Source organism: Corylus avellana, chromosome 5 (genome assembly GCF_965113065.1).
Source record: "Corylus avellana chromosome 5, dhCorAvel1.hap1.2, whole genome shotgun sequence".
Classification (NCBI taxonomy): domain Eukaryota; kingdom Viridiplantae; phylum Streptophyta; class Magnoliopsida; order Fagales; family Betulaceae; genus Corylus; species Corylus avellana.
The window spans coordinates 19,450,968-19,511,915 of record NC_142494.1 but is presented as its reverse complement, the minus strand read 5'-3'; the positions used below and the strand labels follow the sequence as shown (position 1 = coordinate 19,511,915).

Sequence of the window (60,948 nt, the reverse complement as noted above, 5' to 3'; positions counted from 1 at the left end):
CTATTTTATTGACGAAACTAACTTTTGGACTCCTTGCATTAAAATCTACTTTAATTGAGAGAAAAGAAGAAGAAATATGAACAGAAAGACTATTAAAAAATAAATAACTTTCACTTTTGGACTCTTTACATTTAAAAAAGCATTATTGACAAGAGTTAAATTTAACATTGAATATAGAGAGTTTGTTAAATTGTGTAGTTTGTGAGGGCTTTTTTTTTTTAAATTAGAGAAAAGCGAAAAGTAAAGAGTTCAATGTGAGAGCTAATCAACCGTGGTAGAGTTTGCAACCTCAAGTTGACGAAGGTGTGGAGAGCTTAAGCGAGAATTTGAAGCCCCACATGTGACATAGGTGTCTATCTATATTTAATCTAATTGTACCCAAGATAAAAGTTTTACATTGATTTACAAACAGATATAGGTCCAAGAGTATACTTTTAGGTTTGTTGAAAGGTTCATGTCTAGTAGCTGACCTTTTTGATTTTGTAGGCACCAATACCCTAAGAGCATCTCCAGCAATGTCTTTTATTTTAGCTATTCAAAATACCATTTTTTCTTTTATTTTATTTTTTATTTTTATTTTAGCTACAAGTTTTTCACAACACATTCCAATAGAATAGCTATTTTAACTCTCAACTCTAATTAAATATCATTTTTTTTTTTGGTATTATTTTTATCATTTTCTTTTCTTCTCTCTCTCTCTCTCTCACAGTAAAACCATATTCCCCATCTCTGGTCTCCCTCTTGCACCCAGAGCTGGCTTAACGCCTCTTGTGGGTTCTCAAGTACCGTAAAAGAGTTGTTTTGGCCATTTAAGGAACCAAAAGCTATGTTTGGCATGAGAAAGCCCCGCACTGTAGCTGGAACGGTACTGTTCCAGCTACAGTGCAGGGCTGACACATGGCCGACTTTTTCTGTTTTTCAGCTTTAATTTTTTTTTTTTTTAAGCAAAATATTAATAAAAAATAAAAAATAAAAAAAGGCAGGAAAACGCTGGGGTGGTTCCAGCCACCCCTTGGCCAAAATGGGGTGGCCAAGCCCAAATCGGCCAGGGGGTGGCTGGAACCACCCCATCTTTCCCCTCTGTTTTCTTCTTCTTTTTTTTTTTCTTTTTTTTATTTTTAAATATTTTGCTTAAAAAAAAAAAAAAAAAATGAAAAAGTTGGCCAAATGTCAGCTCCGCACTGTAGCTGAAACAGTGCCGTTCCAGCTACAGTGCAGGGCTTTCCTTTGCCAAACGTAGCTAAAATTCCCACTCCTAGCAAACCCAGGAAGCCCATCAAATTTGCCACTAAAATTTTCTAACTGGCCAACATATCCACAGATCACGAAATGGGGTTGGTGGGTATGAGCTCTTTGGTAACGGTGGAGGAAAGAAGACGAGGAAGACAAGCTCACCGTAAAGTGGAGGAAGAGTTTTTACCTTTTTTTAAAACATAATAAAAAAAATCGTTTTTTTTCATAAAAATTTCCGTTTCAACAAATAAAAAATAAAATTTCCGTTTTTTTTATTTTTTATTTTTTATTTAAAAAAAAAAAAGAGAATTAATGAAATTAGATATCATTCCTCAACCCTAATATCCACCCAAACAATTCATCTAAACAACTCAAATTTTATATAATGAGGCAATTGATTTGATCACAGAACACTTGTTCGAAATAAAATATGTACCGCATACTATTAATGGGTGACAACCTACTTCACATTTTATCCTTTCATCTACAGATGGAGGCTATAGTTACAAGAGGTAGAGAACCGCACATCACATGGTTAGAATTCATGTTCAAGACCATATGTTGCAATGCCATGAGATTTCTCCTGGAATCAGTTCCTGTGCTTGGGAGGTAGAGCATTAGGTTCCAAATGCCATGAGCTTTCTGAAATGCCATATTAATGGGTGACACCCTACTTCACATTTCATCCTTTCATCTATGGAGGGAGGCTATAGTTGCAAGAGATAGAGAGCCGCACGTCACATGGTTAGAATTCATGTTCAAGACCATATGTTGCAATGCCATGAGATTTCTCCTGGAATCAGTTCCTGCGCTTGGGAGGTAGAGCATTTGGTTCCAAATACCATGAGCTTTCTCGAATGCCATATTTCCTAATTCTAGGCACTTGGAAAGCAGGGATTTGATGAGAGAAACTAAGCATCTCTTTTGTGGAAACTTCCTGACTTAGATAAAACTGATCAACTCGTTGCCTATGGAAGAAAGCCAGACAACCCTTCACCTCTTTCAGCCTAGCTACTCTTATCACATCCCCCTCACACAAGTCTGACAGAATTTGGACAACATGGCATTGATAATTTTCATAATCAGAGCGCTTCCATTTACTATTCCAATTCTTGTAAAAAGCCCAAACCTCACCTTTTAGCGGGTAAATTTTGTAGAGTGGCTGACCATTGCTTTTTTGGCTGTTGACTAAATGGGAGAACTGTGACATTTCAAGGTTAACACTAATTCCACTGACCTCAAACATCCCGGATACAGTGGGTAGCTTTTCTTTCTTCCAAGCAATCTCATGGTCAAAAGTAGGTAGAGCTTCTCAGAAAGTCCCACATACTTGGCTCTCAGAAATTAAATTATCTATTCTGATGTATTGCCTAGGCAAAAAATGTTTTCCACTGTACAGAGCCCATACCTGACCAATGGCAAAATCACTTGAAGACCAACTGGGCTTCAGGAGTTGTTCCTCTGGATATGACTTCAAGGAAAGATGCCCTCCCAATGGATTATGGCTAAAAAAATTGCTAGCATTGCAATTCTTTGGTGCTGCAGCTGTCCAAGTATAAAGAGTTAAAAAAACAAAAGACTCAAGCTCCGCCAATGACCTCTCACCATTATTAATAGAATAGTCAAAACATATGAAACATGGTAATTTGTCATAAGGAACTTACCCTGGTACTGAGAATGACTGCTACTGCCGGGACTTCCATTGGATTTTTTGCTGTCTAGATCGATCTTTCCATTTGAAAAGTGCACACAACCAAAACAGAGCAGATTTCAAAAGTTGGAAGCATATAAAATTTGAAAGACCATACAGAAAATAAACAAAATGGTCTGAAGTTGCAGGTGGAAGAAATACATACAATTGAATCACAATTTGAAGATATGAATGGGCTGCGATCTCCACCACAAAATGGATTTTTGCCTGCGGCAATTATTTCTGGATTGCTTGAACTCTCTGCATCCGCCTCATATCTCACCGGTATACCACTTGCACGCCTAAATACAAAATTTCCACCAACCCTCAAATTTTCAAAGAAGATCTTATAATCACAATCCATAACATCATCATCCAAGCACATGTTAGGCTGCGGATCTCCAACTTGTTCATTGTTTTTCTCGGTTTTGCCATCGTCATGAAAATCATTCAAACGCCTAGCATTATCATCTGCACCCTCATCATGCTCATCCAAGTCTATATGCACATCTTCCATTTTAAAACTATTTTTCCCACTTTTCTTTCTAAAGTTAGAATTGGCAATGGACCTTCTCTTCAACCGCCTTGCCAACCTCGCCTTGCATTTATCATCAGAACTCATTCTAGACCAAAACCACAAACACTCACTATAGTTGATGTTTTTTTACCTGAAACTAGCCAAAAGACAAATACTTTCAGAGAATATTACCCAAATAAGAACAACAAAGAAAACTAAGATTCTTGCATGCAAAACCCATTGGTGCCAGTGGAGTTGGTAAAACACAAATGCTTTAAGAAAACCTAGATAACAAAAACAAAATATGAACCAATCCCTAGTGTTGGTGAAAAGCTAAGCTCTGTTTAGTTGCCAGGAAAGTGCGGGAAAACAACCAAGTTCTACAAAATATAAAAAATTTCACCATTTGAGAGTAAGGTCCACTCAAATGAGCCCAACATGACTCCTTGGCTCACTTGAGCCAAACAAATTTACCCTTATTTTTTTCTTTTATGGAGTATATAAGGAAGCAAAAGGCACAATACTTACAGGTTTTCACGGGAAATAAACAGAGGAATCATGCAGGGGGGTCTCAATTCCCAAATGCCAAATGCAAGCATAAGCCCGTAAAACCCTCAAATTCAGAAAGGAAAACATAGAGTTGAGAAGAGCGGAGACAAGACGGGGGCTTTTTTGGCCCAAAGGTTCCCATTGGATCCAGAGGGTTAGGCGACAACATTTTGTTTAAAAAATGTTTGATCAAATATGAACCATTGATTTTTCAACGGCATATGGATCCGTTCCAATTCTATGTCTTGGTCTTTATCTTTAACATCGTTATTTTTTTTATTTTGTTTTCTCTGAAGAGTATTGTTAAGGTACTAGGTATTACAATTCCACTCAATTTTGCTGTTGACATTGTTGTCCACATACCTATGTTTGGACATGTAAGCCCCATAAGAATTATGTCACATTTTTTATTTAAATTGCTAACAATTTAGGTAGTAAATTGTTCAAAATCCAAATCCTACATACAACACTTTTTACTCTATTGGGCAGATGTTGCAGCGTTCATCCATCCTCATTAAAAAAAAAAAAAAAAAAAAAAAAAATCAAGAGTTAATAGATGTTGCCACACTAACCCAGTGAAATTTAAACAAAATAGGAGTTTAGTATTTAGTATTACTCCTCTCGAGAACTAGGCAACTTGCAGTATTTTCTAAATTTGTAAATTTTGCAATGTACCATATTAATCTATTACTTAATTGCAATGCCTTCTACAACTAGTAATGTTTGGTAAATACTAATGAAAGCGGGGTTATGTGCGTTTTATCTGACCAAAAATAGTAAAAATATTTTGCATAGGAAAAATAAAATTAAAAAAAAAAAAAAAACGAAAGCAAAAAAAGCCACACGGTTGTGGGTCACCTCTAAACCCACGGCTAGGGGTGTGTAATTTGCTCACCCACCGCTTGTCGATCGAACCACCCCACCGCCACCGATGATTAGATACCATGGCAGAAAATTAAAAAAAAAAAAAAAAAAAAAAAAAAAAAAAAAAAATAGAGCTTTCCAACTTTGTCGGGTAAGAAGGCAAAAAGGATTATAAAATGTCAGTATCTTCTTTTTCAAAACCGTACTGAATATACATCTTCAACAAACTACAAACAATTCAACAATATAACATTTATTCCAATCTTCCGGAATTTTACTCTCTTTCTCCAGAATTACCCTAATAAAATGCTCAAAGAGAGAGAGAGGTTTTAAATGAAAAGCAAAACATTTTATTTGCAAAGCAAAATTGGATAAAAAGAAAACCACAAATGCTTGAATAAATTCGTGTCGTATGAGTCTGCAAACTATTCTTACTTTCAGACAATCATTGCTTGACTTATTTCAGGCTTAGTGCTGTATTTTACACATATATCTTTTTGATGCATGATGACTCACATAAATCTTCTCCATTAATCCTCTCAATTCTATTGTATATGTCATCTCCTTGACTTAATTCAGGTGGAGATCACTACCCACAATTTAGTTATGTTAGATGGAGGATCGGGTGTACTTAATTACCAAATATGGTTGGACCAAACCCTGGGGCTGACAACCTAGTCCAATTGAAAAATCTGCAATTTGCAGTGTTTGAAAGATCATATTCTTTACTTAAACCTAACATTCTTGATGCATTTTCTTGTCATTGACTATCTGGTAAATGCTCATTATTTTTCAACGTTACCATGGCCTCATGACTAGAAAGAACCCTATTTTTATGCCCTAATCACTATTTTTGGCCCCAAAAGGAGTGTGAATTTGGAGGGTGGGGGGTTCAGGGAAAGAATGGGAAAACTGGGTTTCTTCAGTTCGTTAAGAGCTGAGTTTGGAGTGTAAAAATGGAAACAGCACAGCAAGCACACATAATCGAGAGGCTGGAAACAAGGCAACTACACTACAAAGAACAAAACTCAAACTATATGTGAACAAATTAACCAGGCTCAACAACAACAAACTCAGCAAAGAAGGACAACCCAGTAACAAATTAGACTGACGTGCAGGATGTAGCCAATGCTTCAGTCTTTTTCCATTCATCTCACATCTCAAATGATTCGGACCAAAAAAATACCTAAATCTTTCAACATTGTTCAAAGAACCTCAATAGTGTTCATAAATTAAAATATATATATATAAAGCAAAAACAAAGAAATACCCAAACCCTTCAAAAAGCCCTAGATTTTGCAGGTGTTTTTATATTACTTACCGCCGGTAGAGGAAAGAGAGAGCCTTCTTCAACGCCGGTGGAAGAGAGAGACCTTCTTCGCCGGTGGCCGGTGGAGGAGAGAGAGAGACTACTCGCCGGTGGAGCAAAACCCGTTCTTAGGGAGGGAGGTAGGTCGCCGGTGGCCGGAACTCTTGCGCCGGAGTGAGACAGAGGGTAAGCGACCTCCGTCGCCGGTAGCCGGAGTGAGAGAGAGGATTAGCAAGGGAGGGAGAGAAGGAGGAGAGAGCCGGATTTCGTGGTTTTTGATTTTTTACAATTTTCGGAAACGAAGCATCGTTTGTATATGAGTTTATTAGGTTTCAATTTTTTTTTTTTTTAAAAAAAAAAAAGTGCCACGTAGGAGAGAAGTGGGTGTTTGATGGTCACTGTTGAGACTCTTGTCATTTTTCCTAGAGAAATGCTTCAGCTCACATTTGACTCATTTTTACGGGTACGATAGATAGACAATCATATGAAATGAAAGATTCAAATTTAAAATTTGAATTTCAATCTTCTCTTTCCATTAAACTATTCACTAAATATGGCCATGCAAGCATAATAGAGTTGGTTACTAAATATGGCAATCGAATGGAGGATTCAAATTTGAAATTTAAATTTAAATCATTTAGCGTACTCATTTTCCTTATTTTTTTGGCATTGTCTAGAGTCTAGACTAGCTTCTTTTCACTGTATTCAATACACACAAACATCCAAGTAATTTTTTAAAGCATTCTCAACATACTCCTTATAAGAGAGTCTGTTATAGGGAGTCTGTTTCCTAAGTTTAAGAAATATGTTCAAAAAATCATAAAAAACATCTTACAGTAACTCCTTAAATAAACCTTAAACATTAAAATTGCTACAGTAGAACCCAGTGGTTTGGGTTCCACTATTGAAATCCTTATGATTATTAAAATAAAATAAAATAAAATGATTCTCTCTCTTGTTTCCTCTCTCCTCTCATGTCTCACAATTCTCTCTCATATATATAATATAATTAACAAAACAAATATTTTAATAATATAGAAAATAATTAAGGGAAGGTATTGTGGTGTATTTTGATAAGGAAGCCGCTGAAAATGCTAACCACATGCTAGTTGGCCCTAAACTATTATTCGTTGACATTAATTAATGATGCTATCTTCAATCTTAAATTAAATGACTTCCAGCATTTTTTTTTTTTTTGGAGATCAATTTGTGGGAAGGTACTTTTTTATAAAGCTATCATGACACATGTTGCTGTGGTATATTTTGATTGATCTTTCCATTGACTGTTCCATATATATGTGATTAAGCAAACCATGTCACTTGTTATGTTAATTGAATTGGACTGCAGAGAAAATGTAAACAAAACAACATCTCAGACTCTCAGTCCCTAAATGGGTTAATTTTTTTGGTAAAAATTAAGAGCTAAATTTCTCATTTTAGGGTTTAATTTTTAATGGAACAAGCTGTTGGTGTCAATTTGTTATTGTTATTGTGGGGTTTTCTTGATAAGGGCAATGTCGGCTTATTTTTCTAAACGATAGTGAAGACGAGAAGTCCTGAAGGAGAAGTTTGAAGGCTCTCCAAGGTGATTGAGAATGTGTTTAATGATAAAGGTCGTAGTTTCTGACCGTGTTGTTAGTCTTCCCTATTATGTGGTGACTGGTGAGTATTATGGTTGAGCAGCCAACACGAAGAGAATCATGAAGGCAAGCCCTTGAGGGACAACCCTTGGTGATTATTTGTGTTTTGGAAGTTATAATTGTAAATTTGGTTGGAATTGTGTTTAGATAACTACTTTTGTTGTAAAGAATTTTCTATGGGATGATTATTATTCCATTTGGTTGGAACACGTGTTGATAATGAATTATGCAATGATGCCCTACTCTATGTCATCTGCTGTACACATTAAAGTAATTGGCAACAAATAACATTTTTATTTTCTGAAAAAAAACAAAAGTAGATTATCCGCGCTCACTAGAAGTAGTCGACTAGTTGTTGCTGATACACGAGTAGCCCAAGTCGTTGCAAGAACAAGGTGTTTTTTTTTTTTTTAAATTGAATAAGGAAGGGGTTACTGGGAAAGATCATTTTCATTCCTAATCCGAAAGGAAGAAGGAAGGGACGATCCTAAAAACGAAAAAGAGGTGGGCTCCCAACAACAGACCCAAAACAAACTAAAGCAGTTTGAAAATAATTACAAAAAGTAGGAAATTGGACAAACAAGTGACCCGGTCTTCTCAAGGAGCCGCACAAGGCGATTTCATAAGCAAAAGGGGTACATATTAAGGTGAATCTATCTGAACCCCCACTTGTAACCAGCAACAACCACCAGAAGAAGGCTAAAGCGATAAAAGCACTGCTAGAGTCCGTAACTAGGACTGTTATAAAGAGAGGAATTAACACAAATTCAGTTACAAAAGTCTCTACTAAATAAACAAAACAATGAAAAGCTAGGAAACAGTAACCTACAAAATACAAAAACAACAAAAAAGACAAAGACAGCCCATAAGAACAATAAGAAAACAATAAAAAGACCAGAAAACAGTTGCAACGGCCATGAAGTGGCATTTGGTGAACACTGACAGGTGCGTGGCGCAGACGCGCCAGAAGGTGAGATCCACGCGCCGGCACATGGTGGTCGGATCTGGCCGGAGTAGGTGGCGTTGGGAAGCTAAGAGGCCGAGAAACGAGGTGAGATGACGCATGATGGTGGGAAACTGACCGATGAGGCTAGATCTAGTTTTTTCCAAAACTAGATCTAAAAACCCAACCAGTTTTGATGAGGCGAGCAACGCTACACAGTGGTGAACAGATGGCGACAGCGTGAAGGCTGATTGGAGAGGATGAAGGAGGCTTGAGCTCCTGGTCTGGTCGACTGCACAATAACAAAACTAGTAGATATAAACAGAGAAGAGGGAGAAGAATGGAGAAAAACTCCATATCTCCTCCCCGGAAAAACCTCACTAAGGAGGCGGCTGCTCTCGCTAGGGAGATGGAAGAAGATAAAAACCTAGGTTTTTAAAATTTTTCTTAACCTCTCTCTCTAACTTTCTTTACGGCAAGAAGTTGGATCACACGTACGTACGATCACTACAAAAAAAAAAATAATAATAATAATAATGATTTTGTGACGTTTCAATAGTAAGGATTTTTTAAAACGTCATCTTAGGGGTGACGTGCAAAAAAAAAAACACGTCACCCCTTATAAGAGTGATGTTCAACAAATGACATGTCGTCCTGGGGTGACGTGTGTCATTATTTAAACATCACCTCTAAGGGGTGACATGCGAAAAGTGGGTCGCACGTCACCCCCAGGGCAATGTGCAATAATATTTCCACATCACCCCTTAGGGGTGACGTTTGAAATGGATCACACGTCACCCCAATTAATGACGTGTTATCCATTTTCAACGTGTCACAATGAGGGTGACATGGAGTCTACTTTCCGCACGTCACCTTGCGTTCATGGGAAGACACGTGCATTGAATGCGCGCCGAAGACCTGCAGCTTCTCCCCTTAATTCGAATTCTTTCTGCTTCAATTCTTCTGGTTTTCGCGGCTTTCTTCTTCTCTCCCCTAGGGTGCCGACTTGCGGCTTTCTTCTTCTGTTCTCCTTCGAATTCTTTCAAAGAAGAAAAATACAATTCGAATTCCTTCAAATTTTTTCTTCTTCATAAAAATGGTCATTATTATGGAGAAAAATACAAATTTTTTTTTTTAAAAAAAAATACCAAATAAAATAAGGATCAAAATAAAAATTATTGCTTTAGAAACTTTTATTATTTTTTAAATTAAAAAAATAAGGGAAAAGTTTCTAAAGCAAAATACAGTTTTTATTTTTTAAAAAATACCAAAAAAAAAAAAAGAATAACCAAAAAAAAAAATTATTGCTTCAAAAATTTTATTTTTATTTTTTAAATTAAAAAATAAGGCAAAAGTTGACCCCAAATTGGACAAAATAGTTGGACCTTTAACATTTTCCTTCCACAGTAGCATATGTATCTGATTTTACTACACATTTGTATAATGTTATCTTTTTAGACCATAAGGGAACCAAATTCTGAAATAGTATTTTTCCTTGCAGCTTGCATATCTCCACTAGGGTGAAAATAGGACACCTTTCCTTGATTATAAGTGGAAGGAGTTGAACTAATCTTTTGCTTCACCCCATCAAAAAGGTATGCATTACATGAATGATATTTTTTTTCTCTATATTTATTAATGTTATGCAGATGACACTTATTCATCTGTTCTTGTATTTTCTTGTATCTATTTGATAACTGCTTAATAAATGCTTTTCTCTTCATATGATGTACTTAAGTGATTCTGTTATATGCTTGAGTTTGTTACAGCAATTATTAATTGTTGCACAACACATGTTAGATTCCTTTACCTCATACATTAGGTAGCTACCTATATAGTAATTATATAACTTAGAAGGTGCATATATGTGGGGTGGAAGTAAACTTATAGCTTTCACAATTTATTACACCTATATTGTTTTATCATTTGCAGTTGATGGTTGAGTGAAATTGCGGAGATCGAAGTCAGGCGGATTGCACATATTGCAGGACTACATTTGCCGGCCGGTCTTGTATCGTCATTTTTTGTGTTTTGATGGCATCATGTAGGATTACTGCTTTTATATATGTAGATTACTGTTGAATTCTTTGGTATTGTACTTGTATTTTTTTTGTTTAAGACATTAGATGGCCGGTGAAACACAATGCGATTATGGGATCCATTTCCAAATGTTTTTTTTTTTTTTTTTTTTTTCAAGTATGTCATTTGATTTAATGGATATATTTATATATTTGAAGTTGTAGTTGATATAAGTTGTGATTGGATATATTTATATTTGAAGTTGTAATGTATATGATAATGGATAGTCGGGGTAAAAAGTCCCTCAATAAAACAAAAATATAGAGGGAGTAGGGGGGAAATTTTTTTTTAAAAAAAATACCTTATTTAATGACGTGTAAAAGTATGTCGCAGTGTGACGTTCAAAAAAATGCATGTCACCAATTGGGAGTGACGTGCAAAAATATGCACGTCTCCTTTATTAGGGTGACATGCATATCTTCGCATGTCACCCCTAGGGTAACGTGTGAAAAATTTGATGTCACTATTTTTTTATTCTAGTCATTCAGATTGTTGTCATTTCACCACACGTCACAACTGAGATGTCACTACCCCTGTAATGACATTTTTTTGGCTTTTGCACGTCACCTTGGCTCAATCACTAAATGGGATTATTTTTGTAGCATGCTAATATTAGCGACAATTTTATCATACAATCATAACTTATTAGCGAATAGTAGGTATCCGTGACAACTTTTTTTGGCTATCGTGTTGTTGATGCTTATAAGCAACATGGCATTAACGACGACTATAGCTCATATTTCTTGAAGCAAAATTTATTAAAACTCTTAAAAGATTATAGGGGAAATTTAGGGTGAACGGTCAAGGCCACTCAACGAGAAAGTAATTCTTAAAGAAAGATGTCAAGATTAAGATTGTCAAGGTTTTCTTTTTCTGGTTGGGGAGGGGGCCGGGAAGGGATAAGGTAAATACCTTGCTGACTGGATCAAAAGGTTGCTCTAGAGAAAGGATTTTGCATCACTCATTTGCCCTCAAATAGTGGTCCTTGAAAGGCTCACATAGAGCATGGAACAGCAGCCATATATGGCACCTAACTAACGCTCCTCACCCATACTGTATGGGCCATACATGCTTTGCTTCCAATAGTTGGAAATTGGAATGATGGGAACCGGTCGGGTGGTCCACTATTGTACCGACGATGAGAAAAGGAAAGATAATTTAATATTCCCTTTAATATTTACATTACGACGACGTAGTGATTTTACGAGAAGGCTCTACTATATTCTCAAAGCTCATCAACTTCTTTTATTTGGCTGAAGAAAAGAATAAACTTCTCTTTTGGCTACTTCAATAGGAAGTTAAGAACCGAGTGATTTTAGCAGATCCGACCCCAGAGATATGCTTTCTGCTAGTTTAATAAAGTCTTTTTAAAAATAGAAGAAAGGTTTGTCAGAAAAATTATACAATATGTAGTCGCATTGAAGACCTATCTAATGACTAAAAAATCCCTTGAGCTCAGAATTTTTTTTTTTTAAAAAAAGTAATAAAATCCTTGAATTTGAAACTACAAAATTTTTTTATCTATTTATTGCTTCATCCTTAATAGACAATTTGTGCTGAGATTCGTAACAATAATTTAGATTCTAATGAACTAACAAATTGATGGTAATTATTTGTTCTGAACTGAAAAATAGAAATAATATAATTAAGTCAGCATCGACTTTTAGTCTTTTACCCTAACCTATAATTGCTTTCAATTGAAAATGTGGATATACCAGCTACACTCCTATTCATCCAAATGGGGGGAGACAGAGAGCACATGTTCCCACGTGTTTAGAAAGCAATTTAAGTGGGGTTTGACCCCAAATAAGGCACCAAATAATAATTGCAGCACCTTTAGGTATCTTGGCAGTTGGAGAGGATATATATATATATATATATATATATATATATATATATATATATATGATATAATTGCCGAACCACTTTTCCTTTTTTTCTTTGTTTTTTAAAAAGAAATTCTATATTATTAAAATTTAGACAGTTCATTTGAAATAAATAACTTAAGTAAAATGTATTATATCTGGGTCAATCTCCTATGAAGGAAGAGTCAATTAACGTGGATATCGTTACCAAATTACATTTTCTATTTTCTTAAAATGTTTGATTTTTTTTATGCGAAACTATTCCGTTTTAATTCTAATTTTTTGTTTTCTTTTGAAATATCCTAAAATAAAAATCCATTTTTTCAAAAGTGAAAACACGCGCTTTGATATTTTCTAAGTTACTTTCATTTCTTTTTTTAAGTCAAGATTTCATGAGAGAGAGAGAGAGAGAGAGGAAAATGTGAATTATTTAATTTTTATGTGAAAATTAATGATACAAACCTACCAAAAGGTAAAAGGTGATTATTAAATAATATACTGTGGTAAGACAGTCCACTGATAAATAGCGCAACGCCATTTCTCATTAAGCTTTCTTTGAGTTGTTTAAAAGAGAGAGAAAAACACTTCCTGTTGTTTACTACTGAATTGTTTTGTCTGCTCTAAAAAATCGGGTCATAACTAATTACACTATTAAATTATTCAAGCGAAATGAAAATAAATTATTTTAATAATCAATTTTTTTTTTTTTTTTTGAAATGTAATAATCAAAATTTTATTTTGTTTCATCTGTTACACTATTAAAAATTTTTAAATGATATAACATTCTTGTCCTATTTAGTGGATCTTCTAAACCATGTTGAGTAAATAATTACCTAAGCGCAAAAAAAAAAAAAAGTAATAATAAAATATTTAATTACCTAGAGTGAGCAACACAAAGGCACACCAACTGGGAATAAGGATCCTTGTCCATTTATGGAGAGGATCCTTGCCCCACCAACCGGCGGTGCCTTCCGTGTATCTATTTATTATTCCTTTATGACATTGATTTATCATTTCAATCAAATTCATTTTTAGACTCCATTTTTTTTAAACCTTATTTCCACAAAAATTCCATTTTCATATTCATTCAATTCCTATACCTTGAATTCGGAAAGAATTCCCAATTCTATATGATATCAAGGGGATTAAATATTATATGCAATAATGCAATGAAGCTAATCATAAAAGCAGCACTGAAACCATACCTAAAAAGATGACTTTCACGTCGAAGTACTGGGTCAGTTATGTCATTTCATATCTCCCAGCCTCCTCTCCTTTTTGCAAGCAAAAAGTAAACCAGAATGTGATTGGGTCATGTTCCAGAGGATGATACGTATGGTTTGATTAAACTAGAGAAGAGAAGATTCCTATTTTCTACTGTAATGCCATTTCTTTATCGAGGCCATCTTCAACTTCGTACTTCAGACCTCTACAGTTAGTCTTTTATGCTGGAAACAAGGTTTAACAGGACCACAGCCTTTGTTTGATTTCAGAACATTCTCCTATAGCACACTAGCTGAAGACATTGTTTCCCCAAATCTCAGTGAGCTGAGTGAGACTTGTATGAAGGTTTTCCAAGATCTGAAATAGACCAAAAGACCAGAAACATGTTCAAGTCATGGAGCAAGAAGAAAAAGGTCAAGACTTTATTCAAATTGGAGTTTCAGGCAACTCAGGTATCAATTTGACCAAGTATAAGAAACAATATTTCTTCTTATTTATCATATCAGATTCTACCGAGACAAAGATATTACCTAGTTTTCCATCTCCATTTTCAGGTGCCAAAAATGAAAAAATCTGCATTGATGATATCCTTGGTGCCAGAGGATGTTGGAAAGCCGACAGTGAGACTACAGAAAGCTGCAGTTCAAGATGGAACCTGTTCATGGGAGAATCCTATCTATGAGACAGTGAAACTCATTAGGGAACAAAAAACAGGAAAACTCCATGAGAAGATCTACCATTTCATTGTTTCAACTGTAAGGAATGGTCGCAGCAGCTTCTCAGCTTTTCTCCTCTTTTTTATTGGGTTTTCTTACCAATTCCTATATGTTTGTTCTGGCAGGGATCATCAAAATCTGGTTATCTCGGAGAAGCTTCAATTGATCTCGCAGATTTTGTGGCAGAAACCAAACCGTTGACTGTTTCTCTGCCCCTGAAGTTTGCAAACTCTGGGGTAGTTCTACATGTAAGTCTCTCTCTCTCTCTCCCTTTTGTTTGAGCTCTGACTATCAATATGACAATTAATAAAACCTTAGTGTCATTGGATTGTAAAACACTTGAGTGATTTCTCAATCCTCATATTTAAAGTAATTATTGAAACAGGTGACAATTCAGAAGATGGACGAAGCCACTGATCAAAAGTAAGTAGGAAGCACATATCATTAACAGTCAATCCATCATAACTTGTTCTTCTTGGATCTGTTTTTTCATTTGTTTACTGTTTAAATAAACTCAGAGATGGTGAAGAGCATGGAGCTCCATTTCTTTCCCATGACAAAAGCTTGAAGAGCCAACTAGGCAATTGCAGTCCAGATGAAAACTTGTACAATTTTGCTGAAGTAAGGTCTCATGTCATATATCTCTAACTGTCTTCCTTTAACAAAGTTCAGGAGTAGGACAACAATTTTAGTAAGCTTAAACATCAAAACATAAAAAATACTAGGAACAAATGACATCATCTGGATGGTCGGTACTAAGTTATTTCTGGCTTGTTTGCACAGGATGGGTATCTGAATGAAAGCACATCCCAGATTTCTGAACAAAATGGCATCTTCAGAGCATCTACTGGCTCTAGTGCTACATTAGCATCATGCTGGGATATTAATTCTATACAAAGTTCACAACAAGATCTTGGATTGAGAAGTAGTAGCATCCATCAGGAACCTGCTAGCTTCCATTCACATATCAGACAAAAGGGAATTGATGATGCCATCACCACAAAAAAACACGTTCATCAGAGATCAAACACATATTGCTCGGTGGATTCAGCTTCAGATGGAAGTTTAGTAGACTCGACAAACAGCCTTGAGGACAACCTTCCAAGAGAAAAATTGCAAGACACATCAGATGATTCCATTGAAATACTCAAAACTGAAATTGCTACTCTAATGAGGCAAGCAGAAGTATCAGAATTGGAATTACTGTCCCTTCGGAAACAACTTGTGAAGGAGAGGAAGCAAGGAGAGAATCAATCAAGAAAAATTATTAGCCTTAAAGAGGAGAAAGATACACTCGAAATAGAATGTGAACAACTCAAGTCACTGCAGAAAAGCATTGATGAGGTAGAAGCTCCAAACAGATTTCATTCTGAGATTATAGATACAAGGGTTCAATTAGAAGAGATGAGGCAAGAGCTTAATTATGAAAAGAAAATAAGTAACGATCTTCAATTACAACTGCAAAAGACACAAGACTTAAACTCTGAGTTAATTTATGCAGTGAGAGACCTCGAAGAAATGGTGGAGATTAAAAATAGGGAAATATCTGATATTTCCACTTCCAAACTGAATGGGGATAAGAACCCAGACACACTGGAAGAACTGGGTAAAGAACATAATGATTCAGAAGAAGTAGACTTGTTGAAGGACAATATCAGAGACCTGAATGGTGAAATAGACTTCTACAAGAAACACAAGGAAGAGTTGGATATGCATATGAAACAGCTCACCTTTGACTATGAGCTTTTGAAGCAGGAAAACCATGATATCTCAGTGAAATTAGAGCAAAGCCAAGTACAACAACAGATGACACAAAATGAATGTTTAGTGTCTTTGGCTACAATAAAAGAACTTGAATCCCAGATACAGAGATTAGAAGAAAAGATCAAGAAGCAGGCAGAGGATTTGTCAGAATCTTTGTTCTCCATCAATGAGCTTGAAGCTCAGGTTGAGGATTTAGAGAAAGAACTGGAGAAGCAGACACAATCGTTTGAAGAAGATCTAAATGCTATGACATTTGCCAAAACTGAGCAGGAACAGAAAGCCATCCGAGCAGAGGAGGCCTTGAGAAAGACAAGGTGGAATAATGCTGTTACGGCTGAGCGTCTCCAGGAGGATTTTAGAAGGCTTTCAGTCGAAATGGCATCTAAACTTGATGAGCATGAGAAGCAGGCTATGAAAGCACTGACAGAAGCTAATGAATTGCGCCTGCAGAAGAGAACTCTTGAAGAACTGCTCCAGAAATCCAATGAAGAGCTCAGACTAATTAAAGATCAGAATGAAGTACAACAGAAAGAGCTTTTGAACCAAATACATTTGAATGAAAAGCAAATAGAGAAGATGTCATTGGAACTAGCCCAAAAGTCCAAGCAACTTGAATATGAACAACTGCATGAGAGAGAAAATCATGAGGCTTTCTCGATGGAGATACAAATGCTTAGAGCAGAGGTGGAAAGGCTCACAAAAGAAAAGTATAACTTCTACGAGCAGGCAGAAACGGAACAAATCAAGACATCGATCGGCAAAAGAGAGATGCTCACGCAATCATGGAACAAAGAAAGGGGTGATTTGGAGAAAAAATTAGCTTCAGCAAAGAAGGAAGCAGAAAAAATACATGAGGAATTTATGGGTATGAGGTCCATGAAAGATGAGAAGGAAACAGTGAATAATAATCTGCTGTCAGAAGTGGAAAAACTTAGAGCCCACCACGATGAGTTAAAACATAACTTGTACAAAGAAGAATTGGAGAAAGAAAACTTGAGGAAACAGATATTTCAACTGAAGCATCAGCTAGAGAAAAAGGAAAAAGAAATCAACAGTATTGAGAAGAAGCTCATGAATTGCAATGGACAGTCTAAAGAAAGAGGAAATGGCAGGAAAAACCTGCTGCTTTCTAAAATGAGTGCTACAGAAGGCATGTCAATCCAGAAAGAAGTCAGTGTAGTGCCACATGAAAGGTACAAGCATTGAATTAAGTGAACTTCAAGTCCATATCTTTTTAACTCAATCCATTGCTCCTTTAGAATTACTATCTGTTACCAACATATTAGAATTTAAGCTGAGTCACACATTTGAGTTGCACTAGGCAACTTTTATCATAGGTGGCAAAGTTGAGTTTATATTCACTGATTATTTTCTTTCACTTTTTTTATTTACCTATTTATTTTTTATTCTGTTTTAACAGGAGAGTAGAAACTTACTCGGAGAAAGAGCTGAAAGTCTCCACTTTCTGTACAAAGGATGAGTGTAATTGTACCAATTTTTCATCTGAAGTGGCATTACTGAAGGAAAGGAATAAATGTATGGAAAAAGAGTTGAAAGAAATGCAAGAGAGATATTCAGAGATAAGTCTCAAATTTGCAGAGGTAGAAGGTGAGAGGCAACAACTAGTGATGACTGTACGGAACCTCAAGAATGGTAAGAAGAATTAGCATTCCAATGTGCTAGATATCAGAGACTGGGAGCTAAGCATTGGTGGAGCAGCCAGATATGCTAAGCAATTGAACGCCAAAGCCAGGTGTGACCATTATTTCATTAAAGTGTGGTCAAGAAAACGATATCAAGTTCATAAAAGTAACATCATGCATTTATTGCTCATTCCTCCATTTAGGGATGGTATAAGCTACCAGAAAATCAACTGATTCTGCTAATATGCTCAGATGCGGATCCAAAAAAATCCAAGCCAGAAGATCTAGTCAAGAAAAATGTATTATTTTTATTATTACCAACTCAATTATTGCATCATGCAGCCTCTATTCATTCATTTATGACATTCATTAGAGGATGTAGATCTAGGAGACACTTGAATATCTGGAAATTGACACTTTAAAAAGGTTTGTATTGCTCAAAATGACAGTGAAACAAAATTTGAAATGGTATAATTTCTTTTCCTGAAAAGTAAAAACTAGGCAAAAAGTTTATGGTTGGAAGATGCAATTTACCTAAAAAAGCGAGTGTGCTTCCCTTTTATGTCACTAATGAGAATACTAGGACAAATTCTTGAAGAAAATCAACATATAGAATTGTCAACTTTTCTCCCTTATTTTAGAAAGTTGAAGTATTTGGAGATCTGAAGACCAAAGTTAGTTGTCAGTTTGATTTTATTTTTTATTTTTATTTCCCACAAACCTCCTCACATTAAGTTCACTTTCCCCGGCGTTTATACCTCCCCGTTCGGAGTGGTTTTTCCTTTTTCCACTTTCTGCTAAATTATTTACTCATAGTTTAATAAAGAGTATGAGGAATGGAGTAGACTCCAACAGATAAACTACAGTACGAGGAATGGAGTAGACTCCAACAGATACACTACGAGCTGCACAGAGAGACACAGAGAGTTGTATCTAGTGCAAAGCTTAATAAAGTTATCGTATTCAAGCTTAAATAAAGCATTGGAGAATGCCTATTAGGTCTGTGCCAAAAGCGTTTATGCATTAACAAGAAATCAGTGAAGTCAGTTCAATATTTTTGATCATATCTTCTAACTTTTAGCATAAACAGGGTATCACATACGGGAAATGGATCCTCTCAATTTCAAATGAAATGGAGAGGAGCCATTTAGGCAAAATGGTGTAAAAATGAAGACAAAAATATCCTCATCTTTAAAGAGAAAGACAATTATGTTCCAACATTTTGCCTAAATGGCTCTTCTCCATTTCATGAAATGGAGAGGATCCATTTCCATCATATGCAATGTTGGAACTTACCATTAAAGAGGCTAACTGTAGATCTGCTTCAGAAAGTGTTGCAGTATTCTACTTGTAGAATGGCCAGGGCATCAGATGCAAAGATATCATTAAAAGCCCACATATATATGCTTTAAAATATGTTTCAACATCTCTGTCATGTTGATGCTATTGCAGCAGGTTCAGGCTTCATGGCTGCACGAAATAACCAAGTTAAATGACACCCATAACACTCACATATCTTTCTATGTTTAGACTCAGAAAAGATACCGTTGTTAGGTGCAGGATTTCAGAACCAACTGGATTTTTTCCATTATGATCCTAAATCAATACACTTTGCAGAAAAACTTTCTTGCCATCTTATATTTGATTCCGGAACTTTTTGCTCAGACCATGAGTTTTATCACCCCAGACCAGCTTAGTTTGGCCTCCACTTCCATTCGTTGCAAAAGATAGTGTCTGAAGTTGAATGAGTGTTAAGTTGTATTAATATAAACAGAACTGCCGCAATGTTGTATGCGTTAAAAGGAAACTGTCTATGATATGAAAAGGGGGAGTAGACACCTGTCGTGCTCTCTTATCAGCAGGGGTCCATGTGGGAAGAAGAGAGGATGAACTTTTTTTGTTTTTGGATGAGCTTGATGACTGTACAGATTGCTTCTGCTTCTTTTGTTCTGGCATCTTTCCAGCACTACTGCCTCCTTGGTACTTGAAAAATTCAAGAATAGAGGGACTTCTTCTCTTAGAAACCTTTGATATATTCCCTGAATACCCTAAACAAGGAGAAGATGTGTCGCATGGAAGGGACTGCTGACGCAATCTGCTTTTTTCCCTGATTCTGTTAAGAAACTCTATCGTCCAGGGTGAATTTTGATGCGGATGGGCTGAACTGAGTGCATTTGAGAGCGGTGTTCCACAATAAGATGGCATTCCATTCTCTTGGAATGATAACCCCTTTGAATTTCCTGCAGATCTCTGTGATAAACACTCCTCTAAGAGCACTCCACGTTGTTTTACAGGCAAAATATCATTTTTGAAATCTGTATTTGGGTAACCATTAGCTCCTTCTGGCAAAGTTTGCCCCTGATCCTTCTTAAATCTCCAGATATCTGAATTTGAGTTTATCTCAGCAGCCATTGAGCAAGGAGGATGATCGCCCTTACCAAATGACAACTTTCTGACAGTTTTATGCTTTCGTGTGGAATTGTTATCCATCTCAGGTACCAAAAGAGAGACATTCATGGAGTTACCGATAGAAGAATAATCCTGACCTGATACAGGACTCTCAGTTAGGTCAATAACTTCACCGATAATATTCTCATTTAGATTCCCAGATTTCTTGATCCTGCACCAATCGAAAGTGTTCATCGTAGCTGAATCTGATGCCTGATTTTGACCAAACATGAAATAGCCCTTTTTTTTCTCAGTTGATATCTTAGGACTTTCAGAAAACTCAAAATCGTATGGCTTGTTAACACTGGAGGGATTTATCGTCATCCCCATATCCAATCCCAGTTTTTGACCAAAAAAACCATTTGTAGGTAAACTAGGTTTACTTATCTCATCAAATATCTCGGGATCTTTTGACATCCCTGAATTATATGGCTTGGACACTGTAGAAAGCTCCAAAGTGTCATCAGTGAATAGGTTTAGTGGCGTAAAATGGAGTATTTCATCCATATTTACGTCAATTTTTTGAGGGATACCACCATATTTTCGTCTTTTTCTTCCAAAATCCACATTAATCCGGCACCTTTCTGAGTCAGGACCAGAGGATACTGAGGAGCAGTCTGTCATTATAGATTTAGAATCCTCCAGCTCACCATATTTGCACAGAGCACCAAACAATGTGACACTCTCCTCAGAAACATGGTATTTTTGGATTGCACGGATCCTGAATTCATGAGACCATTCAAGAAATTCAATGAGAATACCTCCTGAAGACAGTATTGCATGAGCTGTCAAAGGATTAATGGACGGAAACTTAGCAAGAAATGATTCTGCTAGAGTTTCTAACTCGGGCATTTTAGGATAAAGACCCCTAGTCAACTTAGTGCCATAACTGATGCAGCTCAATATAATTTCATCAGTCAACTCAGATGAATAGGAGCAAAAGAGCTGCAAATCAATTCCCAGGCTCGCTGCCGCAGCATAGAGTTCATCTGAGGATTCCATTATGGTGGAAAGGAAACTGCTTTCTCCCTCAAAGACCTGAGAAAAATAATATTAGATATACAAATGAAGGGTTCCAAATGAGTTCAGTGCGTGAGTCATAAGTAACTGTCAAGAACAATCAATAGGAAATTTTTTTATGAGTAATAATCTACAGTACTAACTTTCATCTTCCAACCAACCATCTAGACTATTCTACCTCACTGTGCAGACTATGATATGCCAAGTTTTCAATGTTGTGATATATACTAGATTCCATTACTCTTGCCAGTAGATAAAGCAGTTCAAAGTTCCATTTATAATTAAATTGGCTAAACCTGCCCAAGCCAAGCATACAAAAGCAATTATATATTAGAACAAATCAACACCTTTTTTCAATCTCGTTTTAATTAACAAAACTTTGTCAAAAGCAAACACCACAATGGTTAAACCCTGGTACATGGGATGTATCAGCTGAACAAACTCATACCATTTAAATATGAAACCATGCCAGAATATATCCTTATGAAGTGACTTTCTAGATCATTTTCGTTTCATGCCCATAAACTGTCTAAAGTTGTTTACAGGAATATCTCTAATACATGGACGAAATGAAGGAGTTTAATTCATAAAATGCAGGAGTCATCATGGAAGCTGGTGCTATGTTAAACCCTACTCCAATGTATCAGTAGTTTTTTTTTCCTGGTTGTAGCATATGAATGAGGTTGAAGGAAGGATAGATCATTCTTATTCGAAGTATCCCAAGAACCTCAAAAAAATTCTGAAAAAGAAATATATAAACACATGCGTCCGCGCATCCATTATTTTTGCCTTTCGAGACAAGGGCTTAAAAGAGCTGATATGAGTTAAGTATTAGGCTGCTCAAGCATGGATGATGTATCGTAGGAGCAGTCTTGAGTGAAAAATCAAGTAAAGCTAAATACTAGGTTGCCCAGATCTTTTCTTTCACAATCTGAGCATCTCAAGCCAAACTCGAAGAGACTCAGTTTGTCTTAGAGCCCTGCTGGAGAATTCATTAGTTTCTCTATAGAATCGTTTGACAAAAAAAAAAATAAAAAAAGGTTCAGATTTAGCTATACCCCTAGGTATACCAGTCATATAGGTATGGGAATTACCAGAATGCAGCCACTGAATGCAAAACTCAGCAACGTTAAAACATTTGTCGCAATATTCTCAACGCACAAAGGTAAACATGAAGAAGCTTCATCTAATGCAGTTGCTTTCTTTCCAATGTTTCTCGAATCATACCACACTAGGCAAATAGCAGAACTGATTATAATATCCACTGGCAAATCTAAATCTCGTTCCACAACTTGTGCTCCTTCTTTCTCCATTGTAAGAATTCTTTGGTAGGTACTTCTTCGGGATAATATCATTTCCTTATCACAATTTTGAGTGTTCACAATAATGACTGTTTCAGGGGAAGACACCATGGATTGCAAAATATTCTCTGATTTCATTGGAACTGGAACAGTGGGAACTGGCAGAGGCATACAGCAAACTTCTGCTTCATTGGCAGCTCCTGAAGATCCCATATTAAGCTTTTCCTCAATGGGTAAAAAGTTTAGCAGTTTCTCTAGCTTCAGGATGTTCATATTCTCATCCTCTTCCTAGGATAAAAACTAGTGTAAGCATAGTTGAAAGCTGACAGGTCAACAACATAAACCAAGAATTGACATTAACATTAGAAAGAGACTGCTTATTCCGATACAGAGATGGAACATCCCTTAGCAGATTGATATCACAAAATCTTAATCCATCATAAAAAATGATCTCAAATTTGACATTATCTAATGTCCGAGTGATGATACACAACATGCCGGGCGTGCATGAACAGTCATGCACGCCCGGCTAAATTTTTTATTTTTATTTTAATTAAAATATTAAAATATTATATTTTGTTATTTTAAAATATTAAATCAGCCGGGTGTGCATGACTGTTCATGCACGCCCGGCGTGATGTTTATCATCACTCTCTAATGTTCATCTGAAAAAGCATCATTTTTGTTCATGTTTTAAAAAATCAGATCCAACTATTATGCCACTAATTCTTCCCAAGGTAATTTATCTAGTTAAAGGAGAAAATGACCAATATTTTGAAAAGAACATAAAAAAGAACTATAACCCCTTTTGCAAAAACACTTCCAAACTACCATTTCAGTACTTAGCATTCCAAATCCATACTTTTATATTGTTGACCTATCAGTTTTTAACACCAAAATCTAACGAAGAGTGCAAATTGACATGAAAGTATAGATTTAGGGTACTAAAGTACCGAAAATAGTAGTTTGGGAGGAGGGGGTTAGCTGTAGTTTCCCAAAAAGCAAAAATCCCAATATCTCCCTCAAAATATTTTCTCCACTTTTACGTTTTCTAGCTCTTAGTGGACCCCTAATATTATCAGTTGTATGCATTTTACTGTTTTCTGGTTCTATCTATAATAGGGGATTAAGTTTTTTATTTTACAGAATATTTAATCAATAAAAAAGGGGGGGGGGGGGGGGGGGGGGGCGGGGGTGGTGGGCGGGGTGTGGAATTTGGCCAGCCAATATGGACACAAAAACACATCATAAAGAGAAATATTTGGACAAGCAATATGCTTGTGTCCCTACCCAGGACTCTGCTGTGGCAGGACCAACAGTGAGTCATGACCTTTTCTCTAATTGCTACTTTTTGTGTCATCAGACTGAATCCACAGAAAGAAACAAGCATCTTCTGTTTCAAAAACTATTTTGCTCCTTTTTATTCAAATTGAATAGCATATATCTTATGTCTACCTTTAACTTGAATTTGTATTCAGCAAACTTTTAGTTGGAAGCAATCTCAGGCACACGTTTGTACTTCATCAACATATGCTAGTCAAACCAAACATATTCCCATGGAAAAGTCAACGCGTAACATTCCATATTCATTTTGTAAAATAACATTTCACTCAAAATTGTGCCACAAGAATATGAGTAAATATGAGTAGAATGATATTTATAAATTATACAAGACTGACATATGACAGTTGATTAGCCAAAGACGTGTGATAAATAGACAGATAAGATATGTCTTTATGCATGTAGGGTAGAGACCTACCATTATTATTTCAGTATTATGGGGCATATCAACACCTTCACAAAGGGCTTCGCAAGCACTAAATTTATCCAGTTCTACTCTCAAGAAGTGAAGAGGGGGCAACCCAACCAACTCTGGGGAAAGAGAGGATACTTTGGAAGAGCCATGTGAACCTCCATATTCCAAGATTTTGCTGAACTTGTTGAAGGGAAATAATGCAGAAACATGCCTTGAGTAATAAGAAAGGAATTATTATTTACAGTTTTAGAACTCCTTCAAAATAAGCTTACAATAGGCATTTAAGTATACAGTGCACTTCTCCACTAAACAAAAGACTGATCCACACTTGCACGAAAACAGACATTCTAGAAATATAAAATCCCAAACTATCAAAAAACAGATACTTAATAGAGTTATTGTAAACAACAATAACCAAGTCCAATACCAATCCAAATTTTAGTTTAAGGGAAATGAGGACAAGAAATTACTGATGCAAAGGAAATAAGCCATAGCAACAATAAATTGGACATAAATTCTACCATCACAAGGATTTTTCCCTCATTTGACTCTCACTTCCAAGAAAAAGGATTGGCAAGACATTAGTTTGACTTTTTTTCTTGCAGAGGTGCTGCACAAGCTAATATGATTGAAATCCTTTTTCACAGTAAAGAGGAAACAAGAAAACAACTAGACAAATCTGAAACTTCAACAGATATAGACATAGATGATATTGTTCAGAACTGAAAACAATCAGGCATGTTATGCAAAGGTCTATCTTCTACCAATGGTGAGTACATCTTACTATTCCTTACTAGACTAGTGCCATATTAAAGATCTCCTATTAATAGGGATTCAGTGGAATACCACGGCTTATGAGACTAAAACTTACTCATGGGATACCAATAGGCAATCTGTAACCAACAGTGCATCCATTCTAGCATTTGTGAAGTCAGTTTTGCACAGATCTGGTTGATTTGCATGTGCATAATAATTCTGGAACTCACTAAATGATAATCCCATAGACATCAACAAACTCTTCAACGATCGCCAGAAAATTTCTTCAGCCACAATCAACACTTTCAAATCACTCTGGTTAGCGTTTGAACGTAAAATCTTCTGGATAGAAGTCAGTGAGGGATGTGAGTTAGTTACTTCTCTGTCAACCTTCCTGTGTGCATCTTCAATCAAGGACCATACGGTGCCTAGACTTGACTTTAAGCATTCCAAGCTTTGGCATAACTTGTCCACATATAGATGAGCTGGATGGATGCCATAGAAACACATGTACCAAGCCGTCTGTTTAATTGCACATAAGGTAACAAATACCATAATGTTTCCATCTCTATGAGAAGTGGTTCTTTTTCCGCTTGCTTTCTTAATGCAGTCCATTAACTTTTGTTTTGGAAGGCTGAGCAATTTAAAACTACCTGCAGCTAGAAATGGGAGATCTGTCTTTACCAGATCTCTTTCATTCTGCAAGATGGCTAGGTAGCTCTTTTCAAAGTTGTCCATGATGGCCAGAATACTATCAGACAGCTTAACTTGATACAGCAAAATATCACTCCTCTGCAATTGTACTCCAGTGGATGCACATGCTGCCCTTGAGTTACTGGATGGAACATTAGGAAATGTAGCATTAGTGTCAACTGCCTTAATAGCAGAGTCATTATTTTCCCAAGCATTAGCTTTCCGAGGATTCAAGAAAAAATCAAGATCATTAAATTGTGACATAGACTTGAATAACAGCAAAGCACTCTCGTTATCTTTTTCAGTTAAATGTTCTCCAGTTCCTGGTTGTGGACATTCATCATCCAACAATTTGTTTGAAGCACCTCCCACCATATGACCAGTAGGCACAGAAATGCCACAAAAAAGCAACTTTTGTGATTCCTTCTTTTCTTCTGTGTTTTGCCCATTCAAATCATTATCTGAGAAAACAAAGTCAAGTAGCAACGTCCCATCATCAAGAGATTCCAGATCAAAATCAAAGCTATGTGAATTTACCTCCTCCAACATACTCTGATAGGAAGAATAGATTCTAGTGTTGCATTTATCTTTTTCCAAAAGATGCCAATCCAAGTATATCCCGTCAGATACAGATAGAGGCCATGGATTTAAGTCAGCTAGTTTTTCCACAACAATGGAGCATAGTGACCTTATCTTTTCATGATCAGAGAAAAGTGGTACAGGCAATGATTTGAATGTGTTATCTACCAAGGCTAGCTCATAGCTAACAACCAACTCGTTGAAATTCTTAAAGTTCATGTCTTCCCTGAACATCCAGTCACATGTTTCTGGTTCATCTGCTCTCTGTGTTGAAAAAAAGACTTCAAAATGTGGAGATGAGTCCATGTCAAGGAACTGGAATTCCTGAAAAATAACAGGGCTTACTAACAAGGAACAGTCAACATGTGATATTCCTTCACATGAGGAGTTTCCTTGAACCTGTGAAGTTTCCATGATGCTTATGAAGTCCATTTCTGGGAAAATGTCCACTGATGCCAACCCAGGTTCCAGGCATTGGTTTGATATACAATGATCTGAAAGAAAATGTGATATATCATATTCCCTAGAACCCAAAACTTCCTCGCCGTTAATGACCATGTTACCTTTCTGAAGCCAACAACATTGGGGTTCAGTGTTTCCAAGAAATGAAAGAAGTTCTTCCTCTACAGAAAAGTATGTGCAACTTTTCAGACTCATCTCATCAACTTCTAGAGAGGGAAATACGCTTTGATGGAAGTACATTTGATCCTGAACAATGCCCTCATCTTCCAAGACGTAAGCCTTTTGCTCCATGTGGAACTCTGCAGTAACATTTTCAACCGAATAAATCAATTCTTGAACCTCATGAGGGGACTGCATTGTAAGTGCTTGCCTAAGAATTTCCTGCAAAAAAAGGCCCAAGTTCAGAAACAAATCAAGTAATTTTTTTATTGTAGGAATCCTAAACAGATAACAAATTGCAAAAACAGAAAAATGACCCCTGGATAATGTTAGACTCCATATAAAAAACTCCTGTTATAAAGTAATGTTGTGAGGCAGCAATACAAACAAGTTACCATCAAAAAATTAAAATATAACAAAGTAACTACCAATATACTTTTAATGAATAAAGTATCTCTCTTATTTTGCCTTCTTGTGACCCAAACATAATGGTTTCATGTTTTCATGTTCAAGCCACAAGGCTAATCCTATATATATTTATATGGCATGAGTACCTAATCGTATCAAAATCTAGAAACCGTTTTACTTTTTGTTTCATATCATAAATGAAATAAATATAGACAGCAAGAATAATCTATGGCAAATGATTTTTACACCATGTAACCTATGATGACCTGTAATATTCATGCTAAAGGATTCAAGTCAATTCACTTATCTGATATAGGAAGTCCAACTAAGAGCCTCTTTGAGAGTAAATAGCTTTCTTTTTGAAGTTTAGATAATACCAACACAAGATGATTAACAGGAAAGAGAAGTAATCAGCAGTAAATAGATATCTAAAAGAAATTGAAAAAAAAAAAAAAAGGGAGGCTACTCAATGATGTCTTCCTGAGACAATTAGAAACCAAACCACCCACCGTACTATCCATGGAAGAGCAGCGTTGAACCAGTTAAACACCCCCCCACCCCCCCCAAAAAAAAAAAATCTCAAATCACCGTGTTATATGATAACTATTAGTAGTTATAGCCACTAAAACTACAAAAACTATGAATTATAAAATGGTTAAGATATATACCAGATTATTTTCATTGTTTGGAACTCCAGACGAAATTTGTATCTGCTCTTTCTCAAAAAACCAAGCATTTTCCTGCAAAATACAGCCACAGTTAAGGAACCAAGAGTACATTCCATTAAATTTCAAAAACTTGTGGAAACCAAATTATCCATTATTTTGTACACATTCATTTTACCAAAAAATCATCCAGCTCTGGTGTTTCGAATTGGATTACTTCATATCTACTTGCTTCCTTATCACAAACAGCAATCCCATCATCCTTCTGCAATGAAATGAGTTATGCTCTAAAGAAAACCCCTGACGAGACCAAACAAGAGCATGAAATAAAGCTAGCAAGGAAGCCATTATCATACTTTTGGCAATTCAATCTCTAGAGTTTCAGATCCAGAAGTTGTTTGACTCTCCACTTCCTTCTCTTCGTAGAGAACCGCAGCTTCTTGCTGCAAATCAACACAATCTATATAAACTAAAGGGATCCCAACGAGCTAAAGTCCCAGATACCTCAAAATCCTCAACTAAACTTGCACGAGAATTTCAATAAATGTAAGTTCAGATTCAAAATTCTTTTGCTTCCACCTGGTTGTCATTAATGCAAGAACTGTCATAAAACTGAATTTCTGAACTAAAAAGATCAAAATTAAGCTTAGAGTGTAAGTTTTAAGACTTCAAAACTTTTGTTGTTTCCAGTTTCAATATATCACATAGCTTAATAGCTTCTTGCGGATCATGCATTTACTTGAATAAAATGTTTTGCCTTCAATACCGAATTGATTTATATAACAAAAATTTATCATCCAAAAATAAATAAATAAACATCATATTCACATTCAAAAACGGCTTTCTCGGATGTTTGAAAAACATTAGTCAAGAAATAATCGAGTACATCCAAATTACACTGCTTTAGATTAGATTCTTCTTTCAAATTCCAAAGCAGAATTAATTAAATTGAGAAGAACAATACACTTCGATAACTAAAAGGCCAGAAAACAAAAGCAAAAAGAGACAACATCTAAAATCACAATATATTTAAATCAAGCTCACTTTTCACTTCAATAACAAACCCTAACAACTTCACTCGAACACTTAAACAGAAGAATCAGGCAAGAAGAACAACTTCAAACACCAAAACCTAACAACTTCACTGGAACATGAAAACAGCAGAATCAGGCAAGAAGATAGCCAATTAATCTGGCGATTCACCTGCAAAAGGCGAGCCTCGTCGAAGCAAGCATTGCGGCTCTGAGACGGAACAGGCGCACCGAGGTCTTCGATTTTGGCATCGTCGATGTGGTGAGGGAGAGCGGCGGAGAAGAACTTGGAGAGAGCGGAATGGATGGGAAAAGAGTGGATTGGGAGGAAGACGTTGAGGGGCGAGAGGAAGGGGACGAGGTCGTGGAAGGTGGAGAGAGGGGCAGGAGAGAGGCGGGGGACTGGGAGGTGGAGGAAGGTTAGGGGTTCTAGCGTTTGGCTTGGAGAGAAGTAGTCGATGTTGAGGAAGCGAGTACGCATTTCATACAGATAACGGACTGGTTTTGGAATCGGAATTGAATTGAATTGAATTTTGGCGGTCTAAGTTGGGGGTGGCTTTTATATCAGCGGTCGTCAGGGTCTTGCTAAGTTGCGCACTAGGTGCGCATTGTGCACCATTTGTACGCGCAGAATAATTGAAGTATTGAACCAACTACCAATTACTCATCTATGAATTTTTTTCAAATTACTCATTATGTGATGTCTATCATCAGTTAAATATTTTAAAGTGCTGCCACACAATTTTTTTTTTTTTTCCTAAGCAAATAAGAATAGGATACAAGGAATCAAAAAACTGAAAAGAGGGTTAGACTCTCCGACAATAAACCCAAAATAGCAATACAAGCTAAAAATACAAACAAATAAGAAATGAGCTAAAAAATTGCCCGGTCAATAGACCAAGAAATGACACCATCAAAGTAGTGTTTGAAGTAAGTCAGAAGGCTTACCAGCTCTGAAACAACAACACCCACCAAAAGGAGACTGTTGAATGAGAGGCATTGAATTCTGATCTGAATCCGTTTAAAGGGAGTAACGATCTCCGATTGATGAAACAATCTCCACAAAAAGATCAAACTAGAGAAGATAAGAGAGATTAAAAACCACATACAAAAATAGAAGAAGAACAAAACAAACATAAATACTAGACATAAAACAAAATACAATAAAGTAAGCAAAAAACCCTCAATAGCAACAGCAACAACAAAGGCCGGCGCATGTAAGCTACTCACCGGCGTGTGATGAACACACACCAGTAATGGAGACCAGAGGGCAAAAATTCAGAGGACCAAAATACCACAATACATCGGCAGGGGAGGAGGAGGTAGGCGGGCGAAGGAAAGACCGAAGGAGCCACATGTAGAGGATAGCTGTCCATGCTCCGGAGCGTGTGGGCCACCACACAATATTCAGTTCCAAGATGATACATCTCCCTTTTTTAAAAAAAAATTATAATTATAAATATAAATATGAAGAAAAAAAAAAAAAAAAGAAGGTCGGGTGGCTTGCACGGCCACCCCCACTTTTGGTTTTTTCTTTTTTTATTTTTATTTATTATTATTATTATTATTATTTATGTAATTGTAATTGTAATTTTTCTTTTTATATATATATTTTTTATTTATTAAAAGAGATGCATCACTTTTTTTTATTGAGTATGATATGACAATATCATTAAAAATTTATCAAAATGTAGACGAAATAATCTATTTGATAACAATTGAAAACTTATGGAGTGATTTAATTAATAAAAATTTATGCCCCAATTATAAGGAGTTCAATTAGATGATCCGGCACATTATGGATTTGAGGTAAGTTTGTGGTTTTAAAAAGTAAAGAAGTAATTTTTCCTGTGCAAGTATTTCATTTACGTAATATCGTCACATGGAAATTCAAATCATTCCACTTACAGCTTATATTTTAAGCCGTGACATTACAAATTCAAAAATAAATTTTACATGTCTTGACAGACATGATACGAAATACAATTTAAGAAAAAAAAAAAATTAGTGACTCAATTTTGTATCATAGTGGATGAATCCAAAAGAGACCAAATAGCTCTTGATTAATAGAACTTTTCTTTAATCTTTTGTAGTTAAGTTTTAAGAACAATGCAAGGGACTACTTCGAGTGATCCTAATAAAAGGAGCAGTTAACTCTCTAGGTTATCCAATCCGCTCCTGATAAGATCGTCCACCACAAAAAGAATACTGTCACGCAACGTTGTGCCACGTGTACAAGTACTTACGTATTACGTGCCACCGAACGGAGACGTGTCGGTGTTGCTACACGTGTGCTCACTGATAAAACGCCAGAGCCATGCAAAGGTGGCAAAACGCTGTGTTTTGGTCTTCTCTATATACTTCCAATTTTTTGTCTCTCTCATTTGTAGTTTGCACACTCTGTTTCTTGGACAGTAACCATAACGACCCAATTAAGCAGTTTATTTTCTTTGAAAGTATGGATTCACGTATAGCACATCCTCATGGTCACAATTACGATGATCATGACCCCCATAATGCTGCACCGCATCCAGCTGGTAAGATCTTTAATGTAATTTGTGTTCTCTGTTCTTGCGGTGATTGTTAAAGTTTTGTTTCAGTGGCGCCCCAAGGTGAAGATGAGCACGCCCATGAGGGGAAATCGGTGATCAAGAAGGTGAAGGCAAAGGCAAAGAAGATGAAGGACACGCTCAAGAAGCATGGCCATCATGACCATGAACACGATCATGATTATCAACGCGCTGGCCATCATATTCCTGATGATCATGATCTTGACGAGGAAGATGACGACGATGAAGAAATAATTGAAGACCCAGAAGTTCACGGTGAGTCAGAAGAGAGAAACGATACCAAAATCAATGAGCCAATTACAGTATCACATTCTCCTGGAGTTTATGGGATCAAAGCCCCTGATCCAACGGGCACAGGTAATCAGATTTGTTGAATTTATTCATTTTTCAGTTCTTCGAAATATCTACTAAATTATCTCTCTTACCTAATTAGTAGAAGTAAAATCTCAGTACTTTTAAAATCAAGTGATAAGGTAGTAGGAATCACCCCAATACTTCAGTCATTTGTCAAAATGAATGTCCATGATGAACCGGATCCAAAATCCGCTGAAGTAGCAGACCATAACTTGCCCATTTTAACCTCCGATCAGTTTACCAAATTACCCAGTACTGGAAGCCATGACCAGTTCTCTCCAGAACCAGTTCCCCAAGAGGCCAAAGCCATCCGAGATAAACCTCAACTCCCAAAAAGCTTCGAGACAACCAAACAGCAAAACCACCCACATGAAGTGTACGGGAAACCATCAAACCAGAGCAGTTACTCTGAGAAAATCTCATCTGCCACCTCTGCCGTCGCTGACAAACCAATCTCCGCGAGTAATGCTGCTGCTTCAAAGCTCGTATACGGTGAGAAAGTGCATGGCACCAGCAATGAATCGGAGTGTGGGGTCAAAGGACAAGACAAAGGAGTGTCTGTGAAGGACTATGTTCTGGAGAAGCTGAGGCCTGGTGAAGAGGATAGGGCGTTATCTGAATTGATTTCAGATGCTTTACATAAGCAGAGGATGGAAGAGCCAGGGAAGGAAAAGGATATGCGGCCTGTGGGGAAGGTGAAAGAATCAAAGGAGGTGGCAAGGCGGTTAGGCACCAAGGATGAGAGTCATGGGGAAAGGACGCAAAAGGGTGTGGTGGATAAGCTTAAAGGAACTGTAATTGGTTCATGGCTCGGGTTAGGTGGAGAATCGAAATCCCAAGTTCCTCAACAGCCGCATGGTAATTATGATCTGGCCGGGCCTTCATTACTGGTTTTAAGGTTTGGTGAGAAAAGCGCCTTTCATTCAGAACTCTTCTTTTTGTTTCATTACAGGTGAGTAGGGTATTTCAAATGCCGAAGGAAGAAGGCTTCAGAAGAACTAAGAAGAGTTGATAGTCAAGTGTGTGTTCTTTTAATCAAATGAGTTAATGGCTTGATGTGGATAGAATAGTATAATAAGTGGACTGACATTACATTTGTGGCTGCCAGTTTATCCACGAATCGGTTTGGATCCACTTAGGCACTTACGATGGCGGTGTGTGCATTCTATTTGTACGTACCTATAGAACTGTTCAAGTTTCAACCAAAATTAGGGAATCTCTCAATCTTTAGTTTCTAAAACTTACTAGATAATCATAAAAGCATACTAATTGAGAAAAAAAAAAAAAAAAAACAATAATTCTATAATTTAGAATACCTATAGAATCCATTAACTGATCATGTGAATTGAGTTTTCTAATGTATAGAGAGGAGAGGGATCTTCTCATGTTTTTTTTTTTGGCTTTTTATTTATTTATCATAGATTTCTATCTTAATTAGGGGTTACCTTCTGCAAATGGTTTATTCCATCTAATTAATAACGATTATGTTCCTACGAAATTAAGGTATATAATACTAACAAATTTAATGATCACTTAATAATATTTTGGAGACTGGTACTCTCGGTCCAATGGTGTTGCCACCGGTTTTCTTTCCTACGGGAGCTGTGGACTGAAAAATAGTCCCAGTTGATACATTGGGTGCTTTTCCTGGTTTTGTGTGGACCACAATGGATTTTTTTTTAATTATTTAAAAAATGGTTTTCTTTCTTTCTTTCTTTCTTTTTTTTTTCAGCTCTATATAATTTATTTTTTATTCTATACTTGTCAATTTCTTCCAAAAAAAAGTTATTTCTACCACACATTTTGATATGTTTTTCCAATTAATCAATTTAGTTTATTGTTTAAACAGAAGGATAAAAAATGTTTCTCTTAAAACTTTAGATGGACGAAAAATTGTTTAAACGAATTCAAATTTGGTCAAACCAAAGTTTAACGTAGACACTAACATTTACCGCGATCTTGGCACCGATACCATAAGACAATTTACTTTTTTTGTAAAATGAAATATTCATAGCCTCTACCAGCCCTCCTAGGTTCATTAGGGGCGGAATATTAGTAATATTAGATTGTTCATCAATCCAAAAAGTGACGTTAACATCGTTTGCTGAGAGAACGGTTTCTGCGTAACCGGCAGAATAATAGTTCACAACAAGAAAATCAATGAACCTTTGGTTACCAACTTGGATTGAGCTTCAATAAATTTTGGCAGTCGATTCCCCAATACAGACTCTATTCTCTTGGGATAATCAACGTATATAACCGGATCGACGAGCCTACTAATATTATGAATAATTAGCCGCAAGGATAAAGTAGTTAATCTTCTTTTTTAATTATTAAAAAAATGTTTTTTTTTTTCAAGCTGTATATCTTTTATTTTTAATTCTATACATGTCAATTTCTTCGAAAAATGTTATTTCTACCACTCAATTTGATATGTTTCTCCAATTTATCAATTTAGTTCATGGTTTAAACTGAATGACAAAAAATATTTCTCCTAAAACTTTGGATGGACAAGAAATGGTTTAAACGAATTCTAATTTAGTCAAACTAAAGCTCAACGTAGATATCAATATCCACTTTGACCTTGGCTCTAATACCATGAGACAATTTTATTTTTTATTTTTTATTTTTTTTGTAAAACGAAAGATTCATGGTCTTTACCAGCCTTCCTAGGTTCGTAATTGGTTAGGAGCCGAATATTAGTGATATTGGATTGTACATCAGTCCAAAAAGTGACGTTGACACTGTTTGCTGAGGGAACGGTTTCTGCGTAACCCGCAGAATAATAGGTTACAACAAGAAAATCAATGGACCCTTTTATTACTTGGATTGAGCTTCCGTGAATTTTGGCAGTCAATTCCACAATACAGATTTTAGACTTTCGGGATAATCACCGTATATAACCGGATCGATGAGCCTACCAATATTTTGAATTATTAGCCGCAAGGTTAAAGTAGTTAATCTTCTTTTTTAATTATTAAAAAAATTGTATTTTTTTTTTACCAACCGTATATCTTTTATTTTTAATTCTCTACATGTCAATTTTTTCGAAAAATGTTATTTCTACCACTCAATTTGATATGTTTCTCCAATTTATCAATTTAGTTCATGGTTAAAACTGAAAGATAAAAAATGTTTCTCCTAAAACTTTAGATGGACGAAAAATAGTTTAAACGAATTCAAATTTAGTCAAACCAAAGCCTAACGTAGACACCAATATCCACTGTGATCTTGGTTCTAATACCATGAGACAATTTATTTATTTTTGTAAAATGAAAGATTCATGGTCTCTACCAGCCTTCCTAGGTTCGTCACTGATTAGAGGCCGAATATTAGATTGTACATCAGTCCAGAAAGTGATGTTGACATTGTTTATTGAGGAAATGGTTTCTGCGTAACCTGCAGAATAATAGTTCACAACAAGAAAATCAATGGACCCTTTTACCAACATGGATTAAGCTTCAGTGAATTTTGGCAGTCGATTCACCGATACATACTTTATTCTGTCGGAATAATCACCTTATATAACCGGATTAACGAGTGTACCAATATTGTGAATAATTAACCACAAGGATAAAGTTGTTAATCTTCTTTTTTAATTTTTTTAAAAATGGTTTTTCATTTTTTTTTTTCAATTGTATATCTTTTTTTTTTTTTTTTAATTCTTTACACATCAATTTCTTCGAAAAATGTTATTTCTACTACACAATTTGATATGTTTCTCATATTTATCAATTTAGTTTATGGGTTAAACCGAAGGATAAAAAATGTTTATTCTAAAACTTTGGATTGACGAAAAATGGTTTAAACGAATTCAAATTTAGTCAAAGCAAAGCCCAACGTAGACACCAATATCCACTGTGATCTTGGCTCTGATACCATGAGACAATTTTTTTTTTTTTTTGTAAAATAAATGATTCATGGCCTCTAACAGTTCTCCTAGGTTCGTCACTGATTAGAGGCTGAATATTAATGATATTGGATTGTACATCAATCCAAAAAGTGACGTTGACACCATTTCCTAAAGGAACGGTTTCTGCGTAACCTGCAGAATAACAGTTCACAACAAGAAAATCAATGAACCCTTTTACCAACTTGGATTGAGCTTCAATGAATTTTGGCAGTCGATTCCCCAATACTGACTTTATTCTCTGGGATAATCACTGTATATAACTGGATCAACCAGCGTACCAATATTGTGAATAATTAGCCGCAAGGATAAAGTAGTTAATATTCTTTTTTAATTATTAAAAAAAAAAAATTTCTCTAGCTGTATATCTTTTATTTTTAATTCTCTACACGTCAATTTCTTCAAAAAATGTTATTTCTACCACTAAATTTGATATGGTTTCCAATTTATCAATTTAGTTCATGGCTAAAACTGAAGGATAAAAAATGTTTCTCCTAAAACTTTGGATGGACGAAAAATGGTTTAAACGAATTCAAATTTAGTCAAACCAAAGCCCAATGTAGACACCAACATCCACCGCGATCTTGGCTCTGATACCATGTGACATTTTATTTTTTTTGTAAAATGAAAGATTCATGGTCTCTACCAGCCTTCTTAGGTTCGTCACTGATTAGGGGCCGAATATTAGTGATATTGGATTGTACATCAATCCAAAAAGTGACGTTGACACCGTTTGCTGAGGGAACGGTTTCTGCGTAACCTGCAGAATAATAGGTTACAATAGGAAAATTAATGGACCATTTTACCACTTGGATTGAGCTTTCGTAAATTTTGGCAGTCAATTCCCCAATACAGACTTTAGACTTTCGGGATAATCACCGTATATAATTGCATCGATGAGCCTACCAATATTTTGAATTATTAGCCGCAAGCTCAAAGTAGTTTATCTTCATTTTTAATCATTAAAAAAATTGTTTTTTTTTTCTCAGTTGTATATCTTTTATTTTTAATTCTCTACATGTCAATTTCTTCGAAAAATGTTATTTCTACCACTTAATTTGATATGTTTCTCCAATTTATCAATTTAGTTCATGGTTAAAACTGAAGGATAAAAAATGTTTCCCCTAAAACTTTGGATGGACGAAAAATGGTTTAAACGAATTCAAATTTGGTCAAACCAAAGCTCAACGTTAACACCAATATCCACTGTCATCTTGGCTCTAATACCATGAGACAATTTTTTTTTTTTTTGTAAAATGAAAGATTCATGGTCTCTACCTGCCTTCCTAGGTTCGTCACTGATTAGAGGCCGAATATTAGTGATATTGGATTGTACATCAGTCCAAAAAGTGACATTGGCATCGTTTATTGAGGGAACGGTTTCTACGTAACCTGCAAAATAATAGTTCACAACAAGAAAATCAATAAACCGTTTTACTAACTTGGAATGAGCTTCACTGAATTTTGGCAGTCGATTCCCCAATATAGACTTTATTCTCTCGGGATAATCACCATATATAACCCGATTGACGTGCGTACCAATATTGTGAATAATTAGCCACAATGATAAAGTTGTTAATCTTCTTTTTTAATTATTAAAAAAGTGGTTTTTCCTTTTTTTTTTTTTTTTTTTCCAGCTGTATATCTTTTATTTTTAATTCTCTATATGTCAATTTTTTCGAAAAATGTTATTTCTACCACTCAATTTGATATGTTTCTCAAATTTATCAATTTTGTTTATGGTTTAAACTGAAGCATAAAAAATATTTCTCCTAAAACTTTGGATGGACGAAAAATGGTTTAAACGAATTCAAATTTAGTCAAAGCAAAGTCCAACGTAGACACCAATATCCACTGTGATCTTGGTTCTAATACCATGAGACAATTTATTTTTTTTGTAAAATGAATGATTCATGCTTCTACCAGCCCTCCTAGGTTCATCACTGATTAGAGGCTGAATATTAGTGATATTGGATTGTACATCAATCCAAAAAGTGACGTTGACACCATTTCCTGAGGGAACGGTTTCTGCGTAACCTGCAGAATAACAGTTCACACTAAGAAAATGAATGGACCCTTTTACCAACTTGGATTGAGCTTCAGTGAATTTTGACAGTCGATTCCCCAATACAGACTTTATTTTCTCAGGATAATCACCGTATATAACCAGATCGACTAGCGTACCGATATTGTGAATAATTAGCCGTAAGGATAAAGTAGTTAATCTTCTTTTTTAATTGTTAAAAAAATTGCTTTTTTTTTCTAGCTTTATATCTTTTATTTTTAATTCTCTACACGTCAATTTCTTCGAAAAATCTTAAAACTGAAGGATAAAAAATGTTTCTCCTAAAATTTTGGATGGACGAAAAATGGTTTAAACGAATTCAAATTTAGTCAAATCAAAGCCCAATGTAGACACCAACATCCACTGTGATCTTGGCTCTAATACCACTATACAATTTTTTTTTTTTTTTTTTTTTTTTTTTTTTTTTTTATGTAAAATTAAAGATTTATGGTCTCTATCAGCCCTCTTAGGTTCGTCACTGATTAGGGGCTGAATATTAGTGATATTAGATTGTACATCAATCCAAAAAGTGACGTTGACACCGTTTCCTGAGGGAACGGTTTCTGCGTAACCTGCAGAATAACAGTTCACACTAAGAAAATGAATGGACCCTTTTACCAACTTGGATTGAGCTTCAGTGAATTTTGGCAATCGATTCCCCAATACAGACTTTATTTTCTCAGGATAATCACCGTATATAACCAGATCGACTAGCGTACCGATATTGTGAATAATTAGCCGCAATGATAAAGTAGTTAATCTTCTTTTTTAATTGTTAAAAAATTGCTTTTTTTTTTCTAGCTTTATATCTTTTATTTTTAATTCTCTACACGTCAATTTCTTCGAAAAATGTTATTTCTACCACTCAATTTGATATGTTTATCATATTTATCAATTTAGTTCATGGTTAAAACTGAAGGATAAAAAATGTTTCTCCTAAAACTTTGGATGGACGAAAAATGGTTTAAACGAATTCAAATTTAGTCAAACCAAAGCCCAACATAGACACTAATATCCACTATGATCTTGGCTCTAATACCATGAGATAATTTTTTTTTTTTTTTTTTTTTTTTTTTGTAAAATTAAAGATTCATGGTCTCTACTAGCGTTCTTAGGTTCGTCACTAATTAGGGGCAGAATGTTAGTGATATTGGATTGTACATCAGTCCAAAAAGTGACGTTGACATCGTTTGTTGAGGGAACAGTTTCTGCGTAACCTAAAGAATAATAGTTCACAACAAGAAAATCAATGGACCCTTTTACCAACTTGGATTGAGCTTCACTGAATTTTGGTAGTCGATTCCCCAGTATAGACTTTATTCTCTCGGGATAATCACCGTATATAACCTGATTGACCAACATACCAATATTGTGAATAATTAGCCGCGAGGATAAAGTAGTTAATCTTCTTTTTTAATTGTTAAAAAAATAGTTTTTTTTTTTTTTTTTTTTTTTTTTTTTTCAGCATATCTTTTATTTTTAATTCTCTACACGTCAATTTCTTCGAAAAATGTTAAAACTGAAGGATAAAAAATGTTTCTCCTAAAACTTTGGATTGACGAAAAATGGTTTAAACGAATTCAAATTTAGTCAAATCAAAGCCCAATGTAGACACCAACATCCATTGTGATCTTGGCTCTAATACCACTATACAATTTATTTTTTTTATGTAAAATTAAAGATTTATGGTCTCTATCAACCCTCATAGGTTCGTCACTGATTAGGGGCTGAATATTAGTGATATTGGATTGTACATCAATCCAAAAAGTGACGTTGACACCATTTCCTGAGGGAACGGTTTCTGCGTAACCTGTAGAATAACAGTTCACAACAAGAAAATCAATGGACCCTTTTACCAACTTGGATTGAGCTTCACTGAATTTTGGTAGTCAATTCCCCAGTACAGACTTTATTCTTTCGGGATAATCACCGTATATAACCTGATTGACCAGCATACCAATATTGTGAATAATTAGCCGCAATGATAAAGTAGTTAATCTTCTTTTTTAATTGTTAAAAAAATGGTTTTTTTTTTTTTTTTTTTTTTTTTTTCAGCATATCTTTTATTTTTAATTCTCTACACGTCAATTTCTTCGAAAAATGTTAAAACTGAAGGATAAAAAATGTTTCTCCTAAAACTTTAGATGGACGAAAAATGGTTTAAACGAATTCAAATTTAGTCAAATCAAAGCCCAACGTAGACACCAACATCCACTGTGATCTTGGCTCTAATACCACTATACAATTTATTTTTTTATGTAAAATTAAAGATTTATGGTCTCTATCAGCCCTCTTAGGTTCGTCACTGATTAGGGGCTGAATATTAGTGATATTGGATTATACATCAATCCAAAAAGTGACGTTGACACCGTTTCCTGAGGGAACGGTTTCTGCATAACCTGTAGAATAACAGTTCACAACAAGAAAATCAATGGACCCTTTTACCAACTTGGATTGAGCTTCACTGAATTTTGATAGTCGATTCCCCAGTACAGACTTTATTCTTTCGGGATAATCACCGTATATAACCTGATTGACCAGCATACCAATATTGTGAATAATTAGCCGCGATGATAAAGTAGTTAATCCTCTTTTTTAATTGTTAAAAAAATGGATTTTTTTTTCCCGGCTGTTTATTGTTTATTTTCAATTCTAAACATGTCAATTTTTTCGAAAAATGTTATTTCTAACACTCAATTTGATATGTTTCTCCAATTTATCAATTTAGTTCATAATTTAAACGGAAGAATAAAAAATGTTTCTCCTAAAACTATGGATGGACGAAAAATGATTTAAAGGAATTCAAATTTAGTCAAACCAATGCCCAACGTAGACACCAACATCCACCGCGATCTTGGCTCTGATACCATGAGACAATTTTTTTTTTTTGTAAAATGAAAGATTCATGACCTCTACCAGCCCTCCTAGGTTCGTCACTGATTAAAGCTGAATATTAGTGATATTGAGTTGTACATTAGTCCCAAAAGTGACGTTGACATCGTTTGTTGAAGGAATAGTTTCTGCGTAACTTGTAGAATAATAGTTCACAATAAGAAAATCAATGGACTCTTTTACCAACTTGGATTGAGTTTCAGTAAATTTTGGAAGTCGATTCCCTAATACAGACTTTATTATCTGGGAATAATCATCGTATTTAACCGTATCGATGAGCCTACAAATATTGTGAATAATTAGCCGCAATGTTAAAGTAGTTAATCTTTTTTTTTTTAATTATTAATTTTTTTTTTTTTTTTTTTTTTTTTTTTTTTCAAGAATGAACCTTACAGGACTCACCATCCATACAAAAAACTATACTTCGAGAGGCGGCCTCACGGCTATAAGATGTGTCATATTTTAGCTCAATCCAAAGGCCAATTGTTGAGACCCCAATTTCCCCCTTTTGATATGGTTGTAAACGTTCGTATTAAATTAATCACAAGACGTTTATTATCTTATATTCATATTTATTCTAATATTCTGTCCCTAACACTACTATTAGTGATGAACCTAAGAGGGCTGGTAAAAGCCATGAATCTTCCATTTTACAAAAAAAAAAAAAAAAAATTGTCACATGGTATCAGAGCCAAGATCGAGGTGGATGTTGGAGACACGTTGGGCTTTGGTTTTGCTAAATTTGATTTTGCTTTAAACCATTTTTCGTCCATCCAAAGTTTTAGGAGAAACATTTTTTATTCGTCAGTTTAAACCATGAACTAAATTAATAAATTGGAGAAACATATCAAATTGAGTGGTAGAAATAATATTTTTCGAAGAAATTGACATGTATTGAATTTGAAATAAAAGATATACAGCTGAAAAAAAAAATCAAAAAAAAAAAAAGAACAACAACTATTCTACCTTATACCGATGATAAAAGTCAGAGGCTACATTTGCATTTTTACCATCACGGATTTTTTTTGTCAAGCCATCACGTAGATGTATCAAAAAAAAATTGAATAATAATTATGAAATGTTAAGAATTCAAAACTCGTCAGAATATATGGCTTATGAATATTAATTTGTTTTGAGATTGAAAATTTGCATGAATCTAATCCAATCGTTTTCAACAGTTGTATGTCCTACTATTGAATATTTCGATTATCAAAAGAAATAAAAGTAATGAATTATATATATATATATATATATATATATATATATATAAAGATGACATGTGTCTTCTTTATTTATTTATTTTTTGTTGCTTTATATTTATAATTTTTTTATATTTTTTTAAAGCTGACGGTGTCATCTTATTCTTACTTTTTTTTTTTTTGCTATTTTAGAAAATAATATCTACTTACTAATCATTATTCAATTTATTTTTTTTTCACATATATACCTGGTGGCTTGGTAGAAAAAATTTATGATGTAAAAATGCAGATGTAACCTGTAACTTTTTTCACATATTATGTTTTTTTTTTTTTGTTTTTTTTTTTATATATATATTTTTATTAAACAAGACACATGTCATCTTTTTATTGAATATGACTTGATATCAACAGAACGTAGAATAAAAAAATCTATTTAATTACAATTCTAACATGATAAATTAAATTGATAATTTTTAAACCTTAAAATGCAATTTGACAAATGTTCATTAGTGAATAAACCAGTAGAGCATTTTTCCATCTTAATTTTGATTGTAGATATTAACGGTTAAATTTTGTGTAGAGAGGATGCAAACGTGAAGGCACACTATTAATAGTCATTTCTTGACAGCTTTAAATGTAACTTACCTCATTTAGAATGGCCTCACTTTTATGTATTTTAAGGACAATTTGAAAAGACACCTCAAGGATTGTTGCTATTAGTTCAAAAAGTTCTACCTGAAATAAGCTGTAGTAAGACATGTCTCCTTAAATAAGATGTAACTCTTAGAAAGTGAAATAAATAAAGAGATATTTCTTTATTTTATATGATATTTCTTCGAAAAATGTTATTTCTACCACTCAATTTGTCATTTTTTTTTTTCAATTTATCAACTTAGTTTATGGTTTAAACTAATAGATGAAAAGAGTTTCTCCTGAAACTTTGGATGGACGAAAAATGGTTTAAACGAATTCAAATTTAGTCAAACCAAAGCCCAACGTAGACACCTACATCCATCGCGTACTTGGCTCTGATACCATGTGACAATTTTTTTTTTTTTTTGGTAAAATGAAAGATTCATGGCCTTTACCAGCCCTCCTAGGTTCGTCACTGATAATAGTCTTAGGGGCTGATTATTAGAATAAATATGAATATGAGATATTGGACCTCTTGTGATTAACTTGATATGAATGCGTGCAGCCATATCAGAAGGGGAAAATTGGGGTCTCAACAGTTGGCCCTTGGATTAATCCAACATACGACACATCTTCTAGCCACAAGGTCACCTATTGAAGTATGAACTTTTTGGATGTTGAGTAGTGTAAGATTCATTCCTGAAAAAAAAAAAAAAAAAAAACCATTTTTTAAATAATTAAAAAAGAATATTAACTACTTTATCCTTGCGGCTAATCATTCACAATATTGGTAAGCTCGTCGATCTGGTTATATACAGTGAGTATCCCGAGAGAATAAAGTCTGTATTGAGGAATCGATTGCCAGAATTCACTGAAGCTCAATCCATGTTGGTAAAAGGGTCCATTGATTTTCTTGGTATGAACTATTATTCTACAAGTTATGCAGAAACCGTTCCCTCAGCAAACGGTGTCAACGTCACTTTTTGGATTGATATACAATTCAATATCACTAATGTAAACACATACATAAACTCTCTCTCCCTTTAGTATCAGTCAAGATTCTCTCAATTTCATGTTCAGATTACATTTTACATTGTCATATTCAACAAAATAAAATATTAACTATAAACATGATCATTTCAATTTCACTAGAAATTAAGAGGATCTTATTCCCTCATTCGGTGGGCAATTCTCTATTTTTGTGTGTTATGTTGTATATATATGGCATTTTACTAAATTAATATGGAGTAAATGGTTTTGTAGATGGGTTCATCCAGCCGGAGGGATTACAAAAGCTTCTTATATACATAAAAGAAAAATACAACAATCCCGTTATACACATAATGGAGAGCTGTATAACAATTTCTTTCTTGATATTTATTTAGCTATTTTATTTTTGAGATATGATAAGGGCTCAACCAAGCCCCATTAAAGGCCAAAATTTTGTGGATATATGTTTTGATTTTTGTCCATATTTTGAAATTTCAATTTTGAACCTGACGCAACTCTTATGTGGCTTTGTGACACGTAAGTAAACGTTTGGTTTTAAATGTTTCTCTTTATTTTTTTATGGAAAATTTAACTTATGCAATCTATCACTCAATTTGTTATGTTTTTCCAATTTATGAATTTAGTTAATGGTTTGAACGGACGGATGAAAAAGATCTCTCCTAAAACTTTTGATGGATGAAAAATGGTCTAAATAAATTAAAATTTAGCCAAACCAAAGCCCAACGTAGTCTTCTCGAAGTCTTCTATCTACTTGTAAAATTTGAAAAAAATAATATTTCGGGAAGTAGATTAAAATTAGCCGAGAATCTATTGTCATACCACTTTAGGGGCTACCAGGTCTTCCTGTACTTTGGGGCTGATGTTTAAAGTCTCTTAAAATTTATTTGTAAAACTCAATGATAGTGTTGTAAAAACACTATAATTAAGCTTCTACACTTGTTTTAGAAATTAAGAAAGTTTCTAATTCAAATTTTAAGGTATTTTGACTTTTAGCCAAAAAACTTAGATTTGACAAAAATTAAGTCAAACGAGCTCAAATATAGTCAAGTAAAAAGCCCATAGTAATTATATTAGGATCCTGTATAATATGGTATAATTTCAAGAAAATCATATTCTTAAATTTTCTGGCAGGTGAGTTTGCACTGCACTGTACTAATACCCACTCGCAGAGGAGAAGAGAGAAATGCTTTGTGGGTGTGTGACAAAATGGAAAATGGAAGAGGTTAAAGAAAGAAAATATGATTTCAGATGGACTGTCGGCGTACAGAGGAGATGAAGAAGAAATTTTGTTGAAAGAATGTGGGAGGCAGCAGAAAAGTTAATTTTTTTCATTTTTTGTTGAAAGACAGTAAAGTTAGTGAGGCTTGGGGTGTGTGAAGTGTGAATGAGAATGGTACTGCACTCTGCCATTGGTTAGACTTTTTGTTGCACGCTGCACATTAAAATTATTATTTTTTTATTTTTTTATTTTTATTTTTTTTAAAGCAAAATATTAAAAATAAATAAATAAATAAATAAGGAGGAGAAACATCGGGGTGTTTCCAGCCACCCCGTGGCCGATCTGGGGGTGGTCGAACCACCCCTATACCGGCCATGTGGGTGGCTCCAGCCACCCCTTTGGCCAAAAATGGGGTGGTTCGGCCACCCCATTTTGGCCAAGGAGCCACCCCAATTAGATATCTGATTTTTTTTTTTTTTTGGTAAAATGAAAGATTCATGACCTTTACCAGCCCTCCTAGGTTCGTCACTGATAATAGTCTTAGGGGCTGATTATTAGAATAAATATGAATATGAGATATTGAACCTCTTGTGATTAACTTGATATGAATGCGTGCAACCATATCAGAAGGGGGAAATTGAGGTCTCAACAGTTGGCCATTGGATTAATCCAACGTACGACACATCTTCTAGCCACGAGGTCACCTATTGAAGTATGAACTTTTTGGATGTTGAGTAGTGTAAGATTTATTCCTGAAAAAAAAAAAAAAAAAAAAAAAAACCATTTTTTTTAATAATTAAAAAAGAATATTAACTACTTTATCCTTGCGGCTAATCATTCACAATATTAGTAGGCTCGTCGATCTGGTTATATACAGTGAGTATCCCGAGAGAATAAAGTCTGTATTGAGGAATCGATTGCCAGAATTCACTGAAGCTCAATCCATGTTGGTAAAAGGGTCCATTGATTTTCTTGGTATGAACTATTATTCTACAGGTTATGCAGAAACCGTTCCCTCAGCAAACGGTGTCAACGTCACTTTTTGGATTGATATACAATTCAATATCACTAATGTAAACACATACATAAACTCTCTCTTCCTTTAGTATCAGTCAAGATTCTCTCAATTTTATGTTCAGATTACATTTTACATTGTCATATTCAACAAAATAAAATATTAACTATAAACTTGATCTTTTCAATTTCACTATAAATTAAGAGGATCCTATTTCCTCATTCGGTGGGCAATTCTATATTTTTGTGTGTTATGTTGTATATATATGGCATTTTACTAAATTAATATGGAGTAAATGGTTTTGTAGATGGGTTCATCCAGCCGGAGGGATTACGAAAGCTTCTTATATACATAAAAGAAAAATACAACAATCCCGCTATACACATAATGGAGAGCTGTATAACAATTTCTTTCTTGATATTTATTTACCTATTTTATTTTTGAGATATGATAAGGGCTCAACCAAGCCCCATCAACGGCCAAAATTTTGTGGACATATGTTTTGATTTTTGTCCGTATTTTGAAATTTCAATTTTGAACCTGACGCAACTCTTATGTGGCTTTGTGACACGTAAGTAAAAGTTTGGTTTTAAATGTTTCTCTTTATTTTTTTAGGGAAAATTTAACTCATGAAATTTATCACTCAATTTGTTATGTTTTTCCAATTTATGAATTTAGTTAATGGTTTGAACGGACGGATGAAAAATGTTTCTCCTAAAACTTTTGATGGATGAAAAATAGTTTAAATAAATTAAAATTTAGCCAAACCAAAGCCCAACGTAGTTTTCTCAAAGTCTTCTATCTACTTGTAAAATTTGAAAAAAATAATATTTCGGGAAGTAGATTAAAATGGGCTGAGAATCTATTGTCGTATCACTTTAGGGGCTACCAGGTCTTCCTGTACTTTGGGGGTGATGTTTAAAGTCTCTTAAAATTTATTTGTAAAACTCAATGATAGTGTTGTAAAAACATTATAATTAAGCTTCTACACTTGTTTTATAAATTAAGAAAGTTTCTAATTCAAATTTTAAGGTATTTTGACTTTTAGCCAAAAAATTTAGATTTGGCAAAAATTAAGTCAAACGAGCTCAAATATAGTCAAGTAAAAAGCCTATAGTACTTATATTAGGATCCTGTATAATATGGTATAATTTCAAGAAAATCATATTCTTAAATTTTCTGGCAGGTGAGTTTGCACTACACTGCATTGATACCCACTCGCAGAGGAGAATAGAGAAATGCTTTGTGGGTATGTGACAAAATGGAAAATGGAAGAGGTTTGGGAAAGAAAATATGATTTGAGATGGACTGTCGGCGTACAGAGGAGATGAATAAAAAATTTTGTTGAAAGAATGTGGGAGAAGAGTTCTTTGCAGCAGAAAAGTTAATTTTTTTCCTTTTTTGTTGAAAGACAATAAAGTTAGTGAGGCTTGGGGTGTGTGAAGTGTGAATGAGAATGGTACTGCACTCTGCACATTGGTTAGACTTTTTGCTGCACGCTGCACATTAAAATTATTATTTTTTTTATTTTTATTTTTTTTAAAGCAAAATATTAAAAAATTAAAAAATAAATAAATAAGGAGGAGAAACATCGGGGTGGTTCCAGCCACCCCCTGGCCGATCTGGGGGTGGTCGAACCACCCCCATACCGGCCATGGGGGTGGCTCCGGCCACCCCCTTGGCCAAAAATGGGGTGGCTCTCGGCCACCCCATTTTGGCCAAGGAGCCACCCCGATCGGATCTTCGATTTTTTTTTTTTTTTTTTTGGTAAAATGAAAGATTCATGACCTTTATCAGCCCTCCTAGGTTCGTCACTGATAATAGTCTTAGGAGCTGATTATTAGAATAAATATGAATATAAGATATTGGACCTCTTGTGATTAACTTGATATGAACGCGTGCAGCCATATCAGAAGGGGGAAATTGAGGTCTCAACAGTTGGCCCTTGGATTAATCCAACATACGACACATCTTCTAGCCACGAGGTCACCTATTGAAGTATGAACTTTTTGGATGTTGAGTAGTGTAAGATTCATTGCTGACAAAAAAAAAAAAAAACCATTTTTTTAATAATTAAAAAAGAATATTAACTACTTTATCCTTGCGGCTAATCATTCACAATATTGGTAGGCTCGTCGATCTGATTATATACAGTGAGTATCCCGAGAGAATAAAGTCTGTATTGAGGAATCGATTGCCAGAATTCACTGAAGCTCAATCCATGTTGGTAAAAGGGTCCATTGATTTTCTTGGTATGAACTATTATTCTACAGGTTATGCAGAAACCGTTCCCTCAGCAAACGGTGTCAACGTCACTTTTTGGATTGATATACAATTCAATATCACTAATGTAAACACATACATAAACTCTCTCTCCCTTTAGTATCAGTCAAGATTATCTTAATTTCATGTTCAGATTACATTTTACATTGTCATATTCAACAAAATAAAATATTAATTATAAACTTGATCCTTTCAATTTCACTAGAAATTAAGAGGATCCTATTCCCTCATTCGGTGGACAATTCTATATTTTTGTATGTTATGTTGTATATATATGGCATTGTACTAAATTAATATGGAGTAAATGGTTTTGTAGATGGGTTCACCCAGTCGGAGGGATTACGAAAGCTTCATATATACATAAAAGAAAAATGCAACAATCCCGCTATACACATAATGGAGAGCTGTATAACAATTTCTTTCTTGATATTTATTTACCTATTTTATTTTTGAGATATGATAAGGGCTCAACCAGGCCCCATCAAAAGCCAAAATTTTGTGGACATATGTTTTGATTCTTGTCCGTATTTTGAAATTTCAATTTTGAACCTGACGCAACTCTTATGTGGCTTTGTGACACGTAAGTAAAAGTTTGATTTTAAATGTTTCTCTTTATTTTTTTATGGAAAATTTAACTCATGCAATCTATCACTCAATTTGTTATGTTTTTCCAATTTATGAATTTAGTTAATGGTTTGAACGGACGGATGAAAAATGTTTCTCCTAAAACTTTTGATGGATGAAAAATGGTTTAAATAAATTAAAATTTAGCCAAACCAAAGCCAAACGCAGTCTTCTCGAAGTCTTCTATCTACTTGTAAAATTTGAAAAAAATAATATTTCGGGAAATAGATTAAAATGGGCGGAGAATCTTGGAATCGGGTGATTTCTCAAATACTCCAATATCCCCCTTCAAACTCACGGTTTGGGAAAAAGAAAAGGGATTTTTTTTTTTTTTTAGGTTCGCCGGAGAACTCACCGGAGGTGACTGGAGTTGGGCAGCCAGCGGTAGCTGGTGGCTGAGGGTGGCTGCTGAATGGGTTGAAGCCTTGGATCCATTCTAGAATTTGGGCTTAAAGCCTTGAAGAAATTGGGCCAGTTAAATGGGCCAATATTTTGGCAAGAAAACCCATGGACCACTAAAATGGTTGACATGAAAATTATATGAACTGAGTCTAACCCGATGGATCGGGGTGACAAAGTTGGACCGGTTTGGAGAGCTTGACCCGACAGAACCCGGTTTAGGAACCGATATGATACCGGGTTGTGGAGATCCAATTTTAGCCCATTGACCCGATTGGAACCGGATCATATTGATTTTTTTTTTTCTCGAAGTTGACACATGGTAGAGGATTAGGGCTGACGTGGCGGCACCTCTGGAGGACACGTGGCTGTTGAGGAGAGAGGAGAAGTGCTGGCACATGTGATGCACGCCCCAGGGCTGGTGGCCGCGTGAGGTGCGTGTGCTGCACGCGCCAGGAGGGTTGCTGGCGCGTGAAGCGCATGCGCAGACTTTTTGGATGGAGCATGGCGGCGCGTCGGAGCTCCAATGGTGGTGATCTGAACGGATTTGAGACCACTAGCGACGGATCTACCGAACAGAGCAAAAACCACAATGATCCGACAAAGGTTGGAGGCGAGTGGAGGAGTGGCAGCTGCGCGTGGAGGCGCGGTAGAGAGACAGCAGTTTTTGAAGGCGAAGCGTAGAGGCGCGTGCAAAGCAGGAATAGGCTGAGATTGCACAAATTCATTGTTCTGGGGCCGAGACACCAGTTTTGGTGGTTATTTGGCCGAGAGGAGTCACGATGGCGGCGCGATTGGCTCGGGCAGAAACTGCCGGAGGAGCGTGGAGGAGCTCGGAGGGCCAATGGTTGCGGATCTTCCACAGATCTGTAGATCTAAAGGAGTGGAAGAGATTTTGAGCGAAAAATCGCTTGGCAACGCGCCAACGACCAAAATTGGGAGGTCGCCGGAAAACGTCAAAGAAGTTTATTGAAGGCCACAGAAGGTGGCTCTGATACCATGTTAGAATGCTCTGATACCATGTTAGAATGTTCTAATGCCATGTTAGAATAATGGAAAGATATAGAGAGCGGAAGCATAAAGGAAAGCGAAAACACACTAAGGACTACATTGTATTGAGTCTTCTAATCTAATAATGATAATAAATACAAAGGCCTCTATTTATAAGGAGGCAAGTAACCTAATAGACTAAGAAAATGTAAACCTAGAAGACGAAGGAAAGGTAAACCTAGTAGACTAATAATACGTAAGGAAGTAAATAACCATAACATAATATTCTTAACAGATACTGATGGGAGAGAGCTTATATATGTGTTTACATTAGTGATATTGGATTGCACATCAATTCAATAAGTGACGTTGACACTGTTTACTGAGGGAATGGTTTTTGCGTAACCTGCAGAATAATAGTTCACACCAAGAAAGACTTGATTCTCTCGGGATAATCACCGTATATAACCAGATTGACGAGTCTACCAATATTGTGAATGATTAGCGACAAGGATAAAGTAATTAATATTCTTTTTTAATTATTAAAAAATGGTTTTTTTTTTAAAAAAAATTTCAAGAATGAATCTTACAGCATTCACCATCCAAACAAAAAGTCTATACTACGAGAGGTGGCCTCGTAGCTATAAGATGTGTCATACTTTGGCTCAATCTAAGGGCCAACTATTAAGACTCCAATTTCCTCCTTTTGATATGGTTACAAACGTTCATATTAAATTAATCACAAGAGGTCTAATATCTCATATTCTGAAGTTAAACTCATACTTATTTCTTAATGATGGTATTTTCTTGACTACTCGAGTGAGATGAGTCTTATATCATGCATAGTATGAATTTCTCTTATTAATTTATGATTGACCATTGTTATGCGGTTAGTGGTGAAATCAACCCCCCCTATTCTCTCTCTCTCTCTCATTACTATCTATCTTTACTCTTATGCATTTATTTTTAGAAAACAAAAACAATCAAACAAACTTCTTTTAATTAAGTTATATTTGATCTTGACAAAATTAATAACAACGCATCTGCAGTACTTGAGGTTCGACACCCTCTATATAGCTATATCCTAAAAGAATTCGTTCTATTGCAAGTAATAATTTTTATTATTGATATTTTGCACACAAAAAGACCACATCACTCATATCTTAGATCTAGTCTGCTCGGAGCAGATCTGCTCTTTAACTATATTTGTACATGGGTTAACGAAAGATTGAAATCATAGATAGCACTTGATTGCAAGAATTTTTGTTTGTATCTATGACTTTGTAACCTCATAGCATGTGGCTATGATTTTTGCAGAGCTTTTTGCTTTGCTCTAGAAGATCATTATGCTCATGATATTTATTCAATCATAGAGTATAAGTTATTGTGCCACACTGCCATTTAATCAATGTATTATCTTTAGATACTTAGGAATCATTATGATAATTATTTACTGTTTAATCATATCATCATACTTAGGAATTATGATAACTATGAGTCAATGACTCATAAATCATGATGATCGTACTTATCATATATAATCTCATAGTCATAAGTCATATTGAGATTATATAAATATATATTTTTAATTTTTATATAAACAAATATAAATTATAGTCACATAATGCCATATAATAAGTATACAAATTCATACTAATACAGTGATCAAGTATAATTTAATATTATTATTATCTAAACATTCTTAATGATACTTAGATACAATAACATTTGTATCATTGGATGGCATTCATATACTTAATCATAATATCAATATGATATGATCATATCATACGATCTAAGTATTATCACATGAATCTATGATCATATAATCTTACAATTCGTATGATCTTAGATCTTAGATCTTGGATCACATGATCTAATGATTTATACATATCTAATGATAATACTTAGATGTAATGATTATACTCATATCATATAGTGATGATATAAATCATATAACACAGTGTTGTATTATTTTATAAACATATGGTCCTATGAAAAAAGCAAGGTTCCCACAGTTCTGGAAGGTCCTTTATTCTCTCTAGGTTTTCTCTGAGGAAAAACTCGAGGTGAGGGTGAGTCTCCGGTCGTGTATTGGACGTGGAGAGCAGAGCGAGTGATGACTACGGGCAATGATTGTTCCTAATTGACGATACAGAGATGAGTGGGGACAAAACCCCGCTGACAACAGGAGAATAGATTTGCATAACCATAACCAAAGATGAACTCGAAGAGGGACGTGAACAGGGTGCAAAGTGCCTAGTGGGGTGATTCGACAATACAACGAATTTCAACATGGAGGCTTTCAAAGTGGTCCTCTCACGTATCTAGCGTCTGGTAAGGTAGGTGACTTTCAAAGAGCTTTAAGATAATATGTGGCTTTTCTAGTTCTCGGATGGGGATGATAAGCAGCGAGTTCTCGATGGCAGACCTTGGTATTTTAATAGACAGATAGTGGTGATTAATGATTTCGATGGACAAACACCACCATCCCAGTTGTCCTTCTCCCACTCACCCCTTTGGATTCAAGTGCATAACTTGCCTCTACTTAGCATGGCCAAAACGGTGGTGATGAGTGCCAAATATTACATATTTGAGCTCCTAAATTTGAATATGTTAATTTCTTAGTATTGTTATTTGTTTAATGTTGTTTTGTTTTAAGTGTTTTCAGGTTCCAAAGGAAAAATGCAATAAATTCCATTTATTTTGGGTTTAAAGCACACTTTGAGAAGACGTAGATGATGTGGTTAAGTTTAACCAAATCAAGGAAATGATTGAATCGAAATTTTTCTAATTGGAGTCAAAATCGAATTGGATTAAATTTCAGATTCTGCACGTCTCAATATTTTGATTATGACTTTTCGCTCAAGTATCGGATTGAGGTGAAATCAGCTGCATTGGAAAGCTAACTCAAAATACAACAATTTATTGTGAAATAAGAGTTTCCTAATTCGGACGTTTTCTATGCCAAAATCGTCCCAAATATAAGAACACAAATCTAGATGAATTCTATTTCGATTTGTACTAGGATTGCTTCCTAATTTGACTAGGAGATTGAAATACGATTTTTCTAGGATTCGTAGGGCTTCTAAGGTTTGTTTACTCCCTATAAATAGATCCTTAAGCTTCAGAAAACCCCCCTGAAGTTCCAGCCGATTTGAAAAGACCCCCCTGAATTTCCAAAGCTCTCACTTAGACCCCCTGAACTTTGGTTTTCTCTCACTTTGGACCCCTTTAACATTAAACTACGTCGTTTTGGATGTTTTATACCCATTTTACCCTTCCTCAAAACTATGTCGTTTTGTGTCCTAAAATCACAACACATATCCAGCCCAAAACGACGTCGTTTTAAGCATAATTTTTTTTTTAATTAAAAAAAGTAAAATATATATATAATAATATAATAAAAAAAAAAACAAAAAAAAAACAAAAAAAAACGGGGGTGGCTTCAGCCACCCCCTTGGCCAAAATGGGGTGGCCGGACCACCCCATTTTTGGCCAAGGGGGTGGCTACAGCCACCCCCTGGCCGATCTGGGGGTGGTCGAGCCACCCCCATGGCCAAGGGGGTGGCCGGGCCACCCCCTTGGCCCCAAAAAAAAAAAAAAAAAAAAAGGGATGGGGTGTTTTTGGGGGTGGCCGGACCACCCCCAAGGGGCTGGGGTGGTTTCGGCCACCCCATACCGGCCGTATGGGGTGGCCGAAACCACCCCCAGCCCCTTGGGGGTGGTCCGGCCACCCCATATGCACCCCCCCCGCCCCCCGTTTTTTTTTTTTTTTTTTTTTTAACCCTTTTGGGGGTGGCCGGACCACCCCCATGGCCAAGGGGGTGGTCCGGCCACCCCCAGACCGTCCAGGGGGTGGCTCTGCCACCCCCTTGGCCAAAAATGGGGTGGTTCGGCCACCCCATTTTGGCCAAGGGGGTGGCTTCAGTTTTTTTTTTTTTTTTTTTTTTTTTTTTAAATTTTTTTTTTTTTTTTAATTTTTAATTTTTTCTTTTTAAAAAAAAATAAAAATTAATGCCTAAAACGACGTCGTTTTAGGCTGGGTAATTTTAGGACACAAAACGACGTAGTTTTGGGGAAGGGTAAAATGGGTATAAAACATTCAAAACGACGTAGTTTAATGTTAAAGGGGTCCAAAGTGAGAGAAAATGGAAGTTCAGAGGGCTTAAATGAGAGTTTTGGAAATTCAGGGGGGTCTTTTCAAATCGGCTGGAACTTCAGGGGGGTTTTCTGAAGTTATCCCTAATTTCTTAGTATTGTTATTTGTTTAATGTTGTTTTGTTTTAAGTGTTTTCAGGTTCCAAAGGAAAAATGCAATAAATTCCATTTATTTTGGGTTTAAAGCACACTTTGAGAAGACGTAGATGATGTGGTTAAGTTTAACCAAATCAAGGAAATGATTGAATCGAAATTTTTCTAATTGGAGTCAAAATCGAATTGGATTAAATTTCAGATTCTGCACGTCTCAATATTTTGATTATGACTTTTCGCTCAAGTATCGGATTGAGGTGAAATCAGCTGCATTGGAAAGCTAACTCAAAATACAACAATTTATTGTGAAATAAGAGTTTCCTAATTCGGACGTTTTCTATGCCAAAATCGTCCCAAATATAAGAACACAAATCTAGATGAATTCTATTTCGATTTGTACTAGGATTGCTTCCTAATTTGACTAGGAGATTGAAATACGATTTTTCTAGGATTCGTAGGGCTTCTAAGGTTTGTTTACTCCCTATAAATAGATCCTTAAGCTTCAAGAAAGAGGTGGAGGCTAGAGACTAAGTCTGAAATTTTACAACTTTTCTCCCATTTAGCGTAGTTTTTCGCTAGGTTTAGGTTTTATTTTCTTCATAGTTATGTGTAACTAAATTCTCAACTAAGGTTGAGGATGAAGCCTCATCAGTGAAGAGCAACATTGTTTTTATGTAAGTTAATATTATCCAATTTTATTGAGTTTTAATATTTCAATTGTTTTACTTCTAATCAATTTGTGGAGTGATTCTTGGATATCTTTAGTGATTCAAGAATATATTTGATGATTTGAAATAATTTCACATAATTAATTGCTTGGGTTTTTATTTATAAAACAATTGGATATCCCTTGTAATTTATTCTACGGATACAATTGATGTGTTGATTTAAATTGGATATCTTGTTGTGATTTACGGATACACTTAATGATTTGATTTAAATTAGATTTCTTTTGTGATTTGTGTAAAAGAATTGATACATGGGATGGTTTTGATTAACTCTTTGAAGTGAAAGTAAAACATACCTAAGATTTTATTGTCAGAATTTTGGATAATATTGATGAACATGGAACATGTTGCTTTGAATTAGTGAGTGTAGATTCCCAAACCTTAGTATTTTATCTCTTGATTTATTTTCCTTTTATTTAGTTTATGTTTTCTTTTTTATTGCAAACAAAAAAATCAAATCTCTTTTGAAACTAGGTTAGGATTAAATTAGTTTACATATAATTTGTTCCTGAAAAATACAATTCCCTATGAGATCGACCTCGCACTTGCAATCGATTAACTACAAATGATTCGTGCACTTGCGAATAATTTAAATTTTGACACAACAAGTTTTTTGGAGCCGTTGCCGGGGAATTGATTGATTTTTGAGAACAACTATAGGGCAGACACTGGGAAAACTGGAAGAGGTGGACGTGAGAGGGGAAGGACCCGGATGAAGGTGATGGATGCGTATCAGAGTCCTCATTGATTTGACGAAACCATTGGATCGGGGAAGGGCTCTTCATCTAGGAGGGCAATCACGATGGGTAACTTTTAAGTATGAGAAGTTGCCTGTTTTTTGTTTTCACTACGGCTGCATAGTACATGGGTGGAGAGGCTGCCAAGCCAAACAAAATATGTAGCATACGAGTGGGGGGGATGAGAAAAAGTGGGGAGTCCGGCTGAGGGCTGAGGAACCACGGAAGAGGTTTACCAGGGAGTATTCCTATTCTGATGGCGGCACTTACCCTCCAAAGTTTGATGCCATGTAGGCTTCAGCCAGAGACCAATCGTTTGCTCGACAACCAGATATGGAATATTATGGTAAACAAGGACATCCCTGAAATTTCAGCGTGAGTATCAAGGCAAAAGTGAATTATAGCCAAAAATGGAAGGACAATCATGCAGATACAATACCACAAAATGAACAGGTGGATTCAACGGAGATATTAGAGCGGGCTGGTAGTAACGGACATCCATGTATGAAGTCAACGGATCAAAATGTTTTAAACGTGGGGGATGAGCTAGTTTGTGGGCCTGAAATGCAAAACCTTTCCCTGGGCCCAAATGATGGAGGGATAACAAGGGATGCAGATCCACAGCTCATGATAAGTGCTAAAATATTCATATTTTCAACCCTTAACTTGCATGTTTTAATCCTTTGGTTTTAGTTAATTAGGTCATTTTAATTCCTTTTTGTGTTTTTCATGTTTTTACAAGCTTTTGGAAAAAAAATGAAGTAAAACTGGGTGATTTGGCCATAAAGAGAGAAGATGGGAAAAGTTGGAACTCCCAGATACTGCGATCAATCGCAGGGTACCTGCGATTGAGCGCAGTACCTGAGAGGACATAGCACAAAGCAAGCTAGGAACGATCGAGCGCATGCCAAAAGAAGGATCGATCATAGACCTGCGATCGAGCGCACACGGGCTACGATCGAGCGCACCCGTGCGTAGGAGACAAACCAAGGTGGCGGCTAAGATGTCCCTATTTCCATATTAAGGTTTTCCAACTCCCAATTGTAATAGGATTGAAACCCTACGAAAGGTTTACTACTTTTCCAAGGACTTCTAAAGCCTATAAATAGACTCTTAAGTCTTTAGAATAAAAAAAACGCTTGAGAAAGAGAAGGAGAAGAAGAGGAGCTCTTGAAGTTTAAGTCTCGGGTTTATTCTTTTCTTTTCTTTTATTAAGATGTTTAACATTAATTTTATGTGTAGTTAATTTATTTAGTAGGGCTAGATTGAAGCCCTAGTTATGTTTCGTTAATATTTCAATATTGGCACCTTTGTGATGGTTATGTTATGCTATTTAACTTGGTTAATTCCTGCTTTCATGAATTCCTCATATGTGTGTGCCTGATCAACATATGCATGTAGTATGGACTAGTTAATTAAATCAATTTGGATGATCGGGTTCTGGGTTTAATGTAAGTAACAAAAGAAATTCACACTGAGTTCTTGGGTTAATCAACATGGGGAACCGGGAGTAGACACCCATGCCCTAGGCCTCATGTGTTTGTCGATTTCCACAGATTCATACTTTCTTAAAGAACAACTTAGTAGACACCCATATTAAATCCTTTAAGAAAGAAAAGAATTAGAGTAGACACCCATGCCGAATTCGTTGCTTAGGGAAATCAATAGCTTAAGGGGTAGACACTCATACCTTTAGGTTGGCAAACATTAAGTATGCATAACATGATCAAATCATTGGCATATTGTTATATCAGCTAGATATAATTAGTGGTGGATATCAAAGCCCTACCTTTTATTATCTTCACTTTAACAATCAATCTTCGTTTTTACTTAAGGAATTTATTTTTAAAATATAAATTCAGCAATCCTCGTGGGAATGATCATGTACTTGCGCCATATACTACTATGTTGACCTTGTGCACTTGCAGGTAAAACGTACAATTATTCACTTATTCATTTAGATAGATAATTTGCACAACAAGTTTTTGGCGCCGTTGCCGGGGATTGCAGCGAATTTTGTTTAAATTTATTTTCCTTTCGTTTTGTTATTTTAATTTTCACTTTTTAATTTAGTGTTAGCAAAAAAAAAAAAAAAAAAAAAAACCCAAAAAGAATTTCTCGTTTTACCTAAATTTTTTGTTTTCTGTTGTAGGTTACGGATTGGCATTCTGTGATTGCGATCAATCGTCAGCCAAGTGCGATCGAGCGCAGTGCGATCGAACGCACAAATCTACGATCGAGCGCAGTTCGAGGGAGCTTCCAAACCAAGCAGTATTGAAGCTACCTATTTGAAGAAGTAATCTAGTTCATGCAAGGTCATCGATCTCAAGCCTCAACCATTCTTCCACTCGATCCTGAAATTGAGCGGACAATTCGACAACGACCTAGAGACAAAGAAGAAGAAGAAGTTGAAATGGAAGATTTGCAAGAAAAACCAATTGGGCCAAGACCCCTAGAAGCAAATCCACCACAAGTGAGGAGACCAATGAAGCAGGCATATATGCTAACAAACCTCCATCAAACCTTTTGCATAGCATATCAACCAGAGGTGGAGGGCAGTTATTATATCTCTCCCCAAATTCTCAATGCATTGACCACTTCAGAGACACAACTACTGAGGATCCCAACTTGCATCTTAAGGAATTCTTTGACTTATGCAAGTTGCAACATGTCCAAGGCCTAACTCCAGAGAGACTAAGGTTAGTCCTCTTTCCTTTTTCCTTGAAAGATAATGCTAAACTATGGTACAACTCCTTACCTGCAAAGTCCATTCATACTTGGGAAGAATTGACCACCAAGTTTCTGAAGAGGTTTTTCCTAGCCCAGAAGATAAAGCAACTTAAAAGGGAACTTCAAATGTTTCAACAACGAGACAGAGATTTGTTCTTTGAAGCATGGGACCACTTCAATTCCTTACTTCTAAAGTGCCCACACCACAATATTCCTCAAGATGAGCAGGTACAAATTTTCTATGAAGGATTAGATGATACTAACAAAGGGATGGTTGATTCAGCTTGCGAGAGAAAACTTATGGAAAGGAGTAGTGAGGAAGCTGTGGAACTTTTTGAGACATTAAGTGAGCACTCACAGCAATTCTGCTCAAGAGGAAGGAGAGGAATCAAAAGCAAGGGCATGTATGAAGTGAACCTCAGTGGGGGATCAACCCATTAGTTGGCTGCAGTAGAAAAGAAATTGGATATGCTTGTGAAGGCCATGACTGTTAAGAAAAGTTCACCTCTGCAACTGGACACACCAATCCAAGTATGTGCTATTTGTTCCCACTTAGAACACACCACTAAGAAATGCCCTTTATCATCTTTTGCAGAACAAGAGGAGGTGAATTTTGTGGGACAAAACAATTATCCCTACAAGAACAACCCATACTCCAATACTTACAATCCAGGATGGCGTAACCATCCAAATTTCTCCTGGAGCAATAATCAAGGACAGCAGAAAGGGCCCCAACAAGCAAGCCAACCAGCTCAAGAGCCAAAGATGAACCAACTGGAGAATATGATACATAACCTGGTGACTTCACAACAGCAATTCATGGCTGATAAAAAACATGTCAATACAAAGACGGAGCAAGACATACAAAAGCTGGAAGTGCAAATGGGTCAGATGGCAAAGGAGTTGAGTGAGAGGAAGCAGGGAGAATTCCCAGCTCAAACAATACCTAACCCAGGCAATCACCAGCAGCTGAAGGCAGTCATAGTTCTAAGAGGTCCTGCTCCTACAAGTGCACTTGAGCCAAATTCTGAAGAGCTCAAGTGCAGCTCTTCACACTAGGAGTTTTACAGTCACCAGTAGACGCGTTTGAGCAGGCAAGAACCTCAGGCGCATCTACTCACAACAGTGATACTGAAACCACTAAAAGGGTGGTAACATTTTCTCTCGTCTCTTTATCTTACCTTCATCCCTTCACATATGTCTCGATGTTTTGACTTTTGCTTTACTTTTCTTTTGGTTGAAGAAAAAAAAAAAAAAATTTGCGCAGTTACCGAAAGGTGGCTCGATACTTTTTATTAGTGCGATCGAACGCACCCTAGGTGCGATCGAGCGCACTATGCCCAGGCATACGCACCTCTGGTCGAATGCGATCGAGCGCACTCGGACAGCAGGGCATACGACCTATTTAGGTCACTTTTTTTCCATGGCCCATAACTTCTCCCGGCACCGTACAAGCTTCTCTCCAACCTCCACCTCCAGCAACTCATCCTCCTCCCATTTTTCACTTATTTTTCACCAAATCCACTACACCACCACCATCTAAGACCCTTTTCCGGCCACCTTACCATCATGTTTCACCAAACAACCACTCAATACATCCCATTCTCACCCAACCCTCAATATCTCCGAACACTTATCCAACCCCCAATTTTTTTTTAAATTTTCTTGCAATTGTGGGTGCTTATTCACCCACATTGCCTCTGTGTAGGATTATTGTGAATTTGCAGGGAGTTTGGAGCATCCTTGGCCGGAGTTCTCCTTGTGGTCATCAGAAGTGCGCACCACCTGTTCGACAAAAGTCCCCAACCAAGTTCAAAATGCCTAGAACACGTGCTTCTTCTTCCAGAGGGGCCGATACTCAAGCTATCTCTCATCCGCCCACTTTTGAGGAGCGAGAGCTGCTATTTGAAACAACCTTCGCCATCCGATAAGACTTTCAACACAATGAGGCGACTCAATGGGCGGTCGCCGAGTTTAAGCGAAGGTGTCTCAAGAAGCTCTTTAAACCGGTCACCTCTACT

General features: G+C 35.7%; 3 protein-coding genes, 1 long non-coding RNA gene and 1 other non-coding gene across 7 annotated transcripts; 2 read left to right on the top strand and 3 right to left on the bottom strand.

Annotated features, from left to right (window-relative positions):
- Nucleotides 1-1,590: 1,590 nt before the first annotated feature.
- Nucleotides 1,591-6,451, bottom strand: LOC132181334 (uncharacterized). Its single transcript, XR_015912149.1, has 4 exons — nt 6,175-6,451; nt 3,090-3,597; nt 2,898-2,961; nt 1,591-2,778 (listed from the first exon to the last, which is right to left on the bottom strand). It is a non-coding gene; the product is annotated as an uncharacterized LOC132181334 (transcript).
- Nucleotides 6,452-14,181: 7,730 nt separating this feature from the next.
- Nucleotides 14,182-14,844, bottom strand: LOC132180888 (uncharacterized). The gene is made up of 3 exons (XR_009440212.2): nt 14,651-14,844; nt 14,444-14,568; nt 14,182-14,270 (listed from the first exon to the last, which is right to left on the bottom strand). It is a non-coding gene; the product is annotated as an uncharacterized LOC132180888 (long non-coding RNA).
- LOC132180887 (Myosin heavy chain-related protein) lies at nt 14,264-22,972 on the top strand. Of its 2 annotated transcripts, XR_009440211.2 has the most exons (8): nt 14,264-14,365; nt 14,468-14,668; nt 14,755-14,877; nt 15,015-15,052; nt 15,148-15,250; nt 15,413-17,586; nt 17,814-18,146; nt 22,904-22,972. XR_009440211.2 is itself a non-coding variant. In XM_059593873.2 (7 exons), the coding sequence occupies exons 1-7, from the start codon at nt 14,297-14,299 to the stop codon at nt 18,058-18,060; spliced, it is 2,955 nt and encodes a 984-aa protein (XP_059449856.2). In that variant the 5' UTR covers nt 14,264-14,296; the 3' UTR covers nt 18,061-18,392. The 2 variants fall into 2 exon arrangements, 1 of the variants encoding a protein (XP_059449856.2); XM_059593873.2 differs by lacking the exon at nt 22,904-22,972 and having other exon boundaries at nt 17,814-18,392.
- Nucleotides 15,644-29,810, bottom strand: SHOC1 (shortage in chiasmata 1). 2 transcript variants are annotated; one of them, XM_059593871.2, is made up of 11 exons: nt 29,487-29,810; nt 28,640-28,726; nt 28,462-28,548; nt 28,287-28,358; nt 25,433-27,432; nt 24,565-24,772; nt 22,599-23,093; nt 19,876-21,522; nt 19,582-19,770; nt 19,333-19,506; nt 15,644-15,727 (listed from the first exon to the last, which is right to left on the bottom strand). In XM_059593871.2, exons 1-9 carry the CDS (start codon nt 29,793-29,795, stop codon nt 19,672-19,674), a joined length of 5,004 nt encoding a protein of 1,667 aa, XP_059449854.2. In that variant the 5' UTR covers nt 29,796-29,810; the 3' UTR covers nt 15,644-15,727; nt 19,333-19,506; nt 19,582-19,671. The 2 variants fall into 2 exon arrangements, with proteins under 2 accessions (XP_059449854.2, XP_059449855.2); XM_059593872.2 differs by lacking the exon at nt 22,599-23,093.
- Nucleotides 29,811-31,716: 1,906 nt separating this feature from the next.
- LOC132180398 (low-temperature-induced 65 kDa protein) lies at nt 31,717-33,335 on the top strand. Its single transcript, XM_088516888.1, has 3 exons — nt 31,717-31,851; nt 31,915-32,253; nt 32,362-33,335. The coding sequence occupies exons 1-3, from the start codon at nt 31,773-31,775 to the stop codon at nt 33,192-33,194; spliced, it is 1,251 nt and encodes a 416-aa protein (XP_088373014.1). The 5' UTR covers nt 31,717-31,772; the 3' UTR covers nt 33,195-33,335.
- Nucleotides 33,336-60,948: the final 27,613 nt, after the last annotated feature.

Coding starts and splice junctions, on each gene's coding strand:
- LOC132180887 (XM_059593873.2), top strand. CDS start 14,297: ATGTTCAAGTCATGGAGCAAGAAGAAAAAGGTCAAGACTTTATTCAAA. Junction 14,878..15,014: donor ACTCTGGGGTAGTTCTACAT/GTAAGTCTCTCT, acceptor TTATTGAAACAG/GTGACAATTCAGAAGATGGA. Junction 15,251..15,412: donor ACTTGTACAATTTTGCTGAA/GTAAGGTCTCAT, acceptor TTGTTTGCACAG/GATGGGTATCTGAATGAAAG.
- LOC132180398 (XM_088516888.1), top strand. CDS start 31,773: ATGGATTCACGTATAGCACATCCTCATGGTCACAATTACGATGATCAT. Junction 31,852..31,914: donor TGCTGCACCGCATCCAGCTG/GTAAGATCTTTA, acceptor GTTTTGTTTCAG/TGGCGCCCCAAGGTGAAGAT. Junction 32,254..32,361: donor GGGCACAGGTAATCAGATTT/GTTGAATTTATT, acceptor GTGATAAGGTAG/TAGGAATCACCCCAATACTT.
- SHOC1 (XM_059593871.2), bottom strand. CDS start 29,795: ATGCGTACTCGCTTCCTCAACATCGACTACTTCTCTCCAAGCCAAACG. Junction 28,549..28,639: donor TAGAGATTGAATTGCCAAAA/GTATGATAATGG, acceptor ATTTCATTGCAG/AAGGATGATGGGATTGCTGT. Junction 24,773..25,432: donor TGCCTATTGGTATCCCATGA/GTAAGTTTTAGT, acceptor TTATTACTCAAG/GCATGTTTCTGCATTATTTC.